Below are 72,089 nucleotides of genomic sequence, written 5' to 3' on the forward strand. Positions count from 1 at the left end.
TACAACTGTTTGGAAAGATAGAATAGTGCTAAATAAACTGATTAAAAGAAGGAGAGTCGAGGTCTGTGAATGCCAAAGCAGCTACCTCAAAAGTCTCCAAGCAGGAAATGCTCCAAGTCTAGCAACCACCGTGCCCAGAAGTACTTAGATCTGCACACGAAGTATAAAGTGTAGTATGAGTACAACCAACCCAATGTACTCAATAATAACAAGACTAACCTTGGGCTGAAAGCAGTGACGAGCTCAGATAGGTACAGTCCGAACCAGATAATAACAATATATATATATGACAGATAATGACAGTAATAACTCAGAGAAAATCTCATAATTAGTTGTACACAGTACAGAAAAATAGATATGCTTTCAAGTTCAACAATTTAGGCTCAATACTGATAAAAATATGCCAAGTATAACTAACATGAGGGGTATTACATCTCGATCTCTAAATGTAAAATATGCATGTCACATGTGATGCAACACAGTGATAAACTCATATACTCTTGCTCTCGGAGTATTTAACCTCACTCACAATGCTCAATCACTCAGCACTCCCAATCACTCAACACTCTAAATCACTCGGCACTCGCACTCAGCACTCAATGGTACCTGTGCTCACTGCTTGTATGTCAGACTCTGAAGGGGCAGATCCTGCCCAAGTGCTAGTATAAGCCAACATGGCATGCTGTGGCGTGTAGCCCGATCCCATCATGAATCAATAAAGCCTGCTGTGCCGTAAGCCAATTATGGCATGAATCAATAAAGCATGTTGCGTCGTGCAGCCCGATCCCATAAATATCACTCACAATCAGGCCCTCGGCCTCACTTGGTCATCAATCTCTTCAGTCTCTTAGGTTCACAAATCTCATGACAATCAGCCCAAACAATGATAATATGATGTAACAACAAATGGCAACAGAGATTAAGATATGATATGCAAATGATAGATGTGACTGAGTACATAATTGCAATTTAAGCAAATAATTCAACAGCAGAAATGACCTTCGTGGGTCCCAAGAGAATATGAAGTCTAAATATGATTTCTAACGTGGATTGTAGCTCAATTATTCTAACAATTAGGAATTTCATGAATAGAAACAAGGTTCGATAACTACACGGTACCACGGAAGCAACCGAGTCACAATTACCACGGTGCACACCCCCACGCCCGTCACCTAGCATGTACGCCACCTCAACACCAACCACATAACACATAATTCAGGGATTCATACCCTCATTATCAAGTTTAGAAATATTACTTACCTCAAACCACGCAAATCCCTACTCTAACAAGCCCTTGCCTTGCGAATTGGCCTACGAACGACTCGAATCTAGCCACAAACAACTTAATGCAATCAATACAAGCTATAAGAATTGATTTCATACGATAAAGCTAAGTTCTTTAACTAAATTCAAAACGTCAACTCCGGGCCCACATCTCGGAATCCGACAAAATTTATAAAATTCGAACACCCATTCAATAAATGAGTCCAACCATTCCAAAATTACTCAATTCCGATCTCAACTCGACCTCCAAATCATGAAATTATGGTCTATGAAGTTTCACAAATTTTCACCAATATTTCCAACCCAAAACACTAATTAAATGGTAAAAACAATTTAAAAGACCATATTTGATCAAAACAATTTCCAGCCAATCCTTTTTATTAAATGATTTTGCCTTCTGTACTAACTTATGTGGATTATTTGATCAAGGATACAAGGGCGGTCCATTCACTTGGTGGAATGGCAGGCCTAATGCAGCCTGCATATTCAAAAGATTGGATAGGATATTTGTGAATTTACCATTTCAAAATATGCTTCCCACAATAGAAGTTGAGCACTTAATTCGAACATGATCAGATCATGCACCACTACTGATGACTGGAGGAAAAAAAGCTGCAAACATTTCTAGACTATTAAGATTCTTGAATTTCTGGACAAAGCATGAAACCTTCATGGATATAGTAAAACAGAACTGGCATGCAGATTTCATTGGAGACCCATTTTTGATGTTCAAACACAAGCTGAAGAAAGTAAAGACATCACTATCACAATGGAGCAGGCAGACCTTTAGGGACATATTCAAACAATTGGCAATACTAGAAGATATTGTCAAGGTTAAAGAAATGTTGTTTGAGGAGGAGCCAACAATAGAGAACAAAATCATCCTTCAGAGAACTCAATCAGAATTGAAGAAATACCTAAGTTTGGAGGAGTAGTACTGGAAGCAGAAAGCTAGAATGACTTGGTTTGCTGAGGGTGATAGAAATACGAGCTTCTTCCACAATCATGTGAATGGCAAGAGGAATAAGTTATAAATCAAAAATGATCCAGAATGGAACAGGGAATTGGCTAGAAGACCAAGATCAAATTGCTATTGCCGCAGTTGAATTCTTTCAAAATTAGTTCTCAAAACAGGGAGACCCTACAGAATTTTCAATGCATAACAATGTTCCTGCTATGGTATATATGGATAAGAACTTGGAGTTATGTAGGTATCCAACGTTGGAAGAGGTTAAAGCAGCTATTTTTGGTTTAAATGGAAACAGTTCCAGTGGCCCCGACGGATTCACTGGCATGTTTTATCAAGAATGCTGGGAGATCATCTGCAATGACATTCACAACATGGTATTGCATTTCCTTGGAGGGGCAACATTACCAAAATCCATCACTCACACAAACTTGGTTATGCTACCAAAGAAACAAAGACCAGAATCATTTTCAGACCTAAGACCCATCAGTTTGAGCAATTTCATCAACAAAGTACTATCCATATGTCTACATAACATATTAGAAAATTTCTTACCTGAGTATATCTCTCCAGATCAATCTGGATTTGTGAAAGGAAGAAGCATATTTGAAAACATACTTCTTACACAGGAAATAGTCACAGACATAAGGAAGAGGGGTAAACATGCTAATGTGGTGATTAAACTTGACATGTCAAAGGCGTATGACAAAGTATCATGGAAGTATTTGATGCAGGTATTAAGAAAAATGGGGTTTGCAGAACATTTCATCACCCTGATCTGGACCTATTATCCAACAATTGGTACTCAGTACTAGTTAATGGACAATCGTCAGGATTCTTCAAATCAAAAAAGGGAGTGAAGCAAGGAGATCCACTCTCCCCAGCACTATTCATACTGTCTGCAGAGGTACTCTCTAGGTCACTAAACAAATTATTTGAGGATGAATCATTTCGGGTATTTGGTATGCTCAAGTGGATAGAACACCTAAACCACTTAGCATACGCTGATGATACCATAATTTTTGCATCAGCTCATCAACCCTCCTTGACGAAGATCATGACAGTATTAAGAAGCTATGAACAGATCTCTGGTCAGCAAATCAACATGGCTAAGAGCTCCTACCATATGCATGCAAATGCTGCTAATGCTCTAATACAGAAAGTGGAAGACATCACAAGATTCACAAGAGGTCAATTTCCATTCATGTATCTAGGTTGCCCCATCTTCTACACTAGAATAAGGAAAGACTATTATCAAGATCTTATCAAAAAGGTGAAGGGTAAGCTACATGCTTGGAAAGGGAAGCTATTATCATCTTGAGGAAAAGCAACACTAATCACTAGTGTTCTGCAAAGTATGCCAGTGTACCTACTCTCAGTACTGGATCCACCTCATTGTATTAACTTGATTCCTATTTTGGATTATTATTAATATATTCACCACAAGGCATTAAGCCGAGTGGCATATTTGCTTAAACAAAATGGTAAAAACAATGATAGATTCATGTATAACAACCAAAAGCGAGTTAGAATCACTTACTCCGATTAACTCTTTGAAACTCCCTTCAAGAATCTCCCAAATTCGAGATCTCTAGCTCAAAATTAAAAAATGGGTTCAAACCCTCGATTAGAAATAAATATCTGCTTCCCAGAAGCCCTTCTTCGCAAACGCGAAAATTGCCTCGCGTTCGCGAAGCACAAAACCCAACCACCCAAAAATCCTCCTATGTGAACGCGAAATCTCCCTCGCTAATGCGATGCTTCACAATACTCTTCCTACGCGAATGCATCTCATTGACCGCGAATGTGAAGGCTTCAGGCCTGGTGCCCAAGCAGGCCTCATCCTTCTACGCGAATGCAAATGTTCTCTCGCGATCGCGATGCACAATTTCTCTAGACCTTAGCAAACGCGAGGCCTTCTTTATGAATGCGAAGTAAAAACTTCTCCTTCCTCTCAGATACCGTTCGCGAATGCGTGAGATTCGGATTGATTACGGATTGAGTATGGCCTTGTTGAGCTGCAGATTTTTCTACGGACCTCGACTAAGTTTGTATGATGGCCTTGTTTTAGGATCGCAATAAAATAAAGACTAAAATTTAACAACCAAATCTATATCCAGACACACTCTTAAGTCCATAATCACCATATGGATCTATCAAAACCATTAAAACTCCATTCTGAAGCTATTTACATATAAGTCAACATTCGGTCAACTCTTTCAACTTAGGCTTCCAACCTTGGGACTAAGTGTCCCAATTCATTCTGAAACATCCCTAGAACCAAACCAACTACCCCGGCAAGTCATGTAAAAAACACGAATATAGAATAAGCAATAAATAGGGGAACATGGCTATAATACTCAAAATGACCAGTCGGGTCATTACATTCTCCCTCTCTTAAACAAATGTTCATCCTCAAACGGGTCTAGAATCATACTTGGAGTCTCAAATAGGTGTGGATATTTTCTTTGCATCTCCTACTCGGTCTCCCAAGTAGCCTCCTTGACTGGCTGACCTCTCCACTGCACTTTCACTGAAGCTATATTCTTCGACCTCAACTTTCGAACCTGCCGATACTAAATGGCCACTAGTACCACATCATAAGTCAAATCCCCATCCAACTGAATCATGCTGAAGTCCAAAATATGAGACGGGTCGCCGAAATACCTCCAGAGCATGGAAACATGAAACACTGGATGAACACTCGATAGACTAAGTGGCAATGCAAGCTTGTAATCCACCTCTCCAATCCTCTCAAGCACCTCAAAAGGGCCAATATACCGAGGGCTCACCTTTCCCTTCTTCAAGAACCTCATAACACCCTTCATAGGCGAAACTCTGAGTAATACCTTCTCACCCACCATATAGGCAACATCACGAACCTTCCGATTGGCGTAACTCTTCTGTCTAGACTATCCCGTATGAAGCCGATCCTGAATCAACTTAACCTTGTCCAAAGCATCCTGAACCAAGTCAGTACCCAATAGCCTAGCCTCACCTAGCTCAAACCAACCAATTGGATACTGACATCATCTCCCATACAATGCCTCATACGGAGCCATCTAATACTCGATTGGTAGCTATTATTGTAGGCAAACTCTGTAAGTAGCACAAATCGATCCCAAGAACCCCCCAAGTTTATGACATAAGCATGTGGCATATCCTCTAATATTTGAATGGTGCGCTTGGGCTATCCACCCGTCTGAGGGTGGAATGGTGTACTCAACGCAACCCGTGTGCCTAACTCTCCTTGCACCTTTCTCCAAAACTGCAAAGTGAGCTGCGTGCCCCAATCTGAAATAATGGGCACTGGCACACCGTGAAAGCAAACAGTCTCGTAGATATAAATCTCCGCCAACCGCTCCAAAGAATAGGTAGTCCCAACTGGAATGAAATGCGTGGACTTAGTCAACCGATCCACAATCACCCAAATAGCATCAAACTTCTTCAAAGTCCATGGGAGACCAACTATGAAGTCTATGGTGATACGCTCCCATTTCCACTCAGCCTCTTAAGCAAACCGCCCGACCTCTGATGCTCTTACTTCACCTGCGGACAATTCAAGCACCGAGCTACAAAATCCACTATGTCTTTCTTCATCCTCCTCCACCAATAGTGCTGCCTCAAGTCTTGGTACATCTTCACGACACCCGGATGAATGGAATACCACGAACTGTGGTCCTCCTCAAGAATTAACTCACGTAACCCATCCACGCCGGGGACACAAATCAGACCCTGCATCCGCAAGACCCCATCATCTCCAATAGAAACCTCCTAGGCATCACCGTGTTGAACTGTGTACTTAAGAACAAGCAAATGGGGGTCGTCATACTGACGATCTCTAATGCGATCATATAAAGAAGATTGATAAACCACACAAGCTAGAATCCTATAGGCTCCGAAACATATTACCTCATCAACTGATTCGCCAAGGCCTGAACATCTGCTGCAAGCGATCTCTCACCGACATGAATGTATGCAAGGCTACCCATACTCATCGCCTTTCTATCCAGGCATCTGCCACCACATTGGCCTTCCCGAGATGATACAAAATGGTAGTATCATAGTCTTTTAACAGCTCCAACCATCTCCGCTGCCTCAAATTTAGATCCTTTTATTTGAGAAAGTACTGAAGACTCTAATGATGTGTAAATACCTCACAAGACATGTGGTAGAGAGAATGCTTCCAAATCTTCAATGCATGAATGATGGCTGCCAACTCTAAATGATGAATGAGGTAGTTCTTCTCACGAGGCTTCAACTGGAGTGAAGCATAAGCAATCACTCTATCCTCCTGCATCAAGACGCACCCAATACCAATCTGAGAAGAATCACAATGCATTCTATAAGAACCCGATGCTGAAGGCAAAACTAGAATTAGAGTTGTGGTCAAGGCAGTCTTGAGCTTTTGAAAGCTCTCCTCACACTCATCCGACCACCCGAATGGAGCACCCTTCTGGGTCAACCTGGTCAAAGGCATTGTAATGGATGAGAAAGCCTCCACGATGCGAAGATAATATCCGGCCAAGCTGAGAAAACTCAGAATATCCGTAGTTGAAGATGGTCTAGGCCATCTCTAAACCGCGTTAATCATCTTCGGATCTACCTTAATCACCTCACTAGACACCACGTGCCCCAAGAATGCCACCGAACTGAGCTGAAATCACACTTGGAGAACTTGGCATAAAGCTTCTTCTCCCTCAACGTCTGTAGTACAATCCCAATAGCCTCCTGGGTACATGATGTACACTTGGAGAACTGAGCTGAAATCATATGATGTGCATGCTCCTCCTGGGTACATGAGTACGCCAGGATATCATCAATAAATACTATGACAAACGAATCAAGATATGACTGGAACATACTGTACATCAGATGCATGAATGCTGCTGGGGCATTGGTCAGTCCAAAAGACATCACAGAGAACTTGTACTGACCAAAACGGGTCCTGAATGTCATCTTCTGAATGTCAGAGTCTTGAATCTTCAGCTGGTGATACCCAGACCTAAAATCAATCTTAGAGAATACTCTAGCCCCCTGAAGCTGGTCAACTAAGTCATCAATGCGCGGCAAAGGATACTTGTTCTTAATTGTAACTTTGTTCAACTGTCTATAGTCAATGCACATCCGCATAGTACACTCATTCTTATTCACAAACAGAATCGATGCACCCCACGGTGACATACTAGGCCTAATGAACCCCTTATCAAGAAGCTCCTGAAGCTGCTCTTTCAATTCCTTCAACGCTGATGGTGCCATATGATACAGAGGAATAGAAATGGGCTGAGTGCTCGACACCAAGCAAATACCAAAATTAATGTCTATGTCGGACGACATGCCAAGCGGGTCTATAGGAAACACATCCGTAAAGTCTCATACTACTGGAGCGGAATCAATGGTAGGAGTATCATAACCAACATCCCTCACAAAGGCCAAATATGACAAACAACCCTTCCCAACCATCCGTTAAGCCTTCAGATATGAAATCACCCTACTGGGAACATAGTCCAGAGAACCTCTACACTCGATCCTAAGTAACCTCGTCATCACCAATGTCACGGTCTTAGCGTGATATTCAGAATAGCATGACATGGGGACAACCAATCCATGCCCAGAATCACGTCAAAATCAACCATACTAAGCAATAAGAGATCAACTCTAATCTTTAATCCCCCGATGGTCACCACACACGACCGATACATACGGTCCATACCAGTAAAATCTCCCACCAGATTAGATAGATAAACATGAGAGACTAAGGACGCACATATCATATACAAATAATGAGCAAAATATGATGATACATATGAATAAGTGGAACCAGGGTCAAATAATATCGAAGCATCCCTGTGGCATACCGAGGCAATACCTGTGATCACTGCATCTAAAGAAACAGTGTGTGGCCTGGCAGGTAAAACATAGCATCGAGCCTGACCGCCACAAGTTCGGCCTCCCCCTCTAGGGCGACCTTTAGCTTCCTGAGCCCCACCCCGAGCTGGCTGAGAGGGTGGTGAAGTAATTAGTGTGGAAGTCATAAACTGACCCCTCTACTGAACCGGACCTCCAAAACGATAGGGACACTGCCTCCACACATGTCCAAACTCCCCGCACTCGAAGCAACTCCGATCGACCGATGGTGGTAGAGACTTAATCAGACCCTAAGAACTAGAAAAACTACTAGAAGAACCTGGCACAGATGAACCCTGAACTGATGGAGCACGAGATGAACTTTGTGCTGGGAGGGAACTGAGTGATGACTGACTCGGACAGGCACTGTATGAACCATGCCAAGCTGATACACCACGGTGAACTGGACTAGCCATCTGAGCGGGCCTATAAGGATGACCACTATTGTGGTGGGATTGCCCTCTAGAAGAAACACCATTGAAACCACCTGAACTACGAGGCCTTTTGGCCTCCCTCTCCTCACGCTCATGACTATGGACTTGCTTTAGTCGCATAGCAATATCAGCCACCTCGTCAAACCTAGAACCTGATGCAATCTCTTGAGTCATGACAAAGCGCAGTACATAGTTAAGGCCATCAATGAACCTCATAATCCTCTACGTCTCTATGGGAGCCAACCAGATCGCGTGACGAGCCAACTATGAAAATCGCATCTCATATTGGGTCACGGACATACCCCTCATGGCGTAGCTGCTCAAACTGCCTACACAACTCCTCCCTGCGGGTCTGTGGAAAAAACTTCTCCTAGAAGAGAACGGATAACTCATGCCATGTAAATGGTGCAGCGCCAGTTGGCCTGCTCAACTCATAAGTCTCCCACCATCTGAAGGCCGCCCCCGATAGCTGAAAAGTAGTAAATGAGACTCCACTAGTCTCCAGAATACACGCAGTGCAAAGAATCCTCTGCCACTTGTCTAAGAAGTCCTGAGCATTATCTAACTCAGCCCCACTGAATGTTGGAGGCCTGAGCCTCCCAAATCGCTCTAGCGTCTTCTGCTTCTCCTCACTCATAGGTGGGCCCATCTCGTCCTGAGAAACTACAACCGGCTAGGCTGGTAGTACCCCTGGTGTCTGAAGTCCCCGAACCACCTGCTCTAGAGTACGGATAGTGGGAGTCTGTGCACCTCCCCTGGCCTTAGAAGTGGCTGGTGCGGCCTGAACTGAAACCGCCTGAACAAGGTTAGTGCATACAGTCAATATTTAGGCCAAATCCTCCTAAAGGCTTGGAATCACAATGGGCACAGCTGGTGCCTGAGCTTGTCCCACCAGCTCAACCACATTTGGAATCTGCTCCTGAGCTGGAGCAACTGGTAGCTCCAAAGGTGCTGGACTAGCTGTTGTACGAGTTCCACCTTGGCCTCTCGCGGCCCTAGCTGGTGGTACTGGTAGCTGTTTACCCGATCCGATAGCCCGTGTTCTCACCATCTGTGAGAGAATAGAATAATAGAAGTTTAGTTTCCGGAATCAACAAATCTGCACGACAAGAATACAAGAAAGCAAAGTTTTCCTAATAGTTCGGTAGCCTCTCAAAGATAAGTACAGACGTATCCGTACCGATCCGTAAGACTCAACTAAACCTGCTCATGACTCGTGAGATCTGTATAACTAGGCTCTGATACCAACTTGTCACGACCCAAACTCAACATGTTGTGATTGCGCCTATCACAAAACTAGGCAAGCTGATAGTCACAAATAAATATGCATTTTTAAATTTGAAATTATGAAGAAACAAGTTAAATAGCAAAAATTCTCACAAATAACTGATAAGAAATACCGCGACTCCATACAAATTCCCCAAAAATTCAAGTGTCACAGAGTACATGAACTACCAAATATCAACATAGTCAAAACTTCTAATACAACTATGTTGAAAGATAGAACATTGCTAAATAAACTGAATAAAAGAAGGAGAGTCAAGGTCTGCGAACGCCAACGCAACTACCTCAAAAGTCTCCAAGCAGGAAATGTTCCAAGTCTAGCAACCACCGTGCCCAGAAGTACCTGGATCTGCACATGAAGTGTAGAGTGTAGTATGAGTTCAACCGACCCAATGTACTCAATACGTAACAGGACTAACCTTGGGCTAAAAGCAGTGATGAGCTCAGATAGGTACAGTCTGAACCACATAATAATAGTATAGATATGACAAGAAATTGACGGTAATAACTCAGAGAAAATCTCATACACTATTGTACACAGTACATAAAATTAGACATGCTTTCAAGATCAACCATTTAGGCTCAATATTGATAAAAATATGCCAAGTATAGCAAACATGAGGAGTGCTAGATCTCTATGTCTACATGTCAAATATGCATGTCACCTGTGATGCAACATAGTGATAAACTCATATACTCATGCTCTTAGAGTATTCAACCTCACTCAGCACACGCAATCATTCAGTACCCCAATCACTCAACACTATAAATCACTCGACACTCGGCACTCGCACTCAGCACTTAGCGGTGCCTACGCTCACTACTGGTATGTCAGACTCCAGAGGGGTGGATCTTGCCCAAGCGCTAATATAAGCCAACATGGCATGCTGCGGTGTGCAGTCCGATCCCATCATGAATCAATAAAGCCTGTTGCGGCGCTCAACCCGATCTGATAAATATCACTCATAACCAGGCCCTCGGCCTCACGCAGTCATCAATCTCTCCAGTCTCTCAGGCTCACAAATCTCATGACAAACAACCCAAACTATGATAATATTATGTAACAACAGAAGGTAACAGAGACTGAGATATCATATACAAATGATAGATGTGACTGAGTAAATAATTGTAATTTAACCAAATAATTCAACAATTGAAATGACCTTCGTGGGTCCCAACAAAATAAGCATATAGTCTAAACATGATTTCTAACATGGATTGTAGCTCAATTACTCTAACAAGTAGGAATTTCATGAATAGCAACAAGATTTGATAACTACATGGTACCACAGAAATAATCGAGAGACAATTACCGCGGTGCATGCCCACACGCCCGTCACCTAGAATGTGCATCACCTCAATACCAACCACATAACACGTAGTTCAGGGATTCATACACTCAGTATCAAGTTTAGAAGTGTAACTTACCTCAAACCGCGGAAATCCCTACACCAACAAGCCCTTGCTTCGTGAATCGGCCTCCGAATGACTCGAATCTAGCCAAAAACAACTTAATGCAATCAATACAAGCTATAAAAATCGATTCCATACGATAAAGTTAGGTTCCTTAACCAAAGTCAAAAAGTAAACCCAAAAAGTGAACCCCGAGCCACCTCTCGGAATCCGATAAAATTAAATAAATTTGAACACCCATTCAACAATGAGTCCAACCATACTAAAATTACTCAATTCCAATCTCAATTCGACCTTCAAATCCTCAAATTATGGTCTACGAAGTTTCACAAATTTTCCCAAAATTTTCCAACGCAAAATACTAATTAAATGGTAAAAACAATGATAGATTTATGTATAACAACCAAAATTGAGTTGGAATCACTTACCCCAATCAAAATCGTTGAAAATCCCTTCACGGATCGCCTAAATCTGAGGTCTCTAGCTCAAAATATGAAAAATGGGTTCAAACCCTTGATTTTGAAATAAATATCTGCTGCCCAAATGCCCTTCTTCGCGAACACGGAAATTGCCTCGCGTGCGTGAAGCACAAAACTCAACCACCCGAAAATCCACTTATGCAAAAGTGAAGTCTCCCTTATGAACGCGATGCTTCATAGAGCTCTACCTACGCGAATGCATGTCCCTGGCCGCGAACGCGAAGGCTTAAGGCCTGGTGCCCAAGTCGGCCTCATCCTTCTACGCAAATGCGATCGCGATGCACATTTTTCCTAGACCATCGCAAATGCGAGGCCTTCTTCTTGAATGCTAGGTACAAACTTCACCTACATCCCAGATACCCTTCACGAACGCGAGACTCCTCTCGCAAAGGCGTATAAGGAAACCAGACATCAGAATAATCTGCAGCTCAATAAGGCCAAACTCAATCCGTAATCAATCCGAATCTCACCTGATGCCCACAGGACCACATCCAAACATACCAACACATCTTAAAACATCATACAAAGCTTAGTCGAGGCCTCAAATCACATCAAACGACATCAAAATCACGAATCGCACCACAATTCAAACCTAATGAACTAATGGATTTCCAACCTCTACAAACCATGCCAAAACCTATCAAATCAACTCCGATTGACCTCAAATTTTTTACACAATTCATAAATGACACAACAGACCTAATATAACTTATGGAACCAAAATCCGAGCCCGGTAACATCAAATTCAACTCTTTGTCAAACTTCTCAACTCTCCAAACTTTAACTTTTCCAACTTTTTCCAGTTCAATCTAAAATTCCTATGGACCTCTAAGGCACCGTTACGTGTTGTCGTAATCAATGGGTGTTAAAGGGATTGTCAAGAGAATCGGCTCAGGTATGTTAAGGCTAAGCCCTTCCTTTTTTTAGCATGATCTCGTAATTGCATGTGTTTGATAACAAGGTATAAAGAGAAGATCATACTCCCGAATTTATATACATTATCCTAGTCTCATAAATTACAGTATTCTCCTTATCGGGACTTCATATTTAATTGAGGATTGTCTTCTTCCAGTCAAGAGAGCAGAGAGCCTATATATACAGTATTACAGTATTTTCATGACCATCAAACTATAATCGATGGGCAGGCCCCTATTGGGCAACCTCTGATCAGATGGTAAGTTATATACCGAGCCTACTATGGTCGAGCGCCTATGAGCGAGCCTAGTTGGCCGAGATGCAGAGCCTAGTATGGCCGAACGCCTATGAGCGAGCCTACTATGACAGTTTGTGTTGAGATTGTGGTATGGTGATACACCTCCACCCTCATATATTAGGGTGAGGCGGCAGGGCCGCTTTGTGTAGAGATTTTGGTATCGTGATACACCTCCACCCACATATGTTGTGGTGAGGCGGCAGGGCTGCTTCGTGTGAGGGTGGTTATTAAGGATCCCCGACATAATATCTATAAATTTGAATGGAAGCTCTTAATAAATTTTCTTGATGCTAACGGCTATCTAAGCCCATTTATTGTTACCATAATTAATCATATTCATGTTGTATCTCCAAGCCCTTGAATAGGTGTATTTGTATTGTGTAAGTGTGAGAACGGTCTATGAGATGCATAGGTGTATAATATGTATATGAACACTAAAGACAGTCTACGAAATGTATATGTGTAAAATAAGGGAGGAAGGTGCCACTTTCGTTGGCCTTAACAACAATTACATTATATTATGTATTCCACGTATAGTTCATATGGAGCAGTTGATCCTAAAATAAGGTTAGAATGATGCAAGTATAATAAGACTTGAAATGTGATTCTATTGGATGTTTTGTAGTTTCTTGATGTACTTTATTTGCCTCTTATTTGAATTACCGTATTTTCATATGTTGTTTTGACTGTTTACATACGAGTACCATTCCACATGCACTCATGTCCCTTTTGCCGGGGGCGCTGCATCTTTTAATGGATGCAGGTATACTTCTACAGGATGATATGGACCTTCGATAGGGATCTTCTTTACTACTGAGCTTATGGTGAGCCCGCTACAGTTCTAGTGGGTGTTTGGGTCTGGTTAATTTTATGTATATAGGTATCTATTGTCATAGAAGCTCCATGTACATTGTGGGTCATGTAATTAAAGATTTTAGTTTTGTCATGTATTTATGTTCACGGTATTTACATCTATTTATAGAGCTGTGTAACGACCATGAGAAAGAAAATATGGGTCATTGAGCCAAATGTATTTAATATGAAAGTCAAGATCTTATTATGTTATGGTAAATCATGCATGAGTATTGATGAGCGGTTAATGCAAATTAGGCTTGCTCGACTGGGTTTACTCGGTTGAGCGTCGGTCACGCTCCTCGAGTTCGGGGCGTGACAGATTCCCGTATTAGACACATGAATCCGAGAAATCTCCCGGACCCGACTCCGAATGCGCATTTCTCCGGGTTCAGCGTCATATTGTATGTTTTCAATATGTTGAAGGTTTCCTGCAAATGTTTCAAATGATCCTCTGCTCACAGGGACTTAACCACCAATGATCATGTTAATGACGTATTGAGGTTCCTCCTACTCGATCTGCTTATTAGAGTCCCTATTCCTGAAATAGTTTTTGGCTCGATCGCTTAGGAGCTCCCGGAGATGTCCGTTGTTGGATAACCGGTCTACTTCCTCTCTCAATAGTCGGCAATCAACAGTTCTGTGGCCGTGAGTGCCATGATATTTACACATTAGGTTGGGGTCCCTTTGGGCTGGATCGGACTGTAAAGGTGGAGGCCACTTGGTGTCTTTGATGCATCTGATGGCAGATACGATGGCAACAATATCGACATTGAAGTTGTACTCCGATAACTTCGGCGCTTCCTTAGGCCCGATGGGCCTGTCAAAACCACTTTTGCTCATGAGTCCTTGATTATTTTGACCTCGATCGCTTCTCCTTTCACTTCTCATAGAGTTTTGCCCAAACCCATTACCTCTTCGATCTCCATTGTATGGTTGATACTGATCCCTATCTGATCTTGGTTGACGATCAATGTCTCTTTTGGATCTGTCAATAGCTCTGACGATATAAACGGGCCCGGAAGGGTCCCCAAGCTGATCATCTTCGACCGTAATTTTTTATTGATACCGGTTATGTATGTTGGCCCAAGTTACAGCCGGATATTCTATCGGATTCTGCTTTAACTGTTGTGGAGTCAATGAGCTTCGAGTATTGAGTCCTTGGGTGAAGGCCTGAACGGCACAATCGTCCGCGACCGGAGGCAGGTCCATTTGTTCCATTTGAAACCGGGACACGAATTCCCTGAGCATCTCATTATCTCTCTGCTTCACTTATAAAATGTCTGACTTCTTGATCTTGACCTTGATGGCCCCGGCGTGTGCTTTCACGAAGGAGCCTGCAAGCATAACAAATGAATCAATAGAATTAGGGGGTAAGTTGTGATACCATATCATAGCTCCCTTTGACAAAGTTTCCCCGAACATTTTCAGCAGGATGGACTCGATCCAATCATCCTCCAAGTCGTTCCCTTTGATGGCGCATGTGTAGGAGGTCATATGCTCATTCGGGTCAGTTGTTCCATTGTACTTAGAAATCTCGAGTATGCAAAACCTCTTTGGGATTGGCTTCGGAGCTGCTCTCGGAGGAAAAGGTTTTTGAACAAACTTCTCGGAATCCAGGCCCTTCAGTATTGTGGTGCTCCTAGGATTTGGTTGACCCTGGAATTGTAGGTTTCCACCTTTTTGTCATTGAATTCGATTTTCTTTTCTCTTGATTCTACCCGTTATGTCAGTTCCTCGAGCATTTTTATGATCTCAGGGTTAGTCCCAGGTTCAGCTTCACTCGGCCTCTCCGTGACTGGTTTGTTTCTGTGAGTGATTTCCTGGGACGGCTCAGGCTCAACTCTGTTGGGGTCGCGGCTTTGGTTTTGCAGCTGGGCTATCACTGAATGTTGAGCCTATAGTATTTCGAAGATCACTCGTAAGTTGACCTCATCTCCTTCATCGTCGTGTATTTTGGGCTACCGATCGGACTCCCCCGCGGACGTTGTTCTCAGGATCGGTAGGAAAATTCGTATTGACCACATGTTAGTTGGCGTCGATTGGGTTCGTGGTCGGAACTCCATTGGGATCGACAGGGGGCACCTCGTTACTAGGTACCATATTATTGTTCTCGCCACGGTGACTGGACTCAGCATCCACGTTTAGAGGGGCATATTGGGAATTCAACATTTTAAACTTTGACCTGAAATTAAAGACACTTCAAAGAACAAATGTAAAATAGGATGTGTTATGAAAATTTGTATCAAATTTTCACTATTATCCTTAGCCCCACGGTGGGCGCCAAACTGTTTACCCTCAAAAACAGATAATAATTAAATTTGTAAGTGGTTTTAAGGATACGTGGATTTATTCAATACAAACGGTAAATATTGCTAGGATAAACATATAAAAGATGTAATAAATTATCAAACCATTTGAAAATAAATGGGGGGGGATGATTATGGACTCGAGGGCAACCTCAATAAGGTACTTGTCTTCGATCTTGGGCTTATAATAATAAAACACTGATCAACAAACGTAAGAGCTTTGAATAACAGAAAAATAATAGTATATTGCCTTGGTATTCGTGTTACCATCTGCTCAATGAATAATCAGAGCATCTTTATATAGTAGAGGAGTCCTACTCTAGGTACAATTCCATAAAAAGTAAAATATATTTCGTTCAACTAATCACTGGAATTCCGCCGGTACGTGCCGAGATCCATGCCGCAATACTCGTCCGGTCACGGATATCACGGCCTCCCTTTAACCATGTTTGGTCGCCCGATAATACTCTCTAAAGTCTTTTAAGATTTGGACCGATATTGAGGTTACGACCCCGATATTCTCGAGGGCGGGCGTCGTGCCCCCGAAACCTGTCTCGATGAGTCCCTTACCTCGATTCCGGCTCCTTGTCATCATGTCCCTTACTCGATCTATTTTATCGGAAACTGGGCCATCTCATGGGTCCGGTTTCACCCGTATACAGCAACAACACCAAGAAGATTCAAGTTTAATGCAAGATATATTAGCTTACTCATACCACCAAAATCTCCTTGGATGTATCTACGTGTGCACTTCTGTCAATTCTTTTGTTTTCCTTTGTTATTTCATGTAAACTCTCAACTTTTTAAAAAAATCAATAATTGATTTCAGAACCATCTTAAGATATGAGTCTTGAGTGAGTAAAAAAGATCTTTTAGAGTGAGATGGAGACTAAATGTGTCACGCCCCCAAACTTAGGTGGAACCTGATTGGCACCCAATTCTAACTGGTCGTTGAGCGAACCCGTAATTAATCCGTGTCGAGTGTAAATACCATAAATATCATTAAGTGCAACAAATTTAAATAACTAAAACTACATTAAATCAATTATCTGATAACTAAGTTACATGATTCTAACACAGTTGTGCTCGGAACCATAACTCACTAAACTAAGTCATGAGCCTCTAATGATTTAAATTTGAATACATTAACTATAACGCATTGAATAAATAATGTGCCAAAAAAATAACATAAGCTGAAGAAATCCAACCACCAATGAAAAACTAACAGGGCTCGCCAACTGAGTCCACAGAGTCTGTCTCTAGCCATGTATCTCGTCACCTATAATCTCAACACCTGCCACACAACGTGGCAGGCCCAAACAGGCTAAGTACCACCAAAGGAAACCCAGTAAGTCTCATTGGCTATCTCTAAAAGATAGAGCAAGATTTTCTAGGAAAATCATAAAACGAAAGGAAGGGGGTTCAGATAATATCATGGCAATAAATTTTGTAAACAATAAATGAGCTAGAAACTGAAACTATAAGCAAAATTGTAAGTTGATAACTGAAAACATAGAAACTGAGTTTATAACTGTTAACTCATGAAACTGAAGCTGGAAACTAAGTTAGTTTCAAAGAAATAACATTTCTGGAAAATAGTTATACATAGTGGTCCTACGTACGTGAGATCTAGCAACACGTACGGGGGAGTGTCGGCCTATCTCACCAGCACATAATAGCCCCTACGAGCATGGGATCGCTAACCCTGGCATCAAAGCACTCACCAAGGGAAGTTCGGCTAGCTCTCCCTTCTGAATATGATCACATTAATGCATAAATGAGTGTTGAAACAAAATATAAATATCACAACCAAAGGCACACAGCAAATAATAATACATATAAGCATATATAAGATTGGCACATTGCATTTAACGTCATACTAAATAAGAATAGAGTAAACTAAGTACCGGAGCATAAAAAGATATGGCTTAGAAATTTCATCGAATACATAGAAGCATGTTCGCTCTAATGGAATTCCTATTAGGAGAGTAATCCTTAAAACTTACCTCAAATCTACCTAGCTCAAACTCGTTGCTCGCCAAATCATCTGATATGATATTCACGATGTCAATGCTTATAATTGCGGCTAATACCGAAAGATTCCTCTTATCCTCCTTTGTTGACCAGAGTAGGCGCCTCTTCCTCCGATAACATCTCTAAACAAATTAGTCCACTGGTACGAATACAATACCAGCTATATTTCCTCTTAATGCCACCATAGATTAACCCCAAAATACCCTTTGCAATTGCTTCGATCATTTTCTTTTGATGGAGTTGTAATTGCTTCTTTCATAATGAACTAAAGCACAAGGTATGTTTCCAAAACTCCATCCCTAAATCCCTTTATGAAGCTCCTATATTTAAATCCTAAAAGAAGAATTGTAAGTATTTGGCATTCATTGAGTTGCAGAAATCTTCCCTTACTCAACCGGGTGGCTGCGGCAACTTAGGGTATTTTCCTATGAAAGGCAATATTCTGTTGTCTTAACTTTTCATATTGTGAGCCAGAAATTGGGTTGGGCCATGGACCCTTTTATTTCACCTTTAATATTAATCCATTTCACATAATTATCCAAACAAAAATTTGCAATAAGCCCACCAGCTGTTTTAATTAATTCTCCAATTTAACTCCACACGCGAGATCTAGTATATGTTACCACATCCCAATATATTCTCATCCTCGTGGAGGTCTGTATCCACCTATGGATCAATTAAATTACATCATTAAGTTTGTAATTATCGAAAATTTAATCATGTAAACTTATGGGGCATAACATTCTCCCCGTTTGGGATCATTGGTCCTCAAATATCGCATCATGATTATTCTTGAATCTGATTGCTTTAGTCCCTTGGTCATTTTCTTGCTCCCCTATGAAATTAGTTGCCACATGACTAATATAATATCAAAGCTTTAGCTCTTGTTTTCTATAGCAAACTAAATCTTAAACCATCACAAAAGTTCAAAATTCTCTCATTGCATAAGCGCAAATATACGATGTCTCACTCATTAAAATCCTTCTAAGCATTGTTGTCGCAGCATTATTGGAAAACTGAAGAATATACTGCGTGGTTCTCTTCAAAACGACCAAGCAGAGGCTTAGCCTCCACTAATAAGGTTTTATACCATGACCTTCACCAAACTTGCATCCTTAACCTTACTAGGAATTATCCCATTTGCCGATATCCATGCCGCAATACCCGGCCGGTCACGGATATCACGGCCTCCCTTTAACCATGTTCGGCCGCCCGATAATACTCTCTGAAGTCTTTTAAGATTTGGATCGATACCGGGGTCACGACCCCGATATTCTCGAGAGCGGGCGTCGTGCCCCCGAAACCTGTCTCATTGAGTCCCTTACCTCGATTCGGGCTCCTTGTCATCATGTCCCTTACTCGATCTTTTTTATCAGAAACTGGGCCGTCTTAAGGGTCCGGTTTCACCCGTATACAGCAACAACACTGAGAAGATTCAAGTTTAATGCAAGATATATTAGCTCACTCATACCACCAAAATCCCCTTAGATGTATCTACGTGTGCACTTCTGTCAATTCTTTTGTTTTCCTTTGTTATTTCATGTATACTCTCAACTTAAGCGAGTAAAAAAGATCTTTTTGAGTGAGATGGAGACTAAATGTGTCACGCCCCCAAACTTAGGTGGAACGTGATTGGCACCCAATTCTAACTGGTCGTCGAGCGAACCCGTAATTAATCTGTGTCGAGTGTAAATACCATAAATATCATTAAGTGCAACAAATTTAAATAACTAAAACTACATTAAATCAATTATCTGATAACTAAGTTACATGATTCTAACACAGTTGAGCTCTGAACCATAACTCACTAAACTAAGTCATGAGCCTCTAATGATTTAAATTTGAATACATTAACTGTAACGCATTGAATAAATAATGTGCCAAAAAAAATAACATAAGCTGAAGAAATCCGACCACCAATGAAAAACTAACAGGGCTCGCCAACTGAGTCCACGGAGTCTGTCTCTAGCCACATATCTCATCACCTACAATCTCAACACTTGCCACACAACGTGACAAGCCCAAACAGGCTAAGTACCACCAAAGGATACCCAGTAAGTCTCATTGGCTACTCTTAAAAGATAGAGCAAGATTTTCTGGGAAAATCATAAAACGAAAGGAAGGGGGTTCAGATAATATCATGGCAATAAATTCAGTAAATAATAAATGAGCTAGAAACTGAAACTATAAGCAAAATTGTAAGTTGATAACTGAAAACATAGAAACTGAGTTTATAACTGTTAACTCATGAAACTGAAGCTGGAAACTAAATTAGCTTCAAAGAAATAACATTTCTGGAAAATAGTTATACATAGTGGTCCTACGTACGTGAGATCTAGCAACACGAACGGGGGAGTGTCGGCCTATCTCACCAGCACATAATAGCCCCTACGAGCATTGGATCGCTAACCCTAGCATCAAAGCACTCACACAAGGGGAGGTCGGCTAGCTCTCCCTTCTGAATGTGATCACATTAATGCATAAATGAGTGTTGAAACAAAATATAAATATCACAACCAAAGGCACACAGCAAATAATAATACATATAAGCATATATAAGACTGGCACATTGCATTTAAAGTCATACTAAATAAGAATAGAGTAATCTAAGTACCGGAGCATAAACAGATATGGCTTAGAAATTTCATCGAATACATAGAAGCATGTTCGCTCTAATGGAATTCCTATTAGGAGAGTAATCCTTAAAACTTACCTCAAATCTACCCAGCTCAAACTCGCTGCTCGCCAAATCATCTGATATGATATTCACGATGTCAATGCTTATAATTGCGGCTAATACCGAAGGATTCCTCTTATCCTCTTTTGTTGACCAGAGTAGGCGCCTCTTCCTCCGATAACATCTCTAAACAAATTAGTCCACTGGTACGAATACAATACCAGCTATATTTCCTCTTAATGCCACCATAGATTAACCCCAAAATACCCTTTGCAATTGCTTCGATCATTTTCTTTTGATGGAGTTGTAATTGCTTCTTTCATAATGAACTAAAGCACAAGGTATGTTTCCAAAACTCCATCCCTAAATCCCTTTATGAAGCTCCTATATTTAAATCCTAAAAGAAGAATTGTAAGTATTTGGCATTCATTGAGTTGCAGAAATCTTCCCTTACTCAACCGGGTGGCTGCGGTAACTTAGGGTATTTTCCTATGAAAGGCAATGTTCTGTTGTCTTAAATTTTCATATTGTGAGCCACAAATTGGGTTGGGCCATGAACCCTTTTATTTCACCTTTAATATTAATCCATTTCACATAATTATCCAAACAAAAATTTGCAATATGCCCACCAGCCATTTTAATTAATTCTCCAATTTAACTCCACACGCGAGATCTAGTATATGTTATCACATCCCAATATATTCTCGTCCTCGTGGAGGTCTGTATCCACCTATGGATCAATTAAATTACATCATTAAGTTTGTAATTATCGAAAATTTAATCATGTAAACTTATGGGGCATAACATTCTCCCCATTTGGGATCATTCGTCCTCGAATATCGCATCTTGTTTATTCTAGAGTCAGATTGCTTTAGTCCCTTGGTCATTTTCTTGCTCCCCTATGAAATTAGTTGCCACATGACTAATATAATATCAAAGCTTTAGCTCTTGTTTTCTATTGCAAACTAAATCTTAAACCATCACAAAAGTTCTAAATTCTCTCACTGCATAAGCGCAAATATACGATGTCTCGCTCATTAAAATCCTTCTAAGCATTGTTGTCGCATCATTATTGGAAAACTGAAGAATATACTGCGTGGTTCTCTTCAAAACGACCAAGCAGAGGCTTAGCCTCCACTAATAAGGTTTTATACCATGACCTTCACCAAACTTGCATCCTTAACCTTACTAGGAATTATCCCATTTGCCGATATCCATGCCGCAATACCCGGCCGGTCACGGATATCACGGCCTCCCTTTAACCATGTTCGGCCGCCCGATAATACTCTCTGAAGTCTTTTAAGATTTGGATCGATACCGGGGTCACGACCCCGATATTCTCGAGAGCGGGCGTCGTGCCCCCGAAACCTGTCTCATTGAGTCCCTTACCTCGATTCGGGCTCCTTGTCATCATGTCCCTTACTCGATCTTTTTTATCAGAAACTGGGCCGTCTTAAGGGTCCGGTTTCACCCGTATACAGCAACAACACTGAGAAGATTCAAGTTTAATGCAAGATATATTAGCTCACTCATACCACCAAAATCCCCTTGGATGTATCTACGTGTGCACTTCTGTCAATTCTTTTATTTTCCTTTGTTATTTCATGTATACTCTCAACTTGAGCGAGTAAAAAAGATCTTTTTGAGTGAGATGGAGACTAAATGTGTCACGCCCCCAAACTTAGGTGGAACGTGATTAGCACCCAATTCTAACTGGTCGTCGAGCGAACCCGTAATTAATCCGTGTCGAGTGTAAATACCATAAATATCATTAAGTGCAACAAATTTAAATAACTAAAACTACATTAAATCAATTATCAAATAACTAAGTTACATGATTCTAACACAGTTGAGCTCTGAACCATAACTCACTAAACTAAGTCATGAGCCTCTAATGATTTAAATTTGAATACATTAACTATAACGCATTGAATAAATAATGTGCCAAAAAAAATAACATAAGCTGAAGAAATCTGACCACCAATGAAAAACTAACAGGGCTCGCCAACTGAGTCCACGGAGTCTGTCTCTAGCCACGTATCTCGTCACCTACAATCTCAACACCTGCCACACAACGTGACAAGTCCAAACAGGCTAAGTACCACCAAAGGATACCCAGTAAGTCTCATTGGCTACCCCTAAAAGATAGAGCAAGATTTTCTGGGAAAATCATAAAACGAAAGGAAGGGGGTTCAGATAATATCATGGCAATAAATTCTGTAAATAATAAATGAGCTAGAAACTGAAACTATAAGCAAAATTGTAAGTTGATAACTGAAAACATAGAAACTGAGTTTATAACTGTTAACTCATGAAACTGAAGCTGGAAACTAAGTTAGCTTCAAAGAAATAACATTTCTGGAAAATAGTTATACATAGTGGTCCTACGTATGTGAGATCTAGCAACACGAACGGGGGAGTGTCGGCCTATCTCACCAGCACATAATAGCCCCTACGAGCATTGGATCGCTAACCCTGGCATCAAAGCACTCACGCAAGGGGAGGTCAGCTAGCTCTCCCTTCTGAATGTGATCACATTAATGCATAAATGAGTGTTGAAACAAAATATAAATATCACAACCAAAGGCACACAGCAAATAATAATACATATAAGCATATATAAGACTGGCACATTGCATTTAAAGTCATACTAAATAAGAATAGAGTAAACTAAGTACCGGAGCATAAACAGATATGGCTTAGAAATTTCATCGAATACATAGAAGCATGTTCGCTCTAATGGAATTCCTATTAGGAGAGTAATCCTTAAAACTTACCTCAAATCTACCCAGCTCAAACTCGCTGCTCGCCAAATCATCTGATATGATATTCACGATGTCAATGCTTATAATTGCGGCTAATACCGAAGGATTCCTCTTATCCTCTTTTGTTGACCAGAGTAGGCGCCTCTTCCTCCGATAATATCTCTAAACAAATTAGTCCACTGGTACGAATACAATACCAGCTATATTTCCTCTTAATGCCACCATAGATTAACCCCAAAATACCCTTTGCAATTGCTTCGATCATTTTCTTTTGATGGAGTTGTAATTGCTTCTTTCATAATGAACTAAAGCACAAGGTATGTTTCCAAAACTCCATCCCTAAATCCCTTTATGAAGCTCCTATATTTAAATCCTAAAAGAAGAATTGTAAGTATTTGGCATTCATTGAGTTGCAGAAATCTTCCCTTACTCAACCGGGTGGCTGCGGTAACTTAGGGTATTTTCCTATGAAAGGCAATGTTCTGTTGTCTTAAATTTTCATATTGTGAGCCAGAAATTGGGTTGGGCCATGAACCCTTTTATTTCACCTTTAATATTAATCCATTTCACATAATTATCCAAACAAAAATTTGCAATATGCCCACCAGCCATTTTAATTAATTCTCCAATTTAACTCCACACGCGAGATCTAGTATATGTTATCACATCCCAATATATTCTCGTCCTCGTGGAGGTCTGTATCCACCTATGGATCAATTAAATTACATCATTAAGTTTGTAATTATCGAAAATTTAATCATGTAAACTTATGGGGCATAACATTCTCCCCATTTGGGATCATTCGTCCTCGAATATCGCATCTTGTTTATTCTAGAGTCTGATTGCTTTAGTCCCTTGGTCATTTTCTTGCTCCCCTATGAAATTAGTTGCCACATGACTAATATAATATCAAAGCTTTAGCTCTTGTTTTCTATTGCAAACTAAATCTTAAACCATCACAAAAGTTCTAAATTCTCTCATTGCATAAGCGCAAATATACGATGTCTCGCTCATTAAATCCTTCTAAGCATTGTTGTCGCAGCATTATTGGAAAACTGAAGAATATGCTGCGTGGTTCTCTTCAAAACGACCAAGCAGAGGCTTAGCCTCCACTAATAAGGTTTTATACCATGACCTTCCCCAAACTTGCATCCTTAACCTTACTAGAAATTGTCCCATTTGCCGATATCCATGCCGCAATACCCGGCCGGTCACGGATATCACGGCCTCCCTTTAACCATGTTTGGTCGCCCGATAATACTCTCTGAAGTCTTTTAAGATTTAGATCGATACCGGGGTCACGACCCCGATATTCTCGAGAGCGGGCGTCGTGCCCCCGAAACCTGTCTCGTTGAGTCCCTTACCTCGATTCGGGCTCCTTGTCATCATGTCTCTTATTCGATCTATTTTATTAGAAACTGGGCCGTCTTAAGGGTCCGGTTTCACCCGTATACAGCAACAACACTGAGAAGATTCAAGTTTAATGCAAGATATATTAGCTCACTCATACCACCAAAATCCCCTTGGATGTATCTACGTGTGCACTTCTATCAATTCTTTTATTTTCCTTTGTTATTTCATGTATACTCTCAACTTGAGCGAGTAAAAAAGATCTTTTTGAGTGAGATGGAGACTAAATGTGTCACGCCCCCAAACTTAGGTGGAACGTGATTAGCACCCAATTCTAACTGGTCGTCGAGCGAACCCGTAATTAATCCGTGTCGAGTGTAAATACCATAAATATCATTAAGTGCAACAAATTTAAATAACTAAAACTACATTAAATCAATTATCAAATAACTAAGTTACATGATTCTAACACAGTTGAGCTCTGAACCATAACTCACTAAACTAAGTCATGAGCCTCTAATGATTTAAATTTGAATACATTAACTATAACGCATTGAATAAATAATGTGCCAAAAAAAATAACATAAGCTGAAGAAATCCGACCACCAATGAAAAACTAACAGGGCTCGCCAACTGAGTCCACGGAGTCTGTCTCTAGCCACGTATCTCGTCACCTACAATCTCAACACCTGCCACACAACGTGACAAGCCCAAACAGGCTAAGTACCACCAAAGGATACCCAGTAAGTCTCATTGGCTACCCCTAAAAGATAGAGCAAGATTTTCTGGGAAAATCATAAAACGAAAGGAAGGGGGTTCAGATAATATCATGGCAATAAATTCTGTAAATAATAAATGAGCTAGAAACTGAAACTATAAGCAAAATTGTAAGTTGATAACTGAAAACATAGAAACTGAGTTTATAACTGTTAACTCATGAAACTGAAGCGGGAAACTAAGTTAGCTTCAAAGAAATAACATTTCTGGAAAATAGTTATACATAGTGGTCCTACGTATGTGAGATCTAGCAACACGAACGGGGGAGTGTCGGCCTATCTCACCAGCACATAATAGCCCCTACGAGCATTGGATCGCTAACCCTGGCATCAAAGCACTCACGCAAGGGGAGGTCAGCTAGCTCTCCCTTCTGAATGTGATCACATTAATGCATAAATGAGTGTTGAAACAAAATATAAATATCACAACCAAAGGCACACAGCAAATAATAATACATATAAGCATATATAAGACTGGCACATTGCATTTAAAGTCATACTAAATAAGAATAGAGTAAACTAAGTACCGGAGCATAAACAGATATGGCTTAGAAATTTCATCGAATACATAGAAGCATGTTCGCTCTAATGGAATTCCTATTAGGAGAGTAATCCTTAAAACATACCTCAAATCTACCCAGCTCAAACTCGCTGCTCGCCAAATCATCTGATATGATATTCACGATGTCAATGCTTATAATTGCGGCTAATACCGAAGGATTCCTCTTATCCTCTTTTGTTGACCAGAGTAGGCGCCTCTTCCTCCGATAACATCTCTAAACAAATTAGTCCACTGGTACGAATACAATACCAGCTATATTTCCTCTTAATGCCACCATAGATTAACCCCAAAATACCCTTTGCAATTGCTTCGATCATTTTCTTTTGATGGAGTTGTAATTGCTTCTTTCATAATGAACTAAAGCACAAGGTATGTTTCCAAAACTCCATCCCTAAATCCCTTTATGAAGCTCCTATATTTAAATCCTAAAAGAAGAATTGTAAGTATTTGGCATTCATTGAGTTGCAGAAATCTTCCCTTACTCAACCGGGTGGCTGCGGTAACTTAGGGTATTTTCCTATGAAAGGCAATGTTCTGTTGTCTTAAATTTTCATATTGTGAGCCAGAAATTGGGTTGGGCCATGAACTCTTTTATTTCACCTTTAATATTAATCCATTTCACATAATTATCCAAACAAAAATTTATAATATGCCCACCAGCCATTTTAATTAATTCTCCAATTTAACTCCACACGCGAGATCTAGTATATGTTATCACATCCCAATATATTCTCGTCCTCGTGGAGGTCTGTATCCACCTATGGATCAATTAAATTACATCATTAAGTTAGTAATTATCAAAAATTTAATTATGTAAACTTATGGGGCACAACATTCTCCCCGTTTGGGATCATTCGTCCTCGAATATCGCATCGTGCTTATTCTAGAGTCTGATTGCTTTTGTCCCTTGGTCATTTTCTTGCTCCCCTATGAAATTAGTTGCCACATGACTAATATAATATCAAAGCTTTAGCTCTTGTTTTCTATTGCAAACTAAATCTTAAACCATCACAAAAGTTCTAAATTCTCTCATTGCATAAGCGCAAATATACGATGTCTCGCTCATTAAAATCCTTCTAAGCATTGTTGTCGCAGCATTATTGGAAAAATGAAGAATATGCTGCGTGGGTCTCTTCAAAACGACCAAGCAGAGGCTTAGCCTCCACTAATAAGGTTTTATACCATGACCTTCAACAAACTTGCATCCTTAACCTTACTAGGAATTGTCCCATTTGCCGATATCCATGCCGCAATACCCGGCCGGTCACGGATATCACGGCCTCCCTTTAACCATGTTTGGTCGCCCGATAATACTCTCTGAAGTCTTTTAAGATTTGGATCGATACCGGGGTCACAACCCCGATATTCTCGAGGGCGGGCGTCGTGCCTCCGAAACCTATCTCGATGAGTCCCTTACCTCGATTCTATCTCCTTGTCATCATGTCCCTTACTCGATCTATTTTATCGGAAACTAGGCCGTCTCATGGGTCCGGTTTCACCCGTATACAGCAACAACACCGAGAAGATTCAAGTTTAATGCAAGATATATTAGCTCACTCATACTACCAAAATCCCCTTGGATGTATCTACGTGTGCACTTCTGTCAATTCTTTTGTTTTCCTTTGTTATTTCATATATACTCTCAACTTGAGCGAGTAAAAAAGATCTTTTTTAGTGAGATGGAGACTAAATGTGTCACGCCCCCAAACTTAGGTGGAACGTGATTGGCACCCAATTCTAACTGGTCGTCGAGCGAACCCGTAATTAATCCGTGTCGAGTGTAAATACCATAAATATCATTAAGTGCAACAAATTTAAATAACTAAAACTACATTAAATCAATTATCTGATAACTAAGTTACATGATTCTAAAACAGTTGAGCTGTGAACCATAACTCACTATCACTAAACTAAGTCATGAGCCTCTAATGATTTAAATTTGAATACATTAACTATAACGCATTGAATAAATAATGTGCCAAAAAAAATAACATAAGCTGAAGAAATCCGACCACCAATGAAAAACTAACAGGGCTTGCCAACTGAGTCCACGGAGTCTGTCTCTAGTCACGTATCTCGTCACCTACAATCTCAACACCTGCCACACACCGTGGCAGGCCCAAACAGGCTAAGTACCACCAAAGGATACCCAGTAAGTCTCATTGGCTACCCCTAAAAGATAGAGCAAGATTTTCTGGGAAAATCATAAAATGAAAGGAAGGGGGTTCAGATAATATCATGGCAATAAATTCTGTAAACAATAAATGAGCTAGAAACTGAAACTATAAGCAAAATTTTAAGTTGATAACTGAAAACATAGAACCTGAGTTTATAACTGTTAACTTATGAAACTGAAGCTGCAAACTAAGTTAGTTTCAAAGAAAAAACATTTCTGGAAAATAGTTATACATAGTGGTCCTACGTACGTGAGATCAAGTAACACGCACGGGGGAGTGTCGGCCTATCTCCCCAGCACATAATAGCCCCTACGAGCGTGGAATAGCTAACCCTGGCATCAAAGCACTCACGCAAGGGGAGGTCGGCTAGCTCTCCCTTCTGAATGTGATCACATTAACGCATAAATGAGTGTTGAAACAAAATATAAATATCACAACCAAAGGCACACAACAAATAATAATACATATAAGCATATATAAGACTGACACATTGCATTTAAAGTTATGCTAAATAAGAATAGAGTAAACTAAGTACCGGAACATAAACAGATATGGCTTAGAAATTTCATCGAATACATAGATCATGTTCGCTCTAATGGAATTCCTTTTAGGAGAGTAATCCTTAAAACTTACCTCAAAGCTACCCAGCTCAAACTCGCTGCTCACCAAGTCATCTGATATGTTATTCACGATGTCAATGCTTATAATTGCGGCTAATACCGAAAGATTCCTCTTATCCTCCTTTGTTGACCAGAGTAGGCGCCTCTTCCTCCGATAACATCTCTAAACAAATTAGTCCACTGGTACGAATACAATACCAGCTATATTTCCTCTTAATGCCACCATAGATTAACCCCAAAATACCCTTTGCAATTGCTTCGATCATTTTCTTTTGATGGAGTTGTAATTACTTCTTTCATAATGAACTAAAGCACATGGTATGTTTCCAAAACTCCATCCCTAAATCCCTTTATGAAGCTCCCATATTTAAATCCTAAAAGAAGAATTGTAAGTATTTGGCATTCCTTGAGTTGCAGAAAGCTTCCCTTACTCAACCGGGTGGCTGCGGCAACTTAGGGTATTTTCCTATGAAAGGCAATGTTCTGTTGCCTTAACTTATCATATTGTGAGCCAGAAATTGGGTTGGGCCATGGACCCTTTTCTTTCACCTTTAATATTAATCCATTTCACATAATTATCCAAACAAAAATTTGCAATATGCCCACCAGCCGTTTTAATTAATTCTCCAATTTAACTCCACACGCGAGATCTAGTATATGTTACCACATCCCAATATATTCTCGTCCTCGTGGAGGTCCGTATCCACCTACGGATCAATTAAATTACATCATTAAGTTTGTAATTATCGAAAGTTTAATCATGTAAACTTATGGGGCGTAACATTCTCCTCGTTTGGGATCATTCGTCCTCGAATATCGCATCGTGTTTATTCTAGAGTCTGATTGCTTTTGTCCCTTGGTCATTTTCTTGCTCCCCTATGAAATTAGTTGCCACATGACTAATATAATATCAAAGCTTTAGCTCTTGTTTTCTATTGCAAACTAAATCTTAAACCATCACAAAAGTTCTAAATTCTCTCATTGCATAAGCGCAAATATACGATGTCTCGCTCATTAAAATCCTTCAAAGCATTGTTGTCGCAGCATTATTGGAAAAATGAAGAATATGCTGCGTGGGTCTCTTCAAAATGACCAAGCAGAGGCTTAGCCTCCACTAATAAGGTTTTATACCATGACCTTCAACAAACTTGCATCTTTAACCTTACTAGGAATTGTCCCATTTGCCGATATCCATGCCGCAATACCCGGCCGGTCACGGATATCACGGCCTCCCTTTAACCATGTTCGGTCGCCCGATAATACTCTCTGAAGTCTTTTAAGATTTGGATCGATACCGGGGTCACGACCCTGATATTCTCGAGGGCGGGCGTCGTGCCTCCGAAACCTGTCTCGTTGAGTCCCTTACCTCGATTCCGGCTCCTTGTCATCATGTCCCTTACTCGATCTATTTTATCAGAAACTGGGCCGTCTCATGGGTCCGGTTTCACCCGTATACAGCAATAACACCGAGAAGATTCAAGTTTAATGCAAGATATATTAGCTCACTCATACCACCAAAATCCCCTTGGATGTATCTACGTGTGCACTTCTGTCAATTCTTTTGTTTTCCTTTGTTATTTCATATATACTCTCAACTTGAGCGAGTAAAAAAGATCTTTTTTAGTGAGATGGAGACTAAATGTGTCACGCCCCCAAACTTAGGTGGAACGTGATTGGCACCCAATTCTAACTGGTCGTCGAGCGAACCCGTAATTAATCTGTGTCGAGTGTAAATACCATTAATATCATTAAGTGCAACAAATTTAAATAACTAAAACTACATTAAATCAATTATCTGATAACTAAGTTACATGATTCTAAAACAGTTGAGCTGTGAACCATAACTCACTATCACTAAACTAAGTCATGAGCCTCTAATGATTTAAATTTGAATACATTAACTATAACGCATTGAATAAATAATGTGCCAAAAAAAATAACATAAGCTGAAGAAATCCGACCACCAATGAAAAACTAACAGGGCTTGCCAACTGAGTCCACGGAGTCTGTCTCTAGTCACGTATCTCGTCACCTACGATCTCAACACCTGCCACACAACGTGGCAGGCCCAAACAGGCTAAGTACCACCAAAGGATACCCAGTAAGTCTCATTGGCTACCCCTAAAAGATAGAGCAAGATTTTCTGGGAAAATCATAAAATGAAAGGAAGGGGGTTCAGATAATATCATGGCAATAAATTCTGTAAACAATAAATGAGCTAGAAACTGAAACTATAAGCAAAATTTTAAGTTGATAACTGAAAACATAGAACCTGAGTTTATAACTGTTAACTCATGAAACTGAAGCTGCAAACTAAGTTAGTTTCAAAGAAAAAACATTTCTGGAAAATAGTTATACATAGTGGTCCTACGTACATGAGATCTAGTAACACGCACGGGGGAGTGTCGGCCTATCTCCCCAGCACATAATAGCCCCTACGAGCGTGGAATAGCTAACCCTGGCATCAAAGCACTCACGCAAGGGGAGGTCGGCTAGCTCTCCCTTCTGAATGTGATCACATTAACGCATAAATGAGTGTTGAAACAAAATATAAATATCACAACCAAAGGCACACAACAAATAATAATACATATAAGCATATATAAGACTGACACATTGCATTTAAAGTTATGCTAAATAAGAATAGAGTAAACTAAGTACCGGAACATAAACAGATATGGCTTAGAAATTTCATCGAATACATAGAATCATGTTCGCTCTAATGGAATTCCTTTTAGGAGAGTAATCCTTAAAACTTACCTCAAAGCTACCCAGCTCAAACTCGCTGCTCACCAAGTCATCTGATATGTTATTCACGATGTCAATGCTTATAATTGCGGCTAATACCGAAAGATTCCTCTTATCCTCCTTTGTTGACCAGAGTAGGCGCCTCTTCCTCCGATAACATCTCTAAACAAATTAGTCCACTGGTACGAATACAATACCAGCTATATTTCCTCTTAATGCCACCATAGATTAACCCCAAAATACCCTTTGCAATTGCTTCGATCATTTTCTTTTGATGGAGTTGTAATTACTTCTTTCATAATGAACTAAAGCACATGGTATGTTTCCAAAACTCCATCCCTAAATCCCTTTATGAAGCTCCCATATTTAAATCCTAAAAGAAGAATTGTAAGTATTTGGCATTCCTTGAGTTGCAGAAAGCTTCCCTTACTCAACCGGGTGGCTGCGGCAACTTAGGGTATTTTCCTATGAAAGGCAATGTTCTGTTGCCTTAACTTATCATATTGTGAGCCAGAAATTGGGTTGGGCCATGGACCCTTTTCTTTCACCTTTAATATTAATCCATTTCACATAATTATCTAACCAAAAATTTGCAATATGCCCACCAGCCGTTTTAATTAATTCTCCAATTTAACTCCACACGCGAGATCTAGTATATGTTACCACATCCCAATATATTCTCGTCCTCGTGGAGGTCCGTATCCACCTACGGATCAATTAAATTACATCAATAAGTTTGTAATTATCGAAAATTTAATCATGTAAACTTATGGGGCGTAACATTCTCCTCGTTTGGGATCATTCGTCCTCGAATATCGCATCGTGATTATTCTAGTATCTGATTGCTTTAGTCCCTTGGTCATTTTCTTGCTCCCCTATGAAATTAGCTGCCACATGACTAATATAATATCAAAGCTTTAGCTCTTGTTTTCTATTGCAAACTAAATCTTAAACCATCACAAAATTTCTAAATTCTCTCATTGCATAAGCGCAAATATACGTTGTCTCACTCATTAAAATCCTTCTAAGCATTGTTGTCGCAGCATTATTGGAAAAATGAAGAATATGCTGCGTGGGTCTCTTCAAAACGACCAAGCAGAGGCTTAGCCTCCACTAATAAGGTTTTATACCATGACCTTCAACAAACTTGCATCCTTAACCTTACTAGGAATTGTCCCATTTGCCGATATCCACGCCGCAATACCCGGCCGGTCACGGATATCACGGCCTCCCTTTAACCATGTTCGGTCGCCCGATAATACTCTCTGAAGTCTTTTAAGATTTGGATCGATACCGGGGTCACGACCCTGATATTCTCAAGGGCGGGCGTCGTGCCCCCGAAACCTATCTCGATGAGTCCCTTACCTCGATTCTATCTCCTTGTCATCATGTCCCTTACTCGATCTATTTTATCGGAAACTAGGTCGTCTCATGGGTCCGGTTTCACCCGTATACAGCAATAACACCGAGAAGATTCAAGTTTAATGCAAGATATATTAGCTCACTCATACTACCAAAATCCCCTTGGATGTATCTACGTGTGCACTTCTGTCAATTCTTTTGTTTTCCTTTGTTATTTCATGTATACTCTCAACTTTTTTAAAAAATCAATAATTGATTTCAGAGCCATCTTAAGATATGAGTCTTGAGCGAGTAAAAAAGATCTTTTTGAGTGAGATGGAGACTAAATGTGTCACGCCCCCAAACTTAGTGGAATGTGATTGGCACCCAATTCTAACTGGTCGTCGAGAGAACCCGTAATTAATCCCTGTCGAGTGTAAATACCATAAATATCATTAAGTGCAACAAATTTAAATAACTAAAACTACATTAAATCAATTATCTGATAACTAAGTTACATGATTCTAACACAGTTGAGCTCTGAACCATAACTCACTAAACTAAGTCATGAGCCTCTAATGATTTAAATTTGAATACATTAACTATAACGCATTGAATAAATAATGTGCCAAAAAAAATAACATAAGCTGAAGAAATCCGACCACCAATGAAAAACTAACAGGGCTCGCCAACTGAGTCTACGGAGTCTGTCTCTAGCCACGTATCTCGTCACCTACAATCTCAACACCTGCCACACAACGTGGCAGGCCCAATCAGGCTAAGTACCACCAAAGGATACCCAGTAAATCTCAGTGGCTACCCCTAAAAGATAGAGCAAGATTTTCTGGGAAAATCATAAAATGAAAGGAAGGGGGTTCAGATAATATCATGGCAATAAATTCTGTAAACAATAAATGAGCTAGAAACTGAAACTATAAGCAAAATTGTAAGTTGATAACTGAAAACATGGAAACTGAGTTTATAACTATTAACTCATGAAAGTGAAGCTGGAAACTAAGTAAGTTTCAAAGAAATAACATTTCTGGAAAATAGTTATACATAGTGGCCCTACGTACGTGAGATCTAGCAACACGTACGGGGGAGTGTCGACCTATCTCCCCAGCACATAATTGCCCCTACGAGCGTGGGATAGCTAACCCTGGCATCAAAGCACTCACGCAAGGGGAGGTCGGCTAGCTCTCTCTTCTGAATGTGATCACATTAACGCATAAATGAGTGTTGAAACAAATATAAATATCACAACCAAAGGCACACAGCAAATAATAATACATATAAGCATATATAAGACTGACACATTGTATTTAAAGTCATACTAAATAAGAATAGAGTAAACTAAGTACCTGAAAATAAACAGATATGGCTTAGAAATTTCATCGAATACATTGAAGCATGTTCGCTCTAATGGAATTCCTATTAGGAGAGTAATCCTTACAACTTACCTCAAAGCTACCCAGCTCAAACTCGCTGCTCACCAAGTCATCTGATATGTTATTCACGATGTCAATGCTTATAATTGCGGCTAATACTGAAAGATTTCTCTTATCCTCTTTTGTTGACCGGAGTAGGTGCCTCTTCCTCCGATAACATCTCTAAACAAATTATTCCACTGGTATGAATACAATACCAGCTATATTTCCTCTTAATGCCACCATAGATTAACCCCAAAATACCCTTTGCAATTGCTTCGATCATTTTCTTTTGATGGAGTTATAATTGCTTCTTTCATAATGAACTAAAGCACAAGGTTTGCTGCCAAAACTCCATCCCTAATTCCCTTTATGAAGCTCCCATATTTAAATCCTAAAAGAAGAATTGTAAGTATTTGGTATTCCTTGAGTTGCAGAAAGCTTCCCTTACTCAACCGGGTAGCTGCGGCAACTTAGGGTATTTTCCTATAAAAGGCAATGTTCTATTGCCTTAACTTTTCATATTGTGATCCAGAAATTGGGTTGGGCCATGGACCCTTTTCTTTCACCTTTAATATTAATCAATTTCACATAATTATCCAACCAAAAATTTGCAGTATGCCCACCAGCCGTTTTAATTAATACTCCAATTTAACTCCACACCTGAGATCTCGTATATGTTACCACATCCCAATATATTCTCGTCCTCATGGAGGTCTGTATCCACCTACGGATCAATTAAATTACATCATTAAGTTTGTAATTATCAAAAATTTAATCATGTAAACTTATGGGGCATAACATTCTCCCCGTTTGAGATCATTCGTCCTCGAATATCGCATCATGATTATTCTAGAGTCTGATTGCTTTAGTCCCTTGGTCATTTACTTGCTCCCCTATGAAATTAGCTGCCACATGACTAATATAATATCAAAGCTTTAGCTCTTGTTTTCTATTGCAAACTAAATCTTAAACCATCACAAAAGTTCTAAATTCTCTCATTGCATAAGCGCAAATATACGTTGTCTCACTCATTAAAATCCTTCTAAGCATTGTCGTCGCAGCATTATTGGAAAACTGAAGAATATGCTGCGTGGGTCTCTTTAAAACGACCAAGCAGAGGCTTAGCCTCCATTAATAAGGTTTTATACCATGACCTTCACCAAACTTGCATCCTTAACCTTACTAGGAATTGTCCCATTTTCCTTTCTGTATATAATAATATCAAAAATCCAATTGTTTAAGACACAAAGTGGCTGCCACCATTGATATTAGGAGAGAAATGTACACATACATTGTATACTTCTCTTAGACAAAATCAAGCATGGATTTGCAACTTAAAAGTTATTCCGTCCATTCAACTGAGTTCCAAATGGCCTCCTAACACTTACTTGTGCATCCATATCGTCTTGGGACATAGAAATTTAATCCCCTATAATCATCATCGGACGAGTGTTAATTCAAGGCTTTTAGGAGTGTTCAATTAGCTCGGGACTTCATATTTTCCCCCACTCTAGGGACATTCATCCTCGATTGTCAAGCCCAACTCGTACATGATCTAAAATAGGAACCTAAGGCCTTGTGCCATACTTCCATTTTTTTTTAAACTCAAACTTTGGCTAACTCTCAAAATTTCTAGAAACTTTGGTAGAGTTAACATACACATGTAGCATGTAGTAGTTGTTTCTGATTATCATTTCAAGAAAGTAGAAAGTACATCATGATTTGTGATAATCAATATCCATCTATAACATCCCAGCACGCCAGTGATATTGTCCGCTCCAGGCCTAGGCCCATCACGGGTTTAAAATGCGCCACTAGAGTTTAAGGCTTGTTAACTTATATACCCAGCATCCCTCTTGTATTTTGCCGATGTGGAACTCTGTCTAAAGTTTGGGATGTTATACACCCCCTTTTATGGACTCAACATCCACGCTGAGGTTTGCTCCACCGCATGGGATTCGCCTAGACTCAGCACTGAGGTTTGCCCCACCTAACCGGGATTTACCTAAACTCAGTTGAACTCTAACCTACCATCGTCAAGGCTGACACAAGAGTAGCTCTGATACCAACTTGTTACGCCCCCAAGCTTGGGTGGGATGTGATTGGCACCCAACTCTAACTGGTCATCGAGTGAACCTGTAATTAATCTGTACCGAGTGTAAATACCATAAATATCATTAAGTGCAACAAATCAAAATAACTAAAACTACATTAAATCAATTATCTGATAATTGAGTTACACACTAAACTAAGTCATGAGCCTCTAATGATTTAAATCTGAATACATAAACTATAAGGCATTGAACAATAATGTGCCAAAATAAAATAACATAAGCTGAAGAAATCCGACCACCGATGAAGAACCAATAGGGCTCGCCAACTAAGTCCACGGAGTCTGTCTCTAGCCATGTATCTCGTCACCTACAATCTCAACCCCTCCCACACAACGTGGCAGGCCCAAACAGGCTAAGTACCACCAAAGGATACCTAGTAAGTTTTATTGGATACCCACTAAAAGATAGAACAAGACCTTCTGGGAAAAATCATAATATGAAAGGATGGGGGTTCACATAATATCATGGCAATAAAATCTGTAAACAAGAAATGAGCTAGAAACTGAAACTATAAGCAGAACTATAAGATGATAACTGAAAATATGGAAACTGAGTTTATAACTGATAACTCATGAAACTGAAGCCCGTAACAAAGTTAGCTTCAAAGAAATAACTTTTCTGGAAAATAGTTATACATAATGATCCTACGTACGTGAGAACTAGCAACACGCACGGGGGAGTGTCGGCCTATCTCCCCAGCAAATAATAGCCCCTACGAGCGTGGGATAGCTAAGCCTGGCATCAAAGCACTCATGCAAGGGGAGGTCGGCTAGTTCTCCCTTCCGAATGTGATCACATTAAAACATAAATGAGTGTTGAAACTAAATGTAAATATCACAACCAAAGGCACACAGCAAACAATGATACATATAAGCATGTATAAGACTGACACATTGCATATAAAGTCATACTAAATAAGAATAGAGTGAACTAAGTACTGGAGCATAAGCAGATATGGCTTAGAAATTTCAACGAATACATAGAAGCATGTTCGCTCTAATGGAATTCCTATTAGGAGCGTAATCCTTAAAACTTACCTCAAAGCTTCCCAGCTCAAACTCGATGCTCACGTTCTTCAAGTCATCTGATATGCTATTCACGATGTCAATGCTTATAATTGTGGATAATACCGAAAGATTCCTCTTAACCTCTTTTGTTGACCATAGTAGGCGCCTCTTCCTCCAGTAACATCTCTAAAAAAATTAGTCCACTGGTACGAGTACAATACCAGCTATATTTCCTCTTAATGCCCCCATCAGATTAACCCCAAAATTTCCTTTGCAATTGCTTCGATCATTTTCTTTTTGATGGAGTTGTAATTGCTTTTCATAATGAATTAAAGCACAAGGTTTGCTGCCAAAACTCCATCCCTAAACCCCTTTATGAAGCTCCCATATTTAAATCCTAAAAGAAGAGTTGTAAGTATTTGGCATTCCTTGAGTTGCAGAAAGCTTCCATTTCTCAACCGGGTGGCTACGGCAACTTAGTGTATTTTCCTATGAAAGGCAATGTTCTATTGCCTTAACTTATCATATTGTGAGCCAGAAATTGGGTTGGACAATGGACCATTTTCTTTCACCTTTAATATTAATCAATTTCACATAATTATCCAACCAAAAATTTACAATATGACCACCAGCAGTTTTAATTAATTCTCCAATTTAACTCCACACGTGAGATCTAGTATATGTTACCACACCCCAATATATTCTCGTCCTCGTGGGGTCCGTATCCCCCTCAGAATCAATTAAATTACATCATTAAGTTTGTAATTATCGAAATTTAATCATGTAAACTTATAGGGCATAACATTCTCCCCGTTTGAGATCATTCGTCTTTGAATGTCGCATCGTGATTATTCTAGAGTCTAATTGCTTTAGTCCCTGGATCATTTTCTTGCTCCCCTATGAAATTAGTTTCCACGTGACTAATATAATATCAAAGCTTTAGCTCTTGTTTTATTTTACAAATTTAAATCATCGGGTCTAACTTCGAGACCTGCACTTAGAGGATACTTTATTCAAACTTCCCGCCTCGCCTCTTTTCTCTTCTTCATATCTTTCTTTCTTTAAGTTTTTAAACCCTAATTAAGGGTAGCCCGGCACGGCCGGCGACTATTTTCCGGCGGCCTTCTCCCCTTTCTTTTCTCCTCCCTCCCGTCTCTTTCTTCTTTCCCGTTTGCAGTCTCTGCGGCCACAGGTAACCGCGTATTAGTTCACCGCCGGCGACCTCAGAACCGACGACTTCTCCAAGCAGAGTTCCGGTGACCACTACCTAGGATTTTCAGGCGGAATCAACCACCAAACTTCCGGCCAGCTCTCCGATTTCCAGTAACTATCTCTCCATTTTTCGTTGCAATTTTTTAGTCGGTTTATTCTCTGTTGCGCTAGCATGTGCTTGAGTTTTTGTTCTTGTTTTTTACTTGTTCTGGACACCGTTAACTCGTTAAGTTATCATATTTCTTAGCATATTTTCTTTATTGGTAGCATATTTTTTCACAGAAGTTTAAAAAAGGAATAAAGAGGTATTGAACTGTACAGCGTGATCGTCATCCTGTTTTACTTCATTTAACGTTTTTCCAATCTTAAAACTATTAGATCTTATTGGATAATACTGTTCTCTCACAGTTTGCTAGGAAAAAGGAAAACCAATCAAACAAAAGAAGGAGAAAGAAAAGGGAATTTGGGGGCCTAATACAGCTCTTACTAAGTGCGCCCAATCATAGAGGATGAATAGGAGCTAATAAAAATAAGTAAAGCAAAATAAAGCACAAATCAGAAACTGCATATTCAATATCGTGCCAGAGTTCTCTGTTACATATATCTGTTTCTGTATTGGTAGTGCCGGGTATTAAATTCAACCTTGCTTTTTACATCTGTATCATTAGGTAGATTAATTGCGCTAGCACGTGCTTGAGCTTGTTTTCTTGTTTTTTGGAACTTGTTCTTGACACCGTTAACTCGTTAAGTTTTCATATTTCTTAGCATATTTTCTTTATTGGTAGTGCCTTATATTCAATTCAACCTTGCATGTTACATCTGTCTCTTCAAGTAGATTAATTGTGCTAATACTCGCTTGAGTTTTTGTACTTGTTCTTGACACTTTTAACTTTTTAAGTTCTCATATTATTAGCATATTTTTCTCTGTTCTAGCTCACTGTTGGTTGAGTGATATAAATAATACCCTTAGTCTATAGTGGCTGTGGTTAAACGGAATACTTGGAGTGTAAGTTTAGTGACGGGACTCATGAAGCGGACGTGGATGTGAAGCTTGATACCCAAGCCATCCCGAGGAGGGGTAGTTTCAAGTATCTCGGGTCTATAATCCAGGGTAACAGGGATATTAATGATGAGGTCTCCCACCGTATCAGTGTGGGGTGGATAAAATGGAGGCCCGCATCCGGTATTTTGTGTGATAAGAAGGTGACACCAAGACTTAGGGTAAGTTCTACATAGTGGTGGTTAGACCTACTTTGTTGTATGGGGATGAGTGTTGGCCAGTCAAGAACTCCCATGTTCAGAGATTGAAAGTAGCAGAAATGATGATGCTGAGATGGATGTGTGGGCATACCAGAAGAGATAAGATTAGGAACGAAGTTATTCGGGACAAAGTTGGAGTGTCCCCCGTGGAGGACAAGATGCGGGAGTTGAGGCTGAGATAGTTCGGGCACGTGCAGAGCAGGAGTACGGATGCTCCTATTAGGAGGTGTGAAAGGTTGGCCGTGGCGGGGCTGAGAAGGGGTAGAGGAAGGCCAAAAAAGTATTGGAGAGAGGTGATTAGGCAGGATATGACGCTATTTCATCTCACTGAAGACATGATCCAGGATAGAAGGGTGTGGAGGTCGAAGATTAGGGTAGTTGGCTAGTAGGTAGTCGAGAGTTCCCCGTTCTTTTTTAGTTGTATTAGTAGCTCCCTTATTTTTTTTCTTCTTTTTCTTTCGCTCTGTGTATCTTATGTTCCAGTTTGTTACTGTTTGATGCTATTTTCTGTTACTGGTATCGCTGTTGTTATTGTTGTTGTTGTTGTTGTTATTGTTATTGTTGTTACTATAATTGTCTTGCTCCCCTTTTCCTTAACGCCCTTTGTCCCCCTATTCTTTCTTTCTTCTTCCTCTTTCTTCTTCGTCTTCTTCCTTTCTCTCTTTTTATCTTTTCTTGAGCCGAGGGTCTATTGGAAACAGCCTCTCTACCTCGCCAGGTAGGGGTAAGACACTATCCTCCCCAAACCCTACTTATCGGATTATACTGGGTATGTTGTTGTTGTTGTTGTTGTTGTTGTTGTTAGCTCTTGTTTTCTATTTCAAACTAAATCTTAAACCATCCCAAAAGTTCTAAATTCTCCCATTGCATAAGCGCAAATATACGTTGTCTCACTCACTAAAATCCTTCTAAGCATTGTTGTCGCAGCATTATTGGAAAACTGAAGAATATGTTGCGTGGGTCTCTTCAAAACGACCAAGCAGAGGCTTAGCCTGTACTAACAAGGCCTTATACCATGACCTTCACCAAACTTGCGTCCTTAACCTTACTAGGAATTGTCCCATTTGCCTTTCTGTATATAATAATATCAAAAATCCAATTGTTTAAGACACAAAGTGGCTGCCACCATTGATATTAGGAGAGCTCTGTACACATATATTGTATGCCTCTCTTAGACAAAATCAAGCGTGGATTTGCTACTTAAAAGTTATTCCGTCCATTCAACTGAGTTCCAAATGGACTCCTAACACTTACTTGTGCATCCGTATCGTCTTGGGACTTAGAAATTTAATCCCCTATAATCATCATCGGATGAGTGTTAATTCAAGGCTTTTACGAGTGTTCAAATAGCTCGGGGCTTAACAAAATCGAGTTTTTTTCCATTTGCTTCCTCCTTTCTTTGATGAGGAAAATTACCAATGGTGGGCAGTAAGGATGCGATTTATTTGGAGGCTTTAGATCTTTTAAAAGCCATGGGAAAAGATTATGGTATTATATTATTGCCCGATAACCCCATTGTGGCATAGATCAAGAGCTATAAGGAAAATAAAATCGAAAAGTCAAAGGTAAAATAAATTTATTTGTCGGTGTCTGCAATAATTTCAAAGAAAGTTATGACTCTCAAATCAGCAAAAGAAATTTTGGATTATTTAAAGGAAATAAATATAGGATATGAAAGTATATGAGGCTTGCAGTTGCTACATTTAGTAAGAAAATTCGAGTTGCAAAATAGGAAAGAATTTGAGACCGTTAAAGAATATTCAGAACAATTGCTTGATATTTTTAACAAGGTAAGGTTGCTTGGCATTGTTAAAAAGAATTCTCATCACGATGCCTAAAAGATATGAAGCATCCATAACTATCTTAGAAAAAATAAAGGATCTGTCCAAGATTACCTTAGCATAATTGCTAAATATCTTGCAGGCATAAAGCAATGAAGCCTTGTGAGGCAAGATGTATGGTTGAAGAAACCTTGGCAACCAACCACAATACTTAAAGCAAGGAAAACTACCTACCTACGAAATGCAAGATCTATAGCTGTGTTTGAAAAACAAATCCCAAAAATATGAAGTAGATGACTAATTCGTCATTCAGTTTGGTCTAAATCTTGGCTGATTGATAGTAGTTGTACAATCATATGACGTTGATAAAGATCTTGTCAAGAATTCAAGTCTACTGGAAGCAAGAAGGTCAGAATAGGAAATTGTGTCTATATTCTTGCAAAAGAAAAAGGAACTATTGCCATCAAAACAAGTTGAGGTACCAAGACAATTTTATATATATTTTTATATACCTACTGATCGAAACTTGTAAGTATATTCGAATTAGTAGAAAAAAGATTCAAGGTATATATCCTTTGAAGATAAGCATCATTTTATCAATGATGCAACTAGAAAAGAAATTTTAAATTTAAGATGAGAGGTAAAAATTACTCGTTTGATCCAACAAATGTTGAACAATGGAGTCAAAAGAAATTATAAAGTGTACATTCATTCACAAGTTTTAATAGAAGATGTTTCTTTAGGAGAAGCAAAAGATTCAAGGCTGAAAAAATAGAAAGATGATCCTCCCATTGAGGGCATATGTGAAACCTGCTAGGCATGAAGAAGCTATTAATCATCATATCATATATTATATCATATATTATACTAAAAGTGGGAAGCTTGAACATGCAAAGTTAAAAGACTAAAATAGACATCAAAAATTGAAGGACTTTTTTTGCCCTTCAATCATAGAATATTCTTTTTATTATCAATATACAAAAATGTAAATAAACACTGCAAATGTCAAGGTGGATGAATATTCCGTTTTAGTTACAATTAATTAGGCAACAAAAAGCTCCCAATTTATATTGTACAATGAATCTGCCAAAAGTCAATAAACTCAATAGCAAAGTGCGTTACCGTCATTAGCAGTGGAGTTTTCTGCTTTAGCTTCAAAATTAATTGCAAACTTGAAATTAGTACATCAGTTGTTGGGATATGAAGCGCTTCTAATGTACCATGCATGTGTAGTTTGTAACAGGTAGGAAGTAATTAAACCAATTATTTTAAGGACCTTTCCCTATCCTAACTTTTGAGATTTCCACATCAATTTTGAAAAAAGTTCTTCAATTATAAGTACATATACTTCACAAGAGTTTTCTAAGGACTTTGCCATATGACAGTAGTGTTTTTCTATTGGTGGGGGATAGCAACTGAATTTATCATCTTCACTATAAGGGGTGTACATGGACCACCGGGTTGATTCTGTTTTTATCAAAACCAAATCAAATCACATTTCATGTTTGTTTAGGTGCTACTTCTATTATCTGATAGTTCTCATATAGTTGATGAGTAATTCTCGTATTTGTACCATAACATATGCGTGTGTATATACACACACACACGAAGGTTTTATCAAAATCTACATTATAGTATCATCCTACTTGTATTCTCGTGTAACGAGCACCTAGAAGCTTTATTGCTCTTTGTACATTTTGATCATTACCACCATAGGCGAACCTATATGTTATAATAAGGGGTCACCGGATCCCGTAAGTTTCAGCAAAAATCTTATATATATACCTCGAAAATAGTTAATTTAAAGTAATTGGCACCCTGATCACTAAAAGCCTTTCGGGGACACTGGTTGAGTAAAATAATATGTCGTCGTATAAAAATAGTGGGTCCGCCTCTGATTACCACATCGGTTATTTGTAAACTTCTTCCTACATAGAGTTTTTTAACCTCTTGAAATATTTTTCTAATTAAACTAAGTAACTTCTTAACTATCATATTGTTAAGCGAGATTAGATCAGAGACACTAACTTAGATAAGAAAAAAGCCTACTTTTGAAAAGTATTTTTTCAAAATGTGAAAACAAAATTAAAGTGGCTTAGAAGCAAACAATTACAGTGTTTCATTATTACAGTAGTTTAGATCTTTAATTAATAAAATCAGTAGAGTTATCAATTTTGTATTTTCGATAAAAGATTTGGAGGGAGTCTCGATTAGATTAAAAGACAGTGTTAGAATATATATATATATATATATATATATATATATATATATATATATATATATATATATATATATCACTAACAATGTAGTGGCAAAGCAAGGTATAAGAACAGAGTTAAAGGTTCTTATATATTGGCAACGGAGGTTCTTCATCTCTTTAACTACTTTTAGTGTTGTCTCCGATCTTCTTTGAATTTCAATATTATATTGTCTCTCATGAGCTTTTATGATCTTCTATAATTTATTGACCTGTATATAGTTTATTTATTTTAATGTAAACACGAAGTATTTTCTTTTACCTTTGAGAAAAAGTGAGGTTCAATTGGCCAAGGTAATAATAGTATTGTGCATGAGTGTAGCAAATTGCTTCAACTTCTTTAAACTGTGTAGGCTTGCGATATTCAAGCTTATTTTTCAAGTGTTTTCTAAAAATGTGCAAAAGTCATAGAAAGATTAATATTTGCGTTCAATGTAAATATAAATCTATTCATTGTGCTACTCTGTCAGGACTTCGAAAAAAAATACCAAAATTATAATAAGGCATCTATATTTCTCTCTTTATTGAGTTAGTTGAATAGAATCAATATTGTAAATTTTAGAAACTATTTATCACCCAAACATATTTTTTTAATAATATTTATATGATTTTAAAAACTTATATGATAAGGGCCACGCGCTAGTGTTCCAAGAAGAACGAATGAAGCAATAGAGAAGTTGCCAACATTTCCGAAAAAATAAAATTTTGAAGCAAATTGACAAGCCTCAAGATAAGATGCAAATGAAGCAGAAAAACAAGCCATAGTTTTTTGATGACAATCAAGAACGACGACATGGAGAAGTGATTCAAGCTCACTGCAAGACATTATTAGCTCAATCACACCAGCCAGCGCATTGAAACGCAAATTTCACCAAGTTCATTTACTTGATAAAAAATAGGCTTGGAATTATCCATTTTAAAGGAAGCATTGGCGTAATTGGTAAAGTTGTTGTAATATAACCAGGAGGGTCACGAGTTCGAGCCGTGGAAACAGCCTCTTGCAAAAATGCATGGTAAAGCTACGTACAATAGACTCTTGTGATCCGGACCCCATGCATAGCGAGAGCTTAGTGCACCAGACTGGCTTTTTTTTTTTACTTGTTAATTAAAAATCATCTATTTCCAGCATTCTCATTTACATACCTTTGTGCAATGGCAGCCCATAACTCATATACAGGATACCATATGTGGAAGACATTGAAGAGGGCATTACTCATTGCATTCAAGATCATTGAGCGGCATACAGAATCATCTTCAAGCCATTTTTGTTATGAATCAACAAGCTATCCATAGGCAAACATAATAGACCTTCAAATTGCTGATCGTTACATAATCTTAATGCTCCAATGCTTGCTGTTCCTGCCATTCAATTTTTCAAGTATCTCCATATCTTGGTATGGCTTAGCAAAACAAAGAAGACTTCATTGAACTGGAATGTTACTATCCTAAAATTATTATAGGAAATAATCTAAGAGTGAAATCATGCCAGAGAATTTTATAAAAGACATGAAACGAGTGTAGGCGCAGTGTTTCCAAGAAACTATCTAGGATAATAATTACCCTACAAGATGCAAATGATTAATTGTTTCTTCTACCACAAGAACTAAATACAATAAATAGAAAGGAGTTGTCAGAAGAATAGCAATGTATATAAAAACGAAGAAGAATTGGCAGAAAGGTAGAGTAGAAGAATGATAGAGAAAACCTTTATATAGATGTGGCTTTTGACTTAAAGCCAACCAACGGTTCAATCTGGGACTGCCTTACATTACCTTGCCTCATTCTTCCTATGGGTGTATAACGAAGTATATGATTACCATACATCCATGTCAATGCAAATATAGTCGAACCTCACCGCACCCTTGTCCACGACTGTCAACTACCGCTCTGTTCCTCTACTTGTTGCCACGAAAGACGCGAGGCTGATTCCAGATCAACAAGAATGTGTAAGTAGATTGCCCCTCACTAACCCAGGTGATGTGCAAAAGTAGATTCCATGTTTCAACCAGTAATTTTCTCAAACATTGTGCTTTTATATGATCAGCGGTCAAATGTATTGGCTCTGGACAAAAATTATATTTGCGGCGTGACATTCAAACTTGCAAGCCGTGGACTTTGGTTCTGTACATTTGCACTTTCAGGATTAAAAAAGAAATTTTGATTAGCTAAAGGGTTACCTAGAGATAGTCAGCTGTACATTAATATATACGAGCTGGAGACCAACAGCCCTAAAGTCTTTTCCTCCTTTACGGAGGAAAGAAAAGGTTAACTAAGCAAAAGATTTTAGGCCTTTGAAATAAGAATCCTGGAAGATGTCAGAGTTCTGTGGTTGTGCCATCTTTTTCGAATAATTTGCCAGCTTACTAGACAGTTACCCCTTCCAAAACCAGCTTAGCTTCCACGGGCTGATATCTTCTTCTACGTTTGTAACATTTGTATTCGACACTAGCTGCCTTTTCAAAAACATTACTACCAGTAGCTTCAGCTCGGTATTGCAGATTAGTTTCATCCTGGCAAGGCAGGCAGCCAAGACGAGCTTGTTGGTTTGCCTGTTCAAAGACCATAAAAAATTACACTTAAGATGAGGATCTGGAGAGTAAGAAAATTTTCTTAGACAAAATGATCCGAGCAAAGGAAAAGTACCGCAATAACGAGGGGAGCTGGAACATCCGTATTACAGGTTTCACGTCCTCCAGGTGTACTGAGAAAATAGTGCAACAGTCAGTAATATTCTTGTTGCTGGTATATAAGAAAAAGAATGTTATTCAATGCTCTATGATGTTATACCAGGACGGAAAGAAATTGTCATGGTTTTGACACAACTAACAGCAGAAGAACACAATCAAGTTCTAAGGGGGCAATTGGATTCTAATCTGTTCGCTGTTCCAAAACCAAAATCAAACCTGACCTTTTTCGCTGAACAATCCAAAATCCAACTACAAACAGCTCTCTGCAACTCAACTTTCTTATACAAAAGGTAGATCAATAAATAAGACGTTTATTTTTTTTTATATGACGTTCATTTGCTAAACTTTTTAATCCCCTATTTCACATCCTCCTGTCTCTTTGAAGAATAAATGTAAAAAGACAAAAGACAATGGGTAGTAAATCCAACTCTATAATCTTACATCTGAAAGTGTATGCACCATGTTATGGGCATACCTGTAATACACTCGGTAGTATCTCAGTGTCTGTGTGGTGTTACAATATGGAGTAGACTCACTTGAGAAATCTTTTTAGCTAAACACCAGTGTTGTCAAAGGCGCGCTTAAGCCCTGAAGCGAGGCTCAAAAGTCAAAACATGTTGAGCGCTTCGCCTTGTGGGCACTTTAGTATCGCATCAAGGCTCTAAGGCATACTATTCCTTGCCAATGAGTGTAATCATGAAAAGACCGACATTAAACAATTAATATTTCACTTTATCATAATTTTTTTCCAATTTCTTTGTCCATATATTTGTTTTTCATGCTTATAATTATTAGTCTTGGACTACATATACATATTTTTACTTTTTCTCCAGTTGTGCCTTTTTTCATTAAAGCCCACGCATTATTTGCGCTTAAAGCCCCAACGGACCTTAGAGCTTTTTTGCGCTTTTCGCCTTTGATAACACTGCTAAACACTATCTCTTTCGAATCCTCAAAAGCACCACAATGTGTTATTTTCACCAACCAGTGTTATCAAAGGCGAAAAGCGCAAAAAAGCTTTAAGGTCCATTGGGGCTTTAAGCGCAAATAAAGCGTGGGCTTTAATGAAAAAAGGCACAACTGGAGTGAAAGTAAAAATATGTATATGTAGTCCAAGACCAATAATTATAAGCATAAATAACAAATATATGGACAAAAAAATTGAAAAACAAATACGATAAAATGAAATATCAATTGTTTAGTGTCGCTTTTTCAGGATCACACTCGTTGGCAAGGAAAAGTATGCCTTAGAGCCTTGATGTGACACTGAAGCGCCCACAAAGCGAGACGAAGCGCTCAACATGTTTTGAGCCTCGCTTCAGGGCTTAAGCGCACTTTAAGCGCGCCTTTGACAACACTGTCACCAACTGAAGCAAAATTGAAAATCGCCATAGCTAATCTGATGCGACAAGCCAAGTACACAGCTTTTTTTTCCTCCTTTACATACTGTGGATGGTTGGGGTCAGTGGGTTTGTTGGGGTTAATCATATGCCATGACCAAATTCAACACTTCTTACATTTTCCTTGCAGTGAGCCTAATCATAAGTATTTGAGTATTACCACGACAACAACAACAATAACAACTCATTCCCAAAGATGTCGGGTTGGCTATATGAATCCTCAATGACCATGTTGCTTAAGTATTACAGCAGAACCAAGAAAAAAGACCAACAAAATAGACATTCTTTCATTAAGATAACTCCTACTTTCATGCATAAAACCGTCTTTTGCACATTTTCTTCCTTTTTTGTTTTTTGAGAAAAGCATCCTCACATTCACATACAACCTGATTGTGATTTATTCTCAATGAATAGAAATTTGAATCAATCACGTCCCATATATTGCTTTTCTAAAACTCAAAACCACTTAATCAATGATAGGTCATCCCGTACATTGTGATAAGGCTAATTTTTTTGTTAGTTGATGTAAATTTTGTATATGTTGACTGGAAAGAGCAGGTGCTTCAGTCAATCTTTTGAAGGCAGATGGCCTATGTTATAAACACTATTTGCCTTGGTTATATTCAGTACCCAGTTGCTGGATGTTAATTTTAAAAAAAATGATATGTCATCCCTGGACATACCAAAGTATAGGACTTTCAACCCCAATAGAGCACATCCCTATCCCCCTACCCCCTCACCTTAAATTGAAGGACTAGCTGAGACACATTACTATATTGTTACCATGATCAGCCTCCCAACGACATCATTATCAAGTTTGAACAAGTTACCAAAAGCTTATTACTGTTTTCATGTTACACTCTGAATGATCTGAACCTTATAGCTCTCTGATTACTCCCTTCTTCATTTTGTTTTTTAATTTTGATTATATATAGGGGATAGGGGAAGGGGAAATGAAGGAGGGGATTACAAGGTGCAGAATTGAACCCTTATCAAGAAGGTGAAAATTCAGGTAGCAAAGCAACTAAGCTACTAAGATTCCCCTACTTCAGTTCTTTAAAAACAGGAGAAAAAAAGGGAGGAAACATACTGTGCAGATCCTTGGTCCATAATTTCACTCCTCTCACTTAGCTCAGCTTGGAAGACGTCAGAAAGCGCACTGTTTCCATTCAACTCAACACTGTCCTTGTTGTTTATGTGTTCAAAATGAGTTTGATATGCTTCTGCATAAAGAAGAATTTTCAGTCAGCAGATTAAATTGCCATCTCCTTTCATAGTAAATGAAGAGTTCTATATACCTGTTGATCCACTTGATACCACGGAGGGGATATCCTGAAGGAGTTTCTGACACATTATTGTACCCTGGAAATCAAGGAAAGTGTAATTCAAGAAGTTCAGTCTCTGAGATTCTTTCATCACTGAGAAACCAAATGAAGTGGTCCATGTGTTTAGCACGGTGGAAACAGCTGGCAAAACTAGCCTCTCAACTCCTAATTCCATGAGTTTCTGGAACAAATAACAAAATAGCATTAGTTGAAACACAATCAGATCAGATAAATATATTCACACTATGTCAAAGCATGTTCATCATTAGCCTCTACCTGCACATTACAGACCCCCATATTTAAGACTACTTCATATGTTAAGCTTGGCAGTTCACAGCGGCTGACTCTGTGAGAAATTATAAGGTTTCATGTTTTTGTTTCAGTATCACGACAAAGAAAGAATACCATAAAAATAGCCACAGCTATCAGGACCATTGCAATTCCCACTGTGATATGCCCCATATAATCACTTATTCTTAGTAGAATTGAGGGCCTTTTTGTTTAGATTGGTAACTAGAACTTGACATCTTTGCTGTTAAACAAACTAGATGTAGCATAATTGTGCATTGTGTAACCCTAAGACTGACTAAAGGTTTTTCTCCTATAAATTGCATGTTTCTGATAAGGAGAACTATCCGATGTCCCCAACCAGTCAACTCGAATACATAACCTTGAAAATATTGATTATACAGCCCTGGCAAGGAAAGAGGCATATGACTAGAAACTAAAAGAAGATTTCCTACAAATTATAGTTTTCATGAACATACCTGCCTAATTAAATAATTCATGGGATCTTTTAAACATATCCATTAAGTACACTCTCTCAGCAATAACTATTCTGTCCCCTCCCCAGAAGAAGAAAAGGCAAGGAAAAGGAAAGAAGGTATAGATGCAAACCTTTTCAAGCTCATTCATTAAGATGCGACACATTCCTAGTCGGCGGTACTGAAATCGTGTTGCCACAAGAGGAACCTCGGCTACCTTTTCTCCATAAACCCTTTGAAATGAGCAGGAAAATTGTCAGTTTACTTTCTAAAGAATACACATATTGTTCAACTAATTTTTAAGACTAAGGAGATTTATACTTGCTGGAAAATATTAATGGGTTGGGTCCACCCATAAGGGGTGACAGATGACCCACAAGCCCATTAATTATTCCTCCACGTAAAACCCTAAAGCTAGCCAATATAAACACCATTATGGGTGTTTAAGAGGGATTGTCTTCCATGAGAAATAAAGCGGCTAGGGTTTGGAGGAGTTCTCTGCATCTAGAGGATTTTAGACTGTGAACAAAGGGGATTCATCCACTTCGTGAGGATTCCCGATGACCGGTGACATAAGTCGTGGTTGGTGCAGATCCGCTTCCCCAAAGGAGAAATCCATAAGTCTCCTAACTAGTATTTATATGTTAAATACTACAATACTGAAATAGAAAGAAGAGAACTATACTTGAATGATATAAATAATATATAATGGTTAAAGGATACCTTACAGTCGCTACTGTAATCACTTCATCATTTCTTTCCAAAAGCACAGTATAAAACCCCTGAAAATTTAAACGATTCAGCTCTGACCTGCAATTTCAGATTCCAACTTTTGTCAGAGCCTAAATAATTAAAGCATATTTATACAAATCTCTGAAAGAAGTGTCAAGTGTCTAAGTAACTCAGAGATAAATAATACATTTGCTTAGTAAACCCACAAGACAATCTGACATCTGGTGAGAACCGAATAGCCATGCTCAAACATCAGCTAGGTACTACTACTTAGGAACTAATGTGGCTCCGAATTCAAGTTGAGATATACCATGTCAACTATAGTTAAAAGTAACAACTTCTAATTGTGGTAGTTTTAAAAGGACAATTAAATTCATGATTGGCGAAAAGAGCTCAACTCTAACCCTTATTTTTTCTCGGGAGCTTTTCTCTAACCCTTATTGAGAGAGTGTGTCAGTAATGAAAGTGTCATATTAAAGGCATTATTTTAGTTTGCATAATTATGTAGTTGAACACAAATATTTGCACATAATTCAATAATGGTTACTCAAGAATTGCAGAAAAGCTGGAGATAACCATCTACTGAAGATAACATCTTCCACAAGATCTCTCTTTGTGTAAGGTTCTTTGACAGGCTCAAAACATTCATGCATCACATCCAGAGCGACACTAAGTTTGCTGTAAGTCTCCAGTATGGACTCATCAGCAGCAGCATCAGAATCAAAATCATCAGCTTTTAAGAATTTCAACAAAGTCCAAGTGAGGTTATCAACTCCCACCATAACTTGCTTTCCCAGAAGTTGGCGGATACCCAAACATATCTGCAACAGAAATTAAGTTGTCTCAGAGAAAATGTTTCTTAAACATAAAATTCAATAGACAGAAAAGGAATAGTGGTGCATATTTTTATTCTTTCTTTCATATAACTCAATTTAACTTCTATTTAGAGAGATAAACTTTTGTCATCTGTAGCCAATCATTTATTTAAAAAAGTTGAACTTGATGTTTTTCATGCCTTAAACGTTTCCCCAGAATTGAGAATATGTGAAAATCAATAAAGAAAACTTTCTACGACCCAACTGGCCAACTGCATTCTACACTAGAATAACTTTTCAATGAAACATTTGACAAGAAATGGCAACTGTGCTCTCTACTCAAGATGTCAATGCTTGGTATCCCGGTGTTAGGCAGGAAACCAAATACCTGCTCACATCTCTTGTCGCAAAACCAATCTCCTTCAGGATAATTATCCAGCTTCTGAAGACCCTTATTTCTCACACATCGAACATGATCTGTACAAAATTGATCAACATCAGTAACTCAAAAGAGAGTAATATCCACAAATTCATACAATTCTGTATGCCTATGCATGGATAGCTACTTACACTTGTGCTCACACTGACAACAGATAAGTACACTGCTGTCTGTAAAGTGGTCTTTGTTTTTATCAAATCTGCTCTGGCCACACATTTCACAACGGCATGATGGGCAAAACCAGTCACCATCTGGGACCTCCTGTTTAAGCAATAGAACGCAGTTGGTATCAAAACCAGGTGTAGAGATAATATGCAAACATGCTCTCCCCCTCTCACTGTCTAACCAATATAATTGAAATTTGGACCCATAAGAGGGCAAAGAAACAGAAGTAGGATACAGCAATGAAGAAAAATTTTACCTTCATTCCAAGGCAACCAGAATGAAATGAAGATGGGCACTCATCACAGAGAAGTAATTCACCTCCATAATGGCACACAGAACACACATAGTCATTTGTACCCAAATGACTGTCCTTCTTCAACGAACGTGGTCTATTATTCGTGCTTCTTACACTATTTTTGAGTTTCATCTGCAGTTGACACTCAAGAAGAGATCTCCCATCTTCCAAAAATATGTTTGCAGAAGGTCTGTGACAACTGCTTCCAGCATGCACCTCAAAGTTACTAATTCCATAAACTGTTTGGCAGCAACTGCATTTGATCCCTTCACGAGTGATCCGCCCTTCTGCCATTGGACGACCATCTTTTTTCCCACGATACTGCACTTTGGTACGGGGCAGAACCACATTATTGTCTATCAACCAAGATAGCACTGTTCGAGGTGTATGATACAAGGAAGAAGAAATAGCTGCCTGCCGAGCTCTTTTGCTTGATCGCAGCACACAAGCTGAAGACTGAAATTCTATACAATCTGTTACTCTACTTAAAGATGTGGATTCGTTTCCTTTCTTCAGCATGTTGCAGCCACCTGCGTATATCTCGTTTCTGTCACCATGATTACTCCTCTTCTTTCTTCTTATGCTGATTTCACGAACTTTGACTTTGTGAAGTTGAGCAGGTTCTTTCGGAAGTGACATGACAGAAAATGTCTCCGTTGATAACTTCTTACATGAACTCCTCCCAGGTGATAAATTTCCCTGGAATTCCAGAGTTGATGGAGAAATTAATTCAAGTAACTGACCCTCAGCTTCCAACTGCTTCACACACCCTCTGCATGCCGTTAGAAGAGAATTAAATTGTTTCCCATTAGGAGAACGGTACCGCAATTCTCTTTTGTTTCCTTTCCGATGATAATAAAATTTCCATCCTGTTGCAGCTAGGTGCTGCTTAGCTTTCAGGATCATATAACTCTTTAGCTCACGGTTCAACTTGTCATAGGTAGGATTGTCTGCTAAAAAACAATAATCAATTACAGCTTGAGGGCACAATTCAGGATCAATGATTGGTTCTTGAGAAGGAGAGGGTTGTGCTTTTGCCAGCCAAGTAGACCGCTTGAGGTCATCAGGTGAACTATCATATGAAGTTCTTTGGCCTTCTGCAAAAGTTTCTGACTTTTCCAACATCTTACAAACTTGACGAAGTGAGTGAAGTATCTTTCCATCTGGAGCAATGTACCGCGTCCTATTTTGGCAACTCTTTGCTAGCTCAATTTTCCATCCTAAAAACAACAAATGCTTCTTAAGTTTTTGTGAGAGTGACCTATCGTTCGACATCTGATTTTCATTGTATTTAGAAATTGCATCAGGACAAAACTCAGCTATATCGTCCATGGTCTTCCATTCAAGTCGCTTTCTCTTTCTAGAATCTATCTCATTGGAAGGCTCAAAGTCTGTGAAACTCAATCTTTCACCCTTAGTAATTGAGAAAGTAGCAGAAATTTCATTTTTAGGGGGATGTAAAACAGACAAAGCAGTAGGTGATAAAGATGGTTGTTCTTCTTGGCTTGGCAGAACTGAGCTAAACATAACATTACCATTCAGTGGAACATCCTCCGCGATTGGTGCAAAACCGTCTGAAACAATTTGCTTTTCAACAGGCTGAAGACATGACACATCCTGATCCATAGACAGCATTTCCCTACTATCCGAATTGCATATGGCTTCAATAAAGGATACAATGGCCGAGTTATCAAAATATGTTTCAACATTCAGTATAGCCTGGAGAGCAGGTTCTGAAAATTCTAGCAATTGGCCTCCCTCTACAAAGTCCGGTGAAGAGTTCAACTCATAAAATATTTGTTTGACGGTTAACATGGTATTGTCAAGCACAACTTCCTTGATCAAGATCCTCCAGATATCCCTCGAAGTAGATGACCACTCCTTAAGATTTTCATAGCCATTCTTCTCCCGCACTTCATACCAAATTTGTTTCACCGAGACTAAAAGGGGGTGCAGAGGCTCAATCTCCTCGATTATTTCAAGAAACATCCAGCTACCACGGGGCTTCCATTCTTCCGAAACCTCATCCCAATCTTGAGTTATACGTAGATTGGCGACTTGAGCCTTCATTTCATCACCCATATCTGGAAAGAAAATTCTCCGGTCCTCGGTGCCATCTTCATGGTCAAAAATCACACCTTCCCACCAAGCATCCTGATAAAATAAATCAACACATTGTCCATAAGGTAGAGCCCATCTCCCAAATTGAATTGGAGGTGGCAAAGGCCTAATGATACCACGATAGGTAACTGGCACCTTATCAGCAGGAATAACCCCATCAACCATGGGAGAAACATTCACAGACTCGATCAAGTTGATGGAACCGTCATCACATAGAAGGTGATCATACTGAACATGACGAACCAAATCATCAGAAGCAATCACGGTAGCCAAGTGCCATGAACCCAGGAATCCATTTTCAATGCTCCTAACCTGCATAAAAATCATAATAATGTTTCAAAAAAAAACATTAAAACAAAAAAGCCCTGTCTCCTCCTTCGAGACCCCTCGATGAACAAACAGTGGTAGGCGAAAGCTAAATTTTTTTTGACAGGTGACTGAACAAAAATACAGAAAGCGCCCATAAACCTTTTAATCTTTTGACCACATTGATGCTGAGAAATTACGCATTATATGTACGCAAGAAAAACCCAAATAGGAAGAAAACAAAAGTCAGTTATCACTCATTTAGTAGTTTTTACTGGTTCAAGGCTTTTCACTACAGTACAGAAAACCCGCATGCAATCGCAATACAGCTTATTACCCATAGTGATATAAAATTTAAGGCAATGTGCCGGCAAAAAGAATCTTGGAAAAAAGGTTATGAAACCAATTTCAAACCCGAAATTAAAGAAATCCAAAACCCAGAACCAATACATGAAAAAGAAGCTTACCTCGACTTTTTCATCAACTTGGAGTTTGGGAGGAGTTTTGATGTTGATGGGTTCTTCAATGATGGCCATTGGCAGTGGGTGTCAAAACATAACTTCAGATCAGCGGTCGATTTTCACAATGCCTGCCTACTTATTCTTGTGTCAAAGACTGCTCTTTTTTACGTCCCTCTTGGTTAGCCACGCCAATGCCTCTTCTATTTCTCCTCTTCCTTTCCTACTTTTTCCACTCCACAATTCTCCTTTATGTCTTTGCGCCTCCAAAGACTCTACTAAGGTTTTTTTTCCTCTGATCTTCGCCTTCCTTTGTGTTTTGTGTGCAAAAACTTTCACGTCTAAGGGCTGCTGCTCTTTAATGTAACCCTGTACTATTGATGGGCTTTTTAGCTTTTATTAAACACCCTTTCAATAGTATTAAATAATTTTTTGTGTAAGAATTTTGGTTCTACCCATTCATACTCTGTTATAGAGTTAACCCTCTATGTGAAGTCTACGTGGAACTTATTTAGTGGAAGCAGCAGCTCACAAGCTCCATGCATGCCTAGCTAATATTTTATTCAGTTTTACTTAACCTTTTTAGTATGTTAACTAGTTTACTCGCGAAGCGCGGTCGTAAAAATAATTAAAATAAATTTATTAATGCCATTATTATTATAAAATAATATTAATCTTTACTTATGAAACATCTCATAAAAGATCATCTATGAGAAATATTTTAGTTAAATATGAAATGACCAATTTAAATCTGAGATGTACCCTTTTTTTCCTTCCTCTAAGGTCTTTTTTCTTCTTCTTTATTTCTCAATTGACTTATCCGACACTTTTATTTCACAAGGTTCACATTTTTTCATTTTTCTGAATAAATTTAGAAAAAGATCCTAAAACAAAGGGAGGAAATAAAAAGAAATAGAAAAGAAATTAAGAAATAAAAAAAAGATCAATTAAGTGTAACATGTCACTGATATGATGGGATCAAAATTTCTAATTTCGTGTATGCTTCCTTTGTTATATTCTTTTTTATAGCAGTGAATTTATTATTTCTTCACGCGATCAAAAAGAACAAAATCAAACGTTTTATCCCTTTGTATTTTGTTGATTTATTTGAGTTATTATTAATGGATATCTAATCTGATTGATGACAACTTTGTCATCAAACACAACATCTACTGTAGGCACTAAATAAAGACCAAAACAATTTGATTTTAGTTCCAAATTAAAGACATCAAACATTGTTATAAGTGTGAGGTAAAACAAAAAATATCACGTGCTAGTCAGCACCTCAAATTCCACGGGAAAGAAAAGACAGAACGTGTCCCTATAATCTTTGTGAATTCTCAAACAAATGCAGAGAGAGGAACGATGAATAGTGAGGAGAAACAGACATACAAGGAATTGGGTTTTTAAGGAGACTGAAATGAAACGGTGGAAAATCTTCCTATGGAGGAGCAGCAACTTATTAGATGCCGGTATAAAAGAAGAGGTGTAATTAAGATGATTAATGGGAAGAAGAGGCATAAATAAACAACAAAATTAGTTAACTAAAAGATGATTAGATATGAGTGGCAAGCACATGAACGCCAAACTATTGAACTAAGAATAATATAATCGTGAACCTAAGACAAAGTAAAAACGATCTTTGTCCATTTACCTTGTCCAAAAAAGCAAAGAAAGAATAGAACTTTATCCATGTCTTCATGCAGTTTTCCTTTTCCACTCCACAATCTTTGATTAATCTGACCTTTTCCTTTTCCATCGCTGGCAACGCGATTTTCGTATGATCACGCCTTAGCCCCTTATATTCAATTCATCCATTAAGCCATTTGTTTTTATGAGATTAGCTTTGAAAATTATTTCATGAAATAAATAATTCCTTTCTCCCATTACAATTTTAGGGAAGAGACATGAAAGGACTAAACTTTTGTCATCAATCATTTCATAAACAAGTTCCTTATTTATTTCGGTATTTGATGAGATCAGTTTTGAAAATTATTTCATAATATAAGTATTATAACTTTCTACCGTTATAACCTATTGCAACCGTCGTATCCCATGCGGGACAATAAACTATTGCAACCGTTGTATTCTTCCTAGACATTTTAGTTGAACAAAGCAGTTTTTAAACAGGGATATAATAGAAAAAAGCAAAAGAGCGATGAAAAATTGAGAATAAAGAAAATTGTGTTTCCTCGGCAAAGAACGTGCCACGTCACCTGGATTGTGTCCATCTTTTATAAATATATATAGATATGGATAGATGTTTCATATTACGTACGTAGTAATACCTTTAACTCATCAAGTTAGATAATTTACTTTATAATAAAGAAGGCAGGACAGAGACCATCTTTGCCTTATAAGGTTCTGATTTACCTAAGATCTTCCGAAACAATCAAAATGACAATGGTCAATGAACATCCAATATTAGTGTTAGTTCCTTAAAGACATACACAAAAAAAAAATAAAGCTCTAACAACATCAATTATTTTTAGATAAAGGGAAGGAAAAGTTGGACTCTCATAATGGGGTGACGAATCAGTCAGGCTCAGTTAGGCTCTAAGCGGCAGCAGGCTTCAACGGACGACAAGGAGGCAGTCCAGCTCTTTAAATATGGGGTTGATTTCTCAATGAACTCAGTAGGCCCAATAATGCATGCAAAGAAAAGAGAAAGAATTAATGTTTATGATAGATATGAACAAGGTCTAAAGTAATATAACAAATCTAAATTTTGTTTATGCGAATCACATGAAGATTACTTAAGATCAGTACTTATGGGCCTAGGGTGAACCATATTTACATATGGGGTTCCCCTATGGACTCTTGACACTTAAGAGTTCACGAGGGTCTCTTGGACCCTGGGCAGTGCTTCTATCAGAGAGGGGTTCCTCAACCATAAAGTCAAGCCCACACCAATCATCCCAAAGTAATGAACCTTACCCCTCTTCAGAGGTTTAGATACAAATGAGATTTCAACTTCGCATTTGATCAAACATGTGCCTAGGCAATCCACACAGCCAACATGGAATAAACTAGCAGAACTATATCAGATTCAATATAGTGTCTCAAACCATCAGAACATACTTCAAAAACACTAACAACTTAGGACAACATGTTAGGAATTGAAGTCATCACTGAAGGACAAAGCCATAAGCATCCAAGAACCATTACATGTTAGAGTTTTAAAACTGTGATCATTATCAGACACATGATATCAGTGCATGTAGATTCTTATAATCTTTTAAAAGTTTCAAAGGTTTAAAGGATGATACTAAATCATTTCATGTAACACAACATTTACAGAATATTCTTAGAACCGCATACATGATCAAGAAAGGGCCACTAATCACATATGATCAACTATACACCATTGTAGTCATGTCTGTCGTGCTACTAACAATTTCATCATTCAAGAGTGCCACCCTAAGTGGTTAAGGAATTAGCAGCTAACAAAGACAAACACATGCACTCATTACTAACTTTATCAGAGGTTCAGTGCTTAATAAAAGGTCCAGTCAAACAGAATTTTCTCAAGGTAAGTTTAAATTATTAAAGCAGGATGTATAACATCATGACAACTTACAGAACAGTCCTTTCCACAACAGGATAATAAGCACAGGGGTTGGGATTTTACTACATTAGGAGCCTATGCTAATACCTTAGAATTCACAAAGGGGTCATACCAATCAGTTAGGACAACATAGACCATTTAGCGTGAATAAGAGGTTCAACTTTCAGCCTCTTTATATGATTCCTATAAGCATGATATCTAACAATATATATTTAACAACATTCAATTAAAACTTCTAAGCCATCAGAATCAACAACACTCAGATTATATTGGTGAAGAACTTCTTAGACATCAAATGATCATGAGAAAATAAAAAACCACTTATGTACAGCTAGCCCTAAAACAAGACAAGCATGTGATTACGATTCAGGCAAACAGGATCACCTATTGGACTCCAAAGTTTATCATACCATCATGATGTTATCATGTACCCCATTTTATTTCATATTAGCATAGTAGACACACATAGACTTAACTATACAGAATGACATAGTGTCATAATAGGACCATCAATTGAAACCACTTAATAAAACAAGCAACTCAACATGATAATGTAAGCAGAACCATCAATGAGAGTCATTTAATTCTATAAACACAAGCAACATGATACTATAAGCATGAAGATCATTTGAACAGGGCAATATAATGATTTAGGAATGGAGACTTCAACTAGTCAAATAGGTTTAACGACCCGGCGGGTCGTTTCGGGAGTTATAGTCCCGTTTCTCCCATTTCTATTTTCTTTATACTCTTAAGCTATATTATGATATATCGGGTTAGTTGGTTCGGGTCTGGAGTAGTTTCGAAGTGGAATGAGACACTTAGTCTCTTATTTAGAACCTTAAGTTGAAAAAGTCAATCGGATGTTGACCTATGTGTAAACGATCTCGGATTCGAATTCTGATAATTTCAATAGCTCTGTATGGTGATTTTAGACTTAGGAGCATGTCCGGAATATTATTTGGAGGTCCGTAGAGGAATTAGGCTTGAAATGCCAAAAGTTTAATTTTTGAGAAGTTTGACCGGGGGGTTGACTTTTTGATATCGGGGTCGGAATCTAATTCTGAAAATTAGAATACCTCTGTTATATCATTTATGACTTGTGTGCAAAATTTGAGGTTAATCGAATGTGATTTGATAGGTTCCAGAGTCGTTTGTAAAAATTAGAAATTTCAAAGTTCATTAGGCTTGAATTGGGCTGTAATTCATGGTTTTAGCATTTTTTGAGGTAATTTGAGGGTTCGACTAAGTCCGTATAATATTTTAGGACTTGTTGGTATAATTAGTTGAGGTCCCGAGGGGCTCGGGTGAATTTCGGATAGTTAACGGGTTGGATTATGGACTTGGAACTCTACTGGAATTTTTCTGATGCACCAGCTGGTTTCCTTCATCGCGTTCGCGAGTGGAGCCTCGCGTTCGCGAAGGGGAACTGAGAGGCTGGCAATATTTGCTCTTCGCTTTCGTGAAGAGAAGAACGCGTTCACGAAAGGTGGACTGAGTGTGCATCGCGAACGTGAGAGGTGTTACGCGTTCGCGAAGAAGAGAAGAAGCAGCCGAGGACCCCAGGCAATTGGTCTACTTGTTCGCGTAGGGGGTGTCGCATTCGCATAGTGAGGGGGAACGAAGCATCGCGTTCGCGATGGGTTGAACGCGTTCGCGTAGAAGGCATTGAGGTAGAGGCATTTTGTGCTTCGCGAATGCGAGTGTGATGTCGCGTTCGCGAAGGAGGAATTTGGACGAGAGCTACTTTGTGCTTCGCGAACGCGAGGCACTGACCGCGTTCGCGAAGAAGAAAAGCCTGGGCAGTGAGTTTAAGTTTCAGTTTTTGACGATTTGGAGCTCGGATTGAGGTGATTTTTGGGTGATTTTCAGAGGAAACAACGAGGTAAGTGTTCTTAAATCAATATTGGTTAAATTACCTGAATCCATAGTTGTTTTTATCATTTAATTGGTGAATTGAGTTGGAAAAATTTGAAAACCCTCTTGGTTTAAATTGAAGATTTGAGGGTTGAGTTGGGGTCGGATTTTGGTAAAATTGGTATGGTTAGACTCGTGGTTGAATGGGCTTCCGGATTTTGTAACTTTTCTCGAGTTCCGAGACGTGGGCCCCACAGACGATTTTTGAGCTAATTTTTGCATTTTTATGGAAAATTATTATTTTCTTATGAAATTAATTTCAATAAATTTTATTGACTGAAACGAATTATTTATGAGCAGATTCGAGGCATTTAGAGACCAATTCACGAGGAAAGGACATTGCAGAATAAGAATTTCACAGCTTGATATAAGTAATGATTGTAAATCTAGTCCTGAGGGTATGAAACCCCGAATTTCGTATCATTTTACTACTTTGAGGTGACGCGCATGCTAAGTGACGGGCGTGTGGGCGTGCACCATTGGGAATTTTTGACTTGGTCCATCCCGTAGCAACTGTAAAGTTGCATATTTTGTTGAAACTATATGATACTTATATGTTTTAGAAAGCGTTTCTGTAAATTGGGCTGAATGCCATGTTTGGGCCTTGTGCCAGTGCTGTTTGGACCCTTAGGGGCCTTTTCTTACTATCCTCTCACTGTTTTCGATTGAAATCTATACTCAGTTATGTTTATACTTGTTTACCGTATAACTCAGTTTTATGACTCTATTTTGATGCATATAAATATTTTGGGCCGAATGCCTTGTTTTACTGAAATGATCGAGTGGCTTGAGAGGTTTATGACTGAGTGAGGCCGGGGGCCTGATTTGTGAGGATATTTATGGGATCGGGCAGCACGCCGCAGCATGTTGCATATTTATGGGATCGGGCTGCACACCGCAGCATGTTTGATATCGGCCGAGGGCCTGATTGTGAGGATGAATGTGGATCGGGCTGCCCGCCTGCAGCATACTTTATTATTATAGCATGTGAGTTGTCCGTACAGATTATAGCGCTTAGGCTGAAGGAGCCCCTCTGGAGTCTGTACACACACCCCAGTGAGCACAGGTACCTACTGAGTGTGAGTGCTGAGTGACTGGGAGGCATGAGTGATTGTGAGGTATGCCCGAGTGGCACGAGTGACTGTGAGGTTTGCCCGAGGGGCTGTATATGAGTGATGTTTTGCCCGAGGGGCTGTTTATGATTTCATCATTTTGCTCACCTTTGCATTTTTTTTCCTCTGTTGGAAAGCTATTGAAAAATATCTTTAAATGATTTTTTTTACTGGAACTGGGTTTAAACGAGATGTTTTGATTCAAATCCTGATTTTTAAAAGCATGAGGTATTTTACTGAGATTTCATGATATGAACGTTATATGCTTTATTGCTCGTCACTACTGCTCAGTCTTTATTTATTATTGTTACTTACTGAGTTGGCGTACTCATGTTACTCCCTATACCTTGTGTGCAGATCCAGGTGTAGCTGCACACGGTAGCGGTTGTTGGTTGTTCTAATTGCAGATTTTCCCGGGGATAGCAAGGTAGCTGTCTGGCGATCGCAACCCTACTCTTCTCCCTCTTATCTTTCTCTAATTGTATTTAGCTATTTTTCAGGCTGAGTTAGCCTTGATATTGTTAGACAGATTGTAGTAGATGCTCATGACTAGTGACACCCCAATGTCGGGCTTTTCCTTCCGCACTTTATTTTTTTTTGTTTTTATTGGAACTCCTTCATGAAGGTTTTTATGTTAAATAACATTGAAATTATCTTTGAAATGAAAAATATCTGTTTGTTTTGAAAATAAGTCGGCTTGCTTAGTTCCAGGATATGCGCCATCACGATAGGGGTTAGTTTGGGTCGTGACAGATTGGTATCAGAGCCTTAGTTACATAGGTCTCACGAGTCATGAGCGGGTTTAATAGAGTCTTGCGGATCGGTACGGAGACGTCTGTACTTATCTTAAGAGGCTGCAGAATCCTTAGAAAAATTTCACTTTCTTATATTCTATCGTGCGAAATTGATTTAGCTTGAAACATAACTCTTTGAATTCCTTCCATGCATTCGTATGCATACATGAGCATTTGGTATCAGTTGTGCATCGCCGGCTTGTGATTCTATGAACGATATTCGAGATGTATATTATGATTTTTGGTGATGGGCTAGTCTGGAGGACTTGAGGCCAGGTTTAAACCGTAGTTTTGGCTCGGTAGCTTCAGTTGTAACCTGTACATTTGGACTCATATGTCTAGTAATGCCCCTACGAGTGGAATTCGTGGCTCGATGAGCGGTGGAATGGTTTGTGATGAGTATGATGTAACTGCGGGATGTGTTAAGATGATTCGAATGTGACGAGAAGTGTTTACCTGAAATGTAAAGGAAGGCCATTGGGTGCTTGATTTTCATTTTGATGTGACGTACGGTCTCGAGTGTGAATGTTTTGAAGGATCTTTCACGTTGTTAAATTTTGGGGCAAATTAAATTCTCATGTATTGTCAATGAGTTTGGACTCAAGAAGAGTAAGTGATTGTGTGGTAATTATGGTTGCAAATGGGTATTTTTGATGTTGATGGCTCGAGAAAGATGATCTTCGAAGAGACTTAGAGTCGGCAACATTTTATTGGTTCAGGTACAACAGAGATACATTTCGATTTGATGCAGCAGTTGGGTAGCAACGTATGAGGGAAGACATGACGGGAAGTGTTTCGCGGTGGTTGAAGTACTAGCAGGTCAAGTAGGAGAAGTAGTGGTTGAGAAGTTTCTTAAAGGGGATGATTTAACTGAAGTAAGAGTGGCATATTAGCATATGAATTCACTAGTAGGGTAGTCGTGCGCCTTGAGAAAGTTCAAAATGGTTTGGAATCATGTTAGTATGTGAATCGGCCTGCAGACTCTATTTGGAGTGATGGTTAGTGTACAAAGGAAAATTGAATATGGCAGAAAAGAGTGTGTTTGAAATGAATAGAGGCGTGAAGATCTGATTATCGTGTTAGGTGCAATATGACTTGAGTTCAGAAGGTATTGTTGACGTACAGTTGATGTCAATAGGGAAAGTACAGACTTATACAAATGGTGGGCGAGCATGAACTCAGGAGAATTTATGAATTTAGTGGTCGTTGCACTCAGTGCAGTGTCATTGGAAGATGTCGGTAAGGAATTCCACATGTGGGTTATCTCCTGTGTGCAGCTAGCGGTGGCATGATGTTGATGAATCTTTTGCGAGGAATATTACTTGCTACCCGGTAGGTGGTCGCGTGTGTGATTTTGGCTGTAGATTCAGAATGTTCATGAAAGGCTTAATAAAAGACTTCGAGAAGTCTGGCAGGTTAACGGTGCGAGACCTTGGTAATTGAGAAGGAGAAATCCTTACGGGTTCTAATTTTATATAATTGCGGCTTAAGGCTAAGTGGGGGAGTATGCTATCGACGAGTTGATTGCACGGTTATGGATCGTATTAGTTTCGGTTCGGGGTATACCGGTGAATCAGTTATGACTTGCAGAGGTCGAGATCGAGGATGACTCGGGTAAAGGAATTTCTGGACACAAGTTGTATTACACTCTATGGTTATAGGAGGACCATAAAATAATTGAGTGGTTATTCACAGAGAATGTAGTGTACATGGAGCGGGAATTTGCTCGGTTGCGTAGGAGTGTGGGTTACTCTTTATTCCCTTGGGTGTTGGTGTGCTAATGGGACACAAGTCGTTTCGGTCAGTTTGGTCGGTTAATTCAAGATTTGAGTAGAGTGAATGACTCTCGAGAATGGTTCTAATGGATTCAAGATTTATAAATATGTCTAGAAAACTGGGAGTTGCATTGAACGGTGTTGAGACTCGTGGCATCTTATTGTGAATTATGCATTTTAGTATTAAGAATGTGAAGGAAACAATTTTAGGTTCACATAAAGTCTTTTCGGAGTAAGCATTTTTGGTTGTGGAACCTTTGAGATACATAAAAAGGGAATTCAGCGGCTTATAAGACTTAGGGCGGCGTGATTCTATTCTAGAGTTCGTGGGGTAAGTTTTAGTTAAGGATAGTAGTGTTCTAACAAGGAAAAAGTAGCAATTTGAAGGCAATTTAGAAAGAACTTGGAGAAATAGGACGGCTTGGTAGTAGGCTGGGTTAGCACAGTAATGGGTATGATCGGTTCTTTGGGTACTTATGATGTGGCTAGTATCTACAGGTGTTTCGTGGCAATGCTCTCGAATTTGGCAACCTGTACGGCTTGGTGGAGTTAGAGGAATTCAGTTCAGATAGCTTGGTTATATACAAATGGATTTCAAAGTGTTCATGATGGGTTCTACCATGGTTTGCACCGGATATTTTCTACCGATATACGAAACGTGTTGTGTGTTATGATTTCCTCCTAGAAAGAAGCAAAAAAGAGGTTTCTGACTAATAAGGTATATAATTTGCTAGTGACTCAGAGTTGATAATGGAATTCTTATGCTTGTCACATGATGGCATAGTAGATGTGGTGTGTTGTGCGAGAATAAGATTTACATGTACAAGGTCACAATTCAGTTTTGAAGGGAAGGACATAAATTCTTAGGCAGCATGAACAGTTTCCGATGACTAGGTAAATGATATTACTATCTGGTATAGCTTGATGAGAGTGTACATTTCAGAAGGGGGCAGTGTGTTTTGATTTATGGGTACTTCGCTGGTATTGCGACACTCTCCTGGTTGATCGACTGTTGATATTCAAATTTTCACCAGGTGGCACGAAAGAATTTTGTTTTTGTATTTCTCGTGGGATAATTGTGTATGAGAGAGGTGTTAGGCATTCAGGCGGTGGAGGTGGAATCAAATATGGTGATTCATGTGTTCTATGGAATTGGAGATTGGGAATTCTCAGGAGCAGATTGTTTCATGGTTGTGGACTGTGAAGTTGTGTCCGGAGCTAGCCAGATGATAGAAGGTGTTATGATTCCGTCATTGTGGTCTTTCGGAGGTTGTTTATCTATTGGTGGCTGACCATAGTTGATTTGGGGGCCATTGGTAGGCCTAATTAGGATGTGTATTCTACACCGAGCTGGATTGATTGGCTCCATATTGCTATTGTTGAAGGATGTGCCATTCGGTTGATGTGAAGCTTATTCGTGTTCTGAAATGATCTGTGAGTTACTCTTCTATGCTACGGGGAGTTGTGATTCGTTGGTTATATGCACATATGGTGCGATTCTATTGTGGCCTTATAGCGGAATTTGAGCGAGAATAGTATTGGATATTGCTTGGTTGATGACGTATTGGTTATGTTCTTTCGGGTTTTATATGGCATGGTGTCGTTTGCTTCTCCGTGGTTATGGTAATGCACTTTGGGTACTTGATGTCAAATTGCGCATGGTTATAGATTTTAGCAGGGTGGCTTGAGGTGTTTCATATGGACCAGTATTTGGATAGGGTCGCATATTGCAGCAGGGTTATGTGGAAATATGATCCCTTGTGTAAGATTCGTGTGTTATGGTTCTGCGGTGTGTGATGGGTTCTTAGAATTGCCTCGGGGTGGTACTCGTCGAGCTTGCAGAACGGTTCTCCTGTTTGGGTCATTGTTACGATTGGGTACATTTGGAATGTTGCTATCTAGTGCACGGATTGCACGGGTTGTGGCTTTAGATTGTATTGATATGTCATGTCACTAGAGTGGTCGTGTTGGATGATACGAGGTCATTGGGCCTAGAATGGATGCTATCAGATTTGATTGTGGTATAATTGGGAGAATAATACCGGAAGTAGGCTTTGAAATTGGCTATAGTTCTTGTAGAAGGAACGGGAGCTCCATGACCTGTTGGTCTAATGAATGGTTATGAATTCGGTATGTTTCTTTCATCATCGGCAGTTTACAAAGGTTTTAGAACGAGGTTTTGTCTGATATGAGGTTTATTACCAGCACTGGGTTGATTTGAGTCGATACTGTGGTTTGAAATCATTGCTTCGAGCATTCGAGCTATGCGGTATTTGAATTTGAGTATTTGAGTTATGGTTATGGCTTTTGGTACAGCTTGTTCAGACTTATATGGTATGTAGATGCGAACTTCTGATCTTATCAGAAATTTTGGATGTCGGAATGTTGATTCGAAGGCTTGTGGGCTAGGTTGAATTGAGGAATTTTAGTTATGCTGTGCTATCGTACCTGTATGGGATAGGGTGACGTGGGATCACCCCCCGGGAATGTGCATGGGAAAGTTAAACAGCCATTTCTTGGCTTTTGGAACAACTCTCGGCACGTTCGAGGACGAACGTATGTTTAAGTGGGGGAGGATGTAACGACCCGGCCGGTCGTTTCGGGAGTTATAGCCCCGTTTCCCCCATTTATGTTTCCTTTATGCTCTTAAGCTATATTTTGATATACCGGGCTAGTTGGTTCTGGCCCGAGTGATTTCGGAGTGGAATGAGACACTTAGTCTCTTATTTAGAACCTTAGGTTGGAAAAGTCAACCGGATGTTGACCTATGTGTGAGCGATCTCGTATTCTAATTCTGGTAATTCCAATAGCTCCGTATGGTGATTTTGGACTTAGGAGCGTGTCGAGAATATTATTTGGAGGTCCGTAGAGGAATTAGGCTTGAAATGCCAAAAGTTTAATTTTTGAGAAGTTTGACCGGGGTTGACTTTTTGATATCGGGGACGGAATCCGATTTTGAAAATTGGAATACCTATGTTATGTCATTTATTACTTGTGTACAAAATTTGAGGTCAATCAGACGTGATTTGATAGGTTCCGGAGTCATTTGTAGAAATTAGAAATTTCAATGTCCATTAGGCTTGAATTGGGCTGTAATTCATGGTTTTAGCGTTGTTTGAGGTGATTTGAGGGTTCGACTAAATCCGTATGATGTTTTAAGACTTGTTGGTATAAATGGTTGAGGTCCCGAGGGGCTCGAGTGAGTTTCGGATGGTTAACGGGCTGGATTATGGACTTGGAACTCTGATGGATTTTTTCTGATGCACCATCTGGTTTCCTTCATCGCGTTCGCGAGTGGAGCCTCACGTTCGCGAAGGGGAACTGAGAGGCTGGCAATATTTTCCCTTCGCGTTCGCAAATAGAAGAACGTGTTCGCGAAGGGTGGACTGGGTATGCATCGCGAACGCGAGAGGTGTTACGCGTTCGCGAAGAAGAGAGGAAGCAGCCGAGGACCTCAGGCAATTGGTCTACGCGTTCGCGTTGGGGGTGTCGCGTTCGCGTAGTGAGGGGGAATAAAGCATCGCGTTCGCGATGGGTTGAACGTGTTCGCGTAGAAGGAATTGAGGCAAAGGCACTTTGTGCTTCACGAACGCGAGTGTGATGTCGCGTTCGCGAAGGAGGAATTTGGACGGGAGCTATTTTGTGCTTCGCGAACGCGAGGCACTGACCGCGTTCGCGAAGAAGAAAAGCCTGGGCAGTGAGTTTAAGTTCTGAAAATGGGACTTTGTCCCATTTTCAGTTTTTGACGATTTGGAGCTCGGATTGAGGCGGTTTTTGGGTGATTTTCAGAGGAAACAACGGGGTAAGTGTTCTTAACTCAATATTGGTTAAATTACCCGAATCCATGGTTGTTTTTATCATTTAATTGGTGAATTGAGTTGGGAAAATTTGAAAACCCTCTTGGTAATATTGAATATTTGAAGGTCGAGTTGGGGTCAGATTTTGGTAAACTTTTGTCGAGTTCCGAGACGTGGTCCCTACAGGCAATTTTTGAGCTAATTTTTGGAGTTTTATGGAAAATCATTATTTTCTTATGGAATTAATTCCAATGAATTTTATTGATTGAAACGAATTATTTATGACCAGATTCGAGGCATTTAGAGACCAATTCATGAGGAAAGGACATTGCAGAATAAGAATTTCACGGCTTGATGTAAGTAACGATTGTAAATCTAGTCCTGAGGGTATGAAACCCCGGATTTCGTATCATTTTACTACTTTGAGGTGACGCACATGCTAGGTGACGGGCGTGTGGGCATGCACCGTTGGGGATTTGTGACTTGGTCCGTCCCGTAGCAACTGTAAAGTTGCAGATTTTGTTGAAACTATATGATACTTATATGTTTTAGAAGGAGTTTCTGTAAATTGGGCTTAATGCCATGTTTGGGCCTTGTGCCAGTGCAGTTTGGACCCTTAGGGGCCTTTTCTTACTATCCTCTCACTGTTTTCGATTGAAATCTATACTCATCATGTTTATACTTGTTTACCGTATAACCCAGTTTTATAACTCTATTTTGATGCATATAAATGTTTTGGGTCGAATGCCCTGTTTTACTGAAATGCCCGAGTGGCTTGAGAGGTTTATGACTGAGTGAGGCCGATGGCCTGATTTGTGAGAATATTAATGGGATCGGGCTGCACACCGCATCATGTTGCATATTTATGGGATCAGGCTGCACGCCGCAGCATGTTTGATATCGGCCGAGGGCCTGATTTTGAGGATGAGTGTAGATCGGGGCTGCCCGCGTGCAGCATACTTTATTATTATAGCACGTGAGTTGTCCGTGCAGATTATAGCACTTGGGCTGAAGGAGCCCCTCCGGAGTCTGTACACACCCCCAGTGAGCGCATGTACTGAGTGCGAGTGCCGAGTGCTGAGTGACTGGGAGGCATGAGTGATTGTGAGGTATGCCCGAGTGGCACGAGTGACTGTGAGGTTTTCCCGAGGGGCTGTATATGAGTGATATTTTGCCCGAGGGGCTGTTTATGATTTCATCATTTTGCTCACCTTTGCAGTTTTTTTCCTCTGTTGGAAAGCTGTTGAAAAATATCTTTAAATGATTCTTTTTTATTGGAACTGGGTTTAAACGAGATGTTTTGATTCAAATCCCGATTTTTAAAAGCATGAGGTATTTTACTGAGGTTTCATGATATGAACGTTATATGCTTTATTGCTCATCACTACTGCTCAGTGTTTATTTATTATTGTTACTTACTGAGTTGGCGTACTCACGTTACTCCCTGCACCTTGTGTGCAGATCCAGGTGTAGCTGGACACAGTAGCGGTTGTTGGTTGTTCTGATTGCAGATTTTTCCGGGGATAGCAAGGTAGCTGCCTGGCGATCGCACCCCTGCTCTTCTCCCTCTTATCTTCCTCTAGTTATATTTAGCTATTTTCCAGGCTGAGTTAGCCTTGATATAGACAGATTGTAGTAGATGTTCATGATTAGTGACACCCCGATGTCGTGCTTTTCCTTCCGCACTTTGGTTTTTTTTTATTGGAACTCCTTTATGAAGGTTTTTATGTTAAATAATATTGAAATTATTTTTGAAATGAAAAATATCAGTTTGTTTTGGAAATGAGTCGGCTTGCCTAGTTCCACGATAGGCGCCATCACGACAGGGGTTAGTTTTGGTCGTGACAATCGGAAAGCATGAAAGGTTTAGGAACATCATTCAATTATCTTAATCAGCATGATAAATGTGAGCATACGTATAGAAATTAGTAAGTATCACTCAATCAACAGTGCAGTAGTATAGACCACATACAGTTGCCAACACAGAAATTAATATAAGGAATTAACATGACGAGGATCACATTAACATCATTTCAATTAATTAAGAAATACACCTAATGATAATTTCAGAAATAGAACTCAATAATCACTGTATGATATTGATGTAAACAACCATATATGGATAAACACAATAATGAACAAGAAGTATCAATGAAGAGCAAGACAAACAGCAGAACACAATAAGAGTCACATGTTTACTTATGAACATCATGAAGAAGAATAGGCAAGTAATTAACATTAAACAAATAGATCTAGATGATAATACATGAACAACTGAATAATTAAAGAGGGGGTCAGTGCTTTATTGACCTTCTTCGGAGCAACAAACCAGGTAGTCTCTCTTAACCGTTTAGGATCCTAAGTTTGCAATCAATTCCCAGTAATTGAACTCGAAAATAAAGAAAAGGAAATCGGAGGGATTCTTTTAGTATTTAAGCAGATAATATTTACGAGATTTTCTAGAGTAGTTTGTGTATATTTTGGGTGTGTCTGTGTGTTTGGTGAGAGCATTAAAGTCCCTATTTATAGTTTACATTGGAGCCTTAGGGTTCCGTTTGAATTTGAAAGAGATAGTGAAACATGACAATTGAACGCTTATCATAGCAAGAGGGAAAATAGAGGGGAAAATCATAGAGAAGTTTTACCTTGCTCAAAATGATGAAGAAATTGCTTGTTGAAGCCAGAGGACCGTCGGTTAAAGACAATTTCGAGAGGTCACTGCGTTTGACCTCTGGACCATCGACTATCATGAAATGGTCAAGATTCTCATGAATCTACAGCTGCATATGTTGATTTGAACAAGCAAAAGACGAAACGATGAGATTCTCACCCTTTCACGTTTAGGTCTAGGGTTTGGGAGTTTGAGATTTGAATTCGGATGATGGAAAAGAGAACAACCGGCAGGATTCGCGGTCGAAAGAGAGAGAGAATGAGATTTCAGTCGATTTTGAGTGGCCTTGCACCATTTCTTGCTAGGTTTCGGAGATTGATGGGTCTGAGAGGATGAGAGAAAAAAGAGGGAAAGGGAAATAAGGGCAGTCAGTCTTGGACGAAATGATTAGGGTTTGATGTTAGTTTCCTAGTTAAAACGAAAGATTAAATGGGAGCCGTTGGATCAATTTGATCGACGGCTCTAGATTTTTGGAGATAAAACGAAAGAAAAAGGTTTAAGGAGATAAAACTGGAGCCGCTAGATCATTTAGATCCAACAGTGGAGATAAAGTGTTGGGGAACTAAAAATTTAAGGAGGAATTGGAATTAATTGTGGTCTGTTGATGATATTGATAAACGATTCGGATTGGTTGTATTTGTTGTGTGAGCGTTTGAGAGGGTGTGACTTGGCGCATTATGATTGGCTGAGGGTGA

The 72,089-nt window shown here is 39.2% G+C and overlaps 1 protein-coding gene and 1 long non-coding RNA gene across 21 annotated transcripts; both read right to left on the reverse strand.

The window, feature by feature from the left end:
- Positions 1-17,122: 17,122 nt before the first annotated feature.
- On the reverse strand, positions 17,123-35,225 carry LOC107800807 (uncharacterized). 20 transcript variants are annotated; one of them, XR_012699909.1, is made up of 5 exons: positions 34,653-35,225; positions 31,864-34,036; positions 23,631-31,608; positions 20,890-23,013; positions 17,123-20,272 (listed from the first exon to the last, which is right to left on the reverse strand). It is a non-coding gene; the product is annotated as an uncharacterized LOC107800807 (long non-coding RNA). The 20 variants fall into 20 exon arrangements; XR_012699913.1 differs by having other exon boundaries at positions 23,631-28,862; positions 29,117-34,036; XR_012699912.1 differs by having other exon boundaries at positions 23,631-28,500; positions 28,733-34,036.
- Positions 35,226-45,743: 10,518 nt separating this feature from the next.
- LOC107800808 (uncharacterized) lies at positions 45,744-56,198 on the reverse strand. Its single transcript, XM_016624044.2, has 11 exons — positions 55,770-56,198; positions 52,837-55,308; positions 52,547-52,676; positions 52,365-52,453; positions 51,738-51,982; positions 51,153-51,239; positions 50,563-50,662; positions 49,639-49,846; positions 49,431-49,563; positions 46,897-46,954; positions 45,744-46,802 (listed from the first exon to the last, which is right to left on the reverse strand). Exons 1-11 carry the CDS (start codon positions 55,836-55,838, stop codon positions 46,617-46,619), a joined length of 3,777 nt encoding a protein of 1,258 aa, XP_016479530.2. The 5' UTR covers positions 55,839-56,198; the 3' UTR covers positions 45,744-46,616.
- Between the last annotated feature and the right edge of the window lie 15,891 nt (positions 56,199-72,089).

Source organism: Nicotiana tabacum, chromosome 2, assembly GCF_000715075.1.
Source record: "Nicotiana tabacum cultivar K326 chromosome 2, ASM71507v2, whole genome shotgun sequence".
NCBI lineage: Eukaryota > Viridiplantae > Streptophyta > Magnoliopsida > Solanales > Solanaceae > Nicotiana > Nicotiana tabacum.

Coding starts and splice junctions, on each gene's coding strand:
- LOC107800808 (XM_016624044.2), bottom strand. CDS start 55,838: ATGGCCATCATTGAAGAACCCATCAACATCAAAACTCCTCCCAAACTC. Junction 51,983..52,364: donor GCGACAAGAGATGTGAGCAG/GTATTTGGTTTC, acceptor TTTCTGTTGCAG/ATATGTTTGGGTATCCGCCA. Junction 49,847..50,562: donor TAATGAATGAGCTTGAAAAG/GTTTGCATCTAT, acceptor TATTTGTTCCAG/AAACTCATGGAATTAGGAGT.